The sequence below is a fragment of the Marmota monax genome, unplaced genomic scaffold (genome assembly GCF_021218885.2).
Source record: "Marmota monax isolate L192 unplaced genomic scaffold, Marmota_monax_Labrador192_F-V1.1 WCK01_AAM20220418_F8-fsc00279, whole genome shotgun sequence".
In the NCBI taxonomy this organism is placed as follows: Eukaryota; Metazoa; Chordata; class Mammalia; order Rodentia; family Sciuridae; genus Marmota; species Marmota monax.
Window position 1 is genome coordinate 1,329,545 of NW_026693587.1, and position 72,089 is coordinate 1,401,633.

A 72,089-nucleotide genomic window follows, 5' to 3' on the forward strand; every position below is an offset into this window, starting at 1 on the left:
TTAGCTAAACTAGCATTCAAAATATCTCTATTTTGAATTAAAATATAATAAAGCATTAAACAGAAACTTTTAAATGCTTAACATAACTAAGATTTTAAGTTTATGCTGCTTCTATATTTCATTAGAACAAAATGTTAATTTACATATATACCACACTTTTACTACTTGGAGTTTTTTTCTGTTCACTTACTTGAAAAGGAAGAAAAAAATCTTACATTTTTGAGTAATATTTAGCATCAAATATTCATTGTAGTGTCTATGACTCATAGCAAAAGAGGTAGTCATTATTTTATATCAATGATGATTTAACAAAAAAAGTTTTATTGACTAAATTTAAGCTAAATATTATATCTGTAATATTCCTTATGTCAAATTTCATAAGGATTTATAATTAAGAAAAAAACCCTGTTCTTGACTGAAATATAAGCCCTCCATAATTACATGTCACACTGCAATTCTTATGCTATGAACTTGTGGTTTTCCAAATATAGAACAAAACATGTAGTTTTATCAGTGAGTTGATATTTAGTCTTTTTCTCCTTTGATTCCATAAATGGTGGTTCTAACTTTGAAATGGACCACCTAACTTACAACTATTTCCTTCATTTCTTTTTAAGAGAAAAAAATAACATACACATTTCTGCTGTATTGACAAGAGAATTCAGCAACTCTCCCCCTGCCATGACCTTATCATTCAGGATCCCTGTTTTCTCTCTTTAGAATGTTTCCTAAATGAAGACTGATTAAAACCAAACCCAGGGATGCATCTTCCAAAGTTCTTACCAGTGTAACATCTGAGTGTGACATCTCTAGATGTTACATCAGTGTAACATCTCTAGAAATGGAGGGCTAGAGGAACCAAGAACACAAACACTTGTCCCAGAAATAGAGGGGCCTAAACTTTGGAATATTTCAATAAAAAAGAAAATTTGTATTTTAATAGATTGAAAATAGTATCTTCTACTTGAAGATCATTGTCACAAACCCAATGTGGAATCAATCCTATTTTGTTTATAATAATTTACTTAATAGAAGTATCTTTAAATTTGGTGCAATTGGAGTTTCCCCCAAGTGGTTGAAAAATTACAGAAGACAACTTTTTTCGCTAGCTAAGCTCAATGTTTTTCTTCCATAATTATAGTAAAAGTACCTCAGCAACAGCTCCCCCTTAAAAATTTCACTGCTATCTCAGTGGAATTATTCTGAATATTTAATTTTTCACTTTAGTTGTGATGATATCCGGTAATTGTAGGAAGAAAATTTTGGACTGTACATTTTTCTTTGAACGTTTAGTTAAATCTCTTCATTTTTCTGATTAGTGTAAAATGATTAGGAAAGGCTTCTAAAGTTAAATAATGTTTGATTTTAGGAAACTGGGAATGGAAAGTAACACCAAAGTTATTCTTCTGCTTCTAATATTCAAAAATTATTTTTAAAGTTGTAGCTATCAGAAGTTTTGGCTGGGAAAACTGAATACCTAATTCTCTAATACGGGTTCTCCCAAGTAGAGTACAAAATGTTGAAGCTCTGCTCCTACCAGGGAGGTTGAGAAAAATGTTGCTCTTCTAATCTGCGATATACGGTACAAGGGTTGGCCTTAGTTTGGTCCACCTGCCAGTGGAGTTTAAAGTTTCGAGGCTCAGAGGAACACAATGACTTGGATCAAACACTCTAAATGAGAAGAGGGCATTTCTGCAGCATCCAGGGAGTCGTCAAAGTCCTGCTAAACCAACTATCTCCTTTTTAAAGCGTTCATGCTGCGGAAAGAAACGACTGATCGACTTCCTCTTTCAATGACCAGAGATTATTTCTGACAATCCAGGATATCCCGAAAGCTAGGAGACATATGGCTGGAAAATGAAAAGATCTAGGAGCGTGGCCACATCATTATTTTGTGTCGCGTGGGGCCAGATGAGCACTCGGTGAACGGCGCAGGGATGCGAACGGACAGTTTCATAATGTGAAATTTTTTCTCCATAACGCTAAAACAGATTTCGTTTCCTTCTCATTTCTTTTGGTCTCTAGTACCTGCTTTTCCTCCCTCTCTGCAATATCAATTAACTCAACTCTGCAGCAGGGTGGCCAGAAAGGAAGAGAATGAGGCGATATCCATAACCTTAGGAAGTGTCGGACGAGTCGCAAACCAGGGAACTGCGGCTGCGACCCGCCGCGTCCAGTGCGGATTTCAGGGTTAGCACTGCCTTGGCGGTCATGGAGCGGACCGTGCCCTCGGTCCGCGGAGAATAGAGACCCGGGCGCCGAGAGGAGTTCACTGATCTTGCGGCAGGCTTTGAGGCCGTGGCTGGCTCTCATCCGCTGTCTTTTAGCACCATTATCACCGTTCTCGAGAAGTCATGGAAGAGGGCCCGCTGCCAGACCTCAGAGACATCGAGCTAAAGCTGGGACGCAAAGTACCCGAGAGCCTAGTGCGCTCGCTCCGCGGGGAGGAGCGGGTTCCCGGGGAAAGGGACAGAGACCCCTGCGGGGGGAGCTGCAGCGGCGGCGGCGGCGGTTGCTGCAGTAGCAGCAGCAGCTGCTGCAGCTTCCCTCCCTCCTTAACATCCTCCTCTTCGTCCTCCCCAACCTCTGGCTCCCCACGACGTAGCCACTCCAGCGCCCTGGAAAGGCTGGAAACCAAGCTTCACCTCCTCAGGCAAGAGATGGTGAGTGCGATGATCCAGCCGCCGGGGTGCGGGCCCGGGTGGAAAGATAGGGTGATCAGAGAATGGGGCCAGAGAGAGGCCATCAAGGGCTGCGGAGCACAGTACCGTGAGCGTGGGAAGCGCGGGGTTTAGAAGCACGCAGGGGGCGTGCGTCTGGAGGCAGCTACTGGGAAGCTTGTTTACCACGGACTTTGCTCGGTCATGCTTTGCTACAACAGCAGGGTCTGCTCTACTCTGTGTACTTTCTGATAGCGCCAATTCAATACGCCCAGCTCTGACTATGTAGCTGCCAGCCCAGCTTCCCGGGCACCAGCCAACTGAAGGTTTCCAGTCACTGCATCCATCTGGGGCCTACAGTGTGATTTTACACTTTCGGATAGGTTCAAAAGGTGGCTCAGTCCAATGCACTTACTGCAAAAATGCTTCCCGGCTTGCCGAGGGGTGGCGTGGCGGGGTCCTTGCAACCTTCCTTATAGCTTACTCTTCCACCACTACCGCTCCGCCTCTACCCCCACCCCCGCCCTCCTTAATGCAGCTGCAGCTGTTTCAAGGCCACTGTGGAGCATATTCTGCACAGCTGGCTCTTTAAACAGTGGCCCACTCGTCCTTGATGTGCTTATGAATAGATTGTTTCACTGTTTTGATCCAGGAAAGCAGGTGATCACCAGGCCCAGGGATTTGCTAATGACCATCTCCAACCCTTCTCCCTCAACCCTCAATCAACAATTGTTTTCTCTGCTGTTTGCAAACGTTGGCCTAAGAATAGGACAATGGGACAAGTACAAGGTCTAAGAATGCTTGTTATTCCGGATGCACTTAAACTAAAACATTTATTTACTTGCTTTGAGCTCTTGGGCGAGTCTCTATACCTCAGTTTATTTTCACAGTGATGAACTGATTGAAGGAAATTCTCTTGCTAAATCCTCTGAAGGAAATGACCAAGAATCAACAGCGTTTTCTACCAGCTTGCAGAGGACAAAGGTTTCAACAGTGGGCCTCTGTCATCCAGGGGATGGTGAGAAGGATTTCCGACAAAAATGACCTGGTCTTTGGGCGATTTGCATTTTAAAAGTTTCCTAGCTCCTCTTTCTGTAGTAGAAAACCCCAGGAAGGATTAAATTCCAAGCATAAAGTAATCTTGGCAAATATGTTAGTGCAAAAAGTCAGTCTTCAAAGGTCATGACCTACTAGAGCACTAAAACATCTCTCTAAAAACCTCTCACTAGATCTGTCTCTCTAAAAACCTCTCACTAGATCTTTAAGGCTGGCCAACTTAAAAACTTTAGTTTTTAAGGTCTCAATTATCCATTATCTTCCTACTTGGAATGTTCAACATGTTGAAAATGAATATCCATGTGAATATATGTACATTTATTTATACTTACATTTACATGTGAATATATGTACTATATATCTGTATACTATGCACTGCAAGGGAATTTATTATGATATTTATGTTTCGTTGCCTAAATACACACACATACACAAGTTATACATTTTGGTCATTCAATTAGTATTTATTAAACATTTACTATATCCTGATAATTAACTGCATGCTGAAAATGGAAAATGAAAATATCAAGGAGCCTGTCTATTAAGGACTCTCATTTATTATTTGTAGTATGCCAAAGCAAGTATGTTGAAGAATTACATAGGATAAAGGCAAAAATCTTATTATTTTTGACTAAGGATATGTTTTAGACATATTTTTCTTAATGAAAATTTCAAAGTAGATAAAAATCTGTTTCCTCAAACCAGATCTGGCATGTATAATATAGTATGTTAATAATTTTTTAAAAGCAAATAGACACAGTAACAGATTGCTAAGTTTACCATTCATTATATTTTGTATGTGAAGCTTCATTTTCTATAGACTTAGAAGAATTCTTGCCAAAGCAGATGCTTTTGTGATAATATTCTTAATAGTTCTTCATTTAGCAAATTTCACAGACTATGTGAGTTTAGAAAGAGGCGATTGGAAAAGTTATATTTCTTTGCCAAAGAGACCATTCCATCCATTTAGCATCTGTGGATGCTAAATATCTAAATATCTCAGCTTCAGCACAATTGTAAAACATCAATTTTTACAAAAAGGTGGAAGTGTTATAGATGCTGAACAGATGTAGTTCTGCAGTTCTTCCTGTCTCCTCCTAGCATCCCCCAGTAGACAAGTTAAAGATCTAGAGTTGGCCTACAAACTCTTAATCATGTCTATGTTCTTTTCTCTGCTATTCCAAGACACTATGTTAACTTCCTCAGTATTATGTGTGACCTCATATCTTATTCTCATTCTACTGACTTGTTGACACATTTTTCTTCTGGATGGTGTGGAATTATTAGGCTTTGGGCCTGCCCTTGGAACTCTTTCCAAAAAAAAAAAAAAACACCTTAGCTATGTGCAAACCTTCCCAGAGATGCCCAGGAATGAAGACTTTCTTCTTTCCCTATAAGAATGGATGTGTATACCAATGACATAGTACAACATACACTTGCAGGTAGTTAGTCACAACACTTAAGGTTCTTTATATACACATGATTTCATCATTATCTCTCTCTCACCTCCTTTTATGTTTTTATGGATAATTTCTCTAATTCTTGTGTAAAATGTTATAGTCACTATTGTTAAAGATCTATGAGATGAATTATAAAGCAAATGAGTTGACAAAGAGTTTGAAGAGGGATGAGAAACTATTCTTAATGGCCAAACTTCTTAATGCTGAACCACTTATTGACAACACAAAGAGTGTGATAAGTAATAGAAGGTGTTGGATGAAAAACAATGGAAAAGTAAATTTGCAGCCATATATATGATCCAATAGGCCAATTCAAGGTAACTTCCAGGATGCTTTTGGGAGGGAACAAATATTCCCAATGCAAAGTGTTTTTAGTTAATTTAGAGATAAGGGATTTTGACAATAGAGTAAACAAAGGCAGAAATATACATAGGAAATTTATTATGAAATTGAAAAATATGTTTGGGCCTCTTACACAAAGTCTGACCAATATTTGTTCACTACTGTTCAGTTCACTTTTTTTGTCTGTCGTATCATTTGCACATAAGGAAATGGGAAAGAGGAGGTATTTTCATCCACATTTTTTGAAGGAGATCACTATGTTCTAGAGAATGGTTGTGAAAGCAGGCCAAGGTCACATAGCTAATAAGAGAACAGAACCAGAACTTGAACTCATATCATCTGACTTCGTACTATGATTTTTCCCCATGCCAGTACGTATTCCAGTTATTTCTCTTCAAAATAAAGTATGGCCCTTATAAATCTGTAATATCTCAAAATCTAATGAAGTGCAAAGGGACTCACCAAAACAAGCCCTCAGAATGTGTGGCAGGGTTTGTTTTATATTTGGATTCATTCAATAGTCAATAGTAGTTACTAAGCTCCTACTGTGTGTCAAGCCTGCCTCTGACCTGGGGATATAGAACAAACTGGTGAAGTCCTACATTTGGAGTTTTCATTCCATTGAATATGCAAATACTTATTTTGAAAAATCTTCTTAAGAATGGAATTTAATATTGCTTATTAAATATTACTGTTTTAAAATCTCACAATACCCCAAATCTTTTTCCAATAAATGTAAATACTCTCTATCAAAATCTCTTTCAGTGTGTTATAATAAATTTTATATTATATCTTCTATTACAAGATATTCAAAAGGTTCCAGTGCTATTTCAATATGCCTATATCATACTTCTAGTTTGAGAGTGAAAATTATTTTCATCAATTTGTTCTAGAGGAAGTTTGAAATGAATACAATTATGAAGGCAATCACTAAAATATAGAAAATTAAAATCAGAAGGGGTTTAATGTATTCTGCCAAGTTTGTCTTCCTAGAGAATGACTATTCAGAAAATCTACCTATTGATGCCACATTCTGGATTCTAGTCAGTCCTGTATTATGTACAAGGTTTACCATTCTTAGTGTCATTATGAAAATTGGTTAGAAGGTACTGTGTCCTGATCTCCTTATTTTGGGCAATATTTGCACAGTAGTTGAATAATAGTGATGAATAAGAAATCTCAAACTAGTTACTTATCCTTTCTTACTATTAAAGTAGTCAAATTCTTCACCTGATAACTCACCTGTTTTAATACAGTTCCTTAAGCAATACTCAGAACAAGATAAAAACACACATACATACAGAAAAGTACACAAATTCTAAAAGCATAAATATAAATATAAATATAAATGTTAAAAATCTTGAAAATTGTATATTTATACTTTGGTTTTATTGACACTTTCTCTTATTGATGTTTCCCCTCTTGTTTTAAATATCTTGGTCATTTTTATAATAAAAAAGAAAAATGAAAATACTTTTTAAATTCCCTAAATTTTTTTCTTTTATTAAATTAACTTCACATTGCTTTGGGCACATTTCAAGGTAGTCTAGAAGATTTTTATCCTTTAGATACCCTGAGGTAGAAGCTGGAAAGTGGAAGTTATCTTCCTTGACAAGTTCCCAAGATACCAAAATGATAACATGGGAATATAATTTAACCAGAGAAAAGTTACAAACCAACATGTCAGCAGGTGCCTGAAGCCAAAGCAGACATCAGATATAAGTGTTAAGAAAAACAGATATAACTGAGGAGATATTTTACAGGAAAAGTGTCTTGTGCAAGAATTAAAAGCAATAGTAACTATGCAAAGTAAGGGCTTCATATTAATGATAAAGACATCACGGAAATGAGGAAGCTGATTCCTGACAGTGGCTTTTTCTGCCATTTTGCCCATAGAATGTTAATATACTTAATGGAATAAATACATCTGTTTAAACATACTTCCTTAGTCAGTGGGTCAGATTAACAGCAGAGCAAACAAATGCAGTAATGTCACTTTATTAGAAACCCAGTCATATTTTAGAGGACTTAAATATAACTCAGAAACATTGAACTTTGTAAAAGCCACAGTTCTGTCCTGTACCTAGGAATATATGTTGGAATGATTGACGCACACGTGAAAAACATTTTTTGACAGAAAAAAAAACCAACTATCTTCTCTTCAGGTGACATAGCCAAAGCCATGCTACCCTGTTCAAGAGGGACAAGACAAGAGTGTTTGTGATATTCTATTAGCTAAACACTTTATAGGTATCATCGTGTTGAAACCTTAAAACTCTTGTTAGCTTACCATTGTGTGTGTATTGTCCTTTTGAACCCTTGTAATACTCTTTTAACTAGATGTAGTGAACACAATGATTTAATAGATGAACCTTGAACTTTATCGAAATTAATGCTTAAGATAGTAAGTGAATGAGCCAGGTTGTGGTTGAGATCTGAGCTTTTAACCAAGCCCATACTATCTTACTACTTTTCAGCTTTCTATCTGTTTTAGAATATCTCGGCACTCACATTGACACTCAGAATCAAATGTATGTATCTGCTCTCTTTCTAGAATTTCAAAACACTCAACATGTTATAATGTATGTCACTTAGTATAAGCCCTCCCAGGAGGGACAAGTACTAAATAAAAGTCCCTGACTGTGAACTCTCAAGATTTAGATAGCAAAAGCTAGTTGGTTCCCAGCAATCATTCCCTTTCCCTTTTACCACTATCACTAAAATTTCCATAAATATTTCACAAGAGCCACTAATGAAGAATTTCCTGCCCTGTCCAGTCCCATGCTCAGAGCTCAAAATTGGAGCTCACTAGTGCTCATGACTTAGGAGTTCCAGGAGCTTTCCACTGGTAGAGATGGTATTCATTGACCAGCACTCTGTTGTGCCTTTCTAGATGTATGGGTGAAACACATTGATTCAAACTGTGCTCAAAGTAAACTCCATTTATAGAATTCACAAGGAAAAAGAAGATTATATTTTCAGACATGCATTTCAAAAGTCCCAGTCTTAGACGTCAAAATAAAACCTAAGGATTGTTTTTTCCTTTTAAAAAAGGGGCTAAACTGTGTTGGGATGTTTATTTTTATAGCAATTTCTAATATTCATTTTACCCATAAGGACACTATGATTCAAACAGGTTAAGTAACTTGATAAAGTCAGCATAAATGAAGGATCAATGATTGACTCCCAGCCTTCATTCAAACAAAGACTATCATGGGTCTGGTTACGTACTGGATCCAAATTGTTTCCAAATTACACTATATTCACATACCATGTAGTGTATCCATCTATTCTGAAGGAACATTTTTACAATAATTTAATTCAATATCTACAACACCAGATCTCTTGGTATTATTTTTAAAAAGTTTATTTCCTTCTTTAAAAATATGTGATTTCTCATGGTAAAACTTACAGAAATACAGACATGTATGGTAAAAAGCAGAACAAGCCTCCATTCACCTGATATTATGCTTCCCATCTTACTCTGTATAAAGGAAACTGCTGCTGACAGTTTGATGTGAATCCTCTCAGATTATTTTTTGTATTCCCCCACCCTGTGTATGTGTGTGTGCACTTAAATGATGTTGGTGTGTTTCTATTTTATTTTCCTTACTTGATATTATTATATTATCTGTATTTTTGATGATTACAGTAGGACAGTTGTATTCTAAATAATTTGCATGTGTTATGTCATTTCATTATCATTTCTTGCCTATTTATGAAATAAGCACTAAGTGGTGTGAAGTATCATAAAATGATTCTTGGTAGAGCTTAAGAAGTGTTTGGCTATTCAGTTTTTATCATATTCTGTCATGTCTCTTATAAAACCTGAAAATGTAATTATTTCACTGTTATAATAAGAGATTATCCAAACATTTAATATTTATATTATAAAGTAGATTTTTTCCATAGATGTCATAAAAAACTTAAACAGAATATTTCATTCTTTTATCCACAGAAGGGAAAAATAACTTTCAAATTGGAATGTATATTTTTTCAATCATGTAGTATTTTAATATAATCTTATTAGGTTTTCTACTGATAAAAAGAGTACTTATAAAAACTCTAAAAAATGGAACAAATGCTAACATGACACAAGGTAATATCTATCACATGAAGAGGACAGAATGACCACCCAGGAATATAGTGTGCCTTTAGTCTACATGGTTCAACAGGATTTTAGATTGTTCAGACTTTGGGAGGCACATGATAATAAGACAAATTATATTCCTAGATGTCAGATATCATCAGAAAGTTGATTCTACAACTGGAGAAACAAATACTATTCTACATGTTTTTCCTTCAAAATGTTAACTCCATCAATCAGGACTTGGCCATATTGAAACATCTTTAAAGTGTGAGTTCATTCTTGATCTTTGATGAATTGATTTTAGAGTTTCAGAGGTAATCGATTCTGTCATTTCTCAGATCTAGGGACACATTACACTCACTAGCATATACCCTTTACTGTCAACTGCATGTTGCTTTTAATTTTTAGTTTTCAAGAAATACTTGACATATACACTTGAAATAAATACTGGATAATATAGCTTGCTTTTATATGAATTAATAATGATTATTATGTCATTGTAATTAAAATTCTATATTTTTTTTTCTTTGAGTATTGTAAGTTGGGACAACTGAAGCGAGATAGAATTAAGTCTTCTCATTTTCCATATAATTGGTGAGCAGAATGAAATTGTTGCTATATTAATGCCCACCTCAGTAAACTCATGAACAAGGTTTTCACACCAGTATCCAACAAAACAGTTGAGATACATCTGGTATGACTCAGGGATTGCCAGAGAAAACTATTATGTTAACTTTTTTTGTGATGTTTTGGGCAAAAGATGTATACCTGAACTTGTCTATGTCAACTTATTCTTTGCCAACCAAAGCAAGCTTAAGAACAAAACTGAGGGGAAGTTGGCCCCTCCAGGTAGTAAAGTTCAGTTTTCAAAGTTGCTCTATTGAGAGAACCACCTGGAATTCCCTGGCTGAGAATTTAATCGTAAATAGCTGCTATTAGCTTTTTATAAGTGCAAAGTTAACTGTGTTTCTAGGTTTTTTTCTTAGCTTCATAAAATTTTAAAATTGTTATTAAAATGACACACATTGTTGCTAAAACATAAACAGTATAGAAGGATCTTAAGTGGAAAGTGAGCTTTCTACATCCCCTTTTTCAATTTGTTCCCTACAGATGACTACTAAATAATTCTTTATGAATTCTTATAAACATATGCAATCATAGTTTGGACCTTCAGTTATAATTACAGCCATAGAATTATATATATGTACTTATATAGAGTTTGTAAATCGAGACTGTTAGAAACTCTTGATTCAACTATTTTTCTATGTTCAACAGATACTTGCTATTCTTTTATTTTTATTACATATAATACACACATACTTTGCTTCAAATCACAACTTAGAATGCTATGACTCTGAATAGATTATTGATATGTATATATTATTTTGCAGCACATACTATATCTGAGTTAATAAATTTGGTATGGAACATCCATCAACAGAAGTAGCAACTCAAGTGATTAGTACCAAAGTAAGAATTAGTCACTTCCATTCTTTCTGTAAATTGTTTAATAATCAATCAATGGTTCTGGATTTTGGTTATTCTGGCATACTGGTTAAAACAAGTAATGGAAGGTCCACCATTTGAAGGCAAAGAAAGAAGTTGAAAAGTCAGCTCAGATATTTACAAACCATTCTACAGTCTCTTCATAGGAATTTATGAATGCCTTAGGTTTCGTGTCAGAAATAATAAAATAGAAAATATTAAATACATGTTCAAATAGGTTTTTAGAGAGGAAATTAGAACTTAACCAAGATCAATAAATGACTAGAAATCAATAATACCTCAGAAAAAGCCCCTTTTGAGGATTTTACAGAAATCATGGACAAGAATCTGAAACCACACTGTGGTGTTTTACCATTTTAAAATGTAATGATATTTACTAAGATATATTTACTAAGAAATAATGCACAAGGATCCACCTAGTATAGCTTAATTACATTACATAGATTGGTGATTTTAGCCATACCATTAAACTTAATGAGTTGGTGGCTGACTAAATACTATGCACTGACAAAAATCCTTTTGCTGTTAAAGCACTTTATTGTTTTTTCAGATTTTTATAATAAGTCTCTGGGGCTAAAGATTTCTACAGAGTGACAGTCTGAAAGAATTCTAAAAGTATGGCTTCATTTGTCCCTTTCTTCTTGTGTCAAGTTTTTGGTTATATATTCCAACTTGGTTATTAATATTGCTATCTTTTTCTCCCACAGTATAATCACCTCGAGGGCAGAAGCTGTGACTAATGAACCCTTGTACTTGCTTAACACCTGGACATTTAGTTAGGAATTAAATACTTGTATAATGTGTGAATTAAAGTCCATCTTAATTCTGCTTCCCATTTTTGGTTTGGAGAGCACTAGTAATATTTCCTTTTTTGGAGCAGAACAAAGAACCCAAAGCCTCCTTTGCCTCCCACCAGCCAAGCCCAGTCACTTGGAACTTAGTTTCTTGATGAAAGAAAGACTCATACATCTTTCTGCTGTCTGTTATTGTGATGACTGAATTTAAAAGCAAAATAACTCTTCTGTCTACTTTGAAAAGGTGCAGGAGAATTTCCTCTAGGTTACGGGATCTACTCTACAATCAGATAGTGCCAATCTCAGGGACCATTGCTCCTAGCAGTGTTGCAGAGTGTGGAAGTGAAAGGTAGTTGTTTTCCTTCACCCATAAGTGCACAAAAATCATGCACACATTAGGTTTTGCCACCTTCTTTTCCTACTCTGGGATGAGATTTTTGAAGTTTCAGGGCAAAAAGAAAGAATTTTTAAAAGAACCAGATTTCTAGTACTGTAAATATTGATACATGGCATAGTCTATATGATTTTTCCTGAAAATAATCATTAAATTTTACAGTCTAAGTTAGTAGCTGGGTAGCATGAGGGTGTGAATTCTCTGTCCCTGTCATAGCCCTCAGTTAAGGTTGGGAATTTACAAGTGTAGTGCGAGGTGGACCAGTTGTATCTGAGGTGTTTGAAGCAGTCAGCAAACTTTTGGTAAACATCACATAAGCAATGTCCAGATGGATAAGCTGAAAGAGTAAAATGAGGAAGACTATTTCTTGAGTTTTCATTCATTATAGATTCTAAAATTGGTAGGAGTTTCATTTAATTAATCCATTTTTGTGTATGTATGTGTGAGTGCGTATGAGTGTGTGTGAGTGTGTGTGTGTGTGTTTGAATTTGGGACCAGATTACAAACATTAAAAATGTCTATCAAATATTCTAGTGTTGCAACTAAACTATTGGCTGTATCTGTATGTGTTTACTTCTGGAGATATATATATATATATATATATATATATATATATATATATATATATATATATATATATATATTCTCTACACGAACTTTTTAAATACTCACTTTCCCAAAGGTACCAGTCTTACCACCTTCCAAGAAACTCCTCTACATGAGATTTTCCTGCTTTTAATCTCAGTCTTTCTTAATTGCATCATGCACTGGAGAAATTTCAAATCTGTGGCAGGGATTTTAAAATTAGTTTGGGTTGAAAGAATTTTACACTTTACAAAAAAGTTGCAAAAATTGTACCCAAAAATCATTATATGATCCTTACCCAGATTTCCCTAGGTTTTACATTTACCTTTCTTGTGTTCTCCCTCTAACTTTCTACACACACACACACAAACACACACACTCTCTCTTTCTTAAACATTCTTCAACTCTCTTAAAAATTGAAGACGTGATATCACTTTGCCTCTAGGTACCTCAGTAACTATTTCCCTGCCCCCCCCAAAAAGAATAATTATGGGTCACACAAAAATGCTATCTTTCTTCCCTTTTACGTACATTATTACACAATATCACAACTAATGACTTACATCACTTTTTCCTACTGAGTTCAGACCTATTCTGAGAATGTTTTTCAACAGAGCACTGCCAGTGGTCATTTGGCAGCCATCTGTGGCCAGTATTCAGTTAGATAACACAAGTCCACCTGAAACATAGTAGAGGTAATGAGAAACAGATGTCCTCAATTTCGCACCTTCTTCCTGGCTTAATGTCAGAAATTATGTCCTCATCTTCTCATTTGGAGCTTCTGATTTATATGAAAGTAAGAAATAATAACTAAACGATTTTGTTTGATACATGGTATTTAGCAAATATATTTCAAATACTAGATGAATTACAAAGCACTATTGCTTTGTAATATTTAAGCAGAGCAAATATTCTGAGAATCCACTTTATTAGATGAAGACAAAAGAAAGAGAACAACACAGAAAAAAGTAAGAATTTGTTGACATTTTTATCTCAAAAAGATTTCTCCTGTGAATCATTATTTTGCATTGTATAAGCACTTGGATTTATATCTTCTTTTCTCTGTCCTGAAGTCATAAGATTGCAATAATCATGCAGTGAATACAGCATTCATTTCACTACAATGTTTACAGCATATATTTGATAAAATCAAGTGTTAGCCCCATATAGGTGGCTTAATAACAGACTTTTGCCTGATATAGTATTCTGTATAGTAGTCTGTTGGTCAGGGAATGAATGAATCAAGCTATACCATCACTATTGCCAGTTATATCAAATTTATTTTTTAAATTCAAACAAAATACTTGGTGATTATATTTAACAATAAAATCTATATATTGGATTTTAAAGAAGTTTTAAGAGTTCTTAAAAACTACTCACTTAATTTTTCTCTAATCTGGTTACAATTCATGTTTGCCAGGAACTGTGATCCTGACACCCACAAGAAATGAAATAAAATTTTTAACTTTTATATTTCTGCTTCTTAACTTTGAGTTTACCATTTCATTTTTAGAACTTGCCTTTGTGTTTGCTTTGCAATGCAGTGCTTGTTCCAATTATTCCTTATTTGGACACTTCTAAAAATTAGTTTGAAAATGATGGAATAAATATGCGAAAGGAAAGTCAGAATAAGTAAGAGATTTATGATCCTTATATGTGTGCTTTTGCCAATGGGACAAAATGAATTAGAAAATGACAAGGAATATTTTTGCAGATACTAAATTATACTTAGTAACCCCTACTACATGTTTTCTTAATAGGGATCAAACTTAAGAACTTAGAAGTAGATCTTGAAATTTCCTCCACTGTTTTATTCCCCTTCCTTCAATTATCATCCTTCAGCAGCCTGGGATATTATAAAATTATTGCTATATCTACCAATGTGCACCATAGGGAAATAACATCTTGATTATTCACCACTGTGCTTAATATAAAAAAAGGACTCTTAACTGTTGATATTGATACAATGTAGTTTATCATTTAGTCAAATTGATTCTGAACAGTATATCTTTTTGTTATAGAGTTGGATGTATATCCTGTATTTCCTACTAGGCATTTTGGACTTGTTTGTTTACTCAGTGGCCATGGTTTTTTCATTGTTCTCCTTTCCAACAATGCTATAATGTACATTTATAAGTAGAATTATAAGAGAATAGTTTCATGGAAGTTGGGAAATTTGTTCAATGAAGCAATTGGCTATTTCCCCTTTACTGAAGTTAAAATTTTATGTGGATTCAGACATGCTGAGATCAAAAAATATGAGAAGATTTAACGACTATTGTGTACTTTATTAAAGTGAGAAACCTACTGCCAAGGGTATTCTTTGTAGTTATAGTACAAAGAAATCTCTTCAGTGAATAACAGCTTTACCTAGAACCAGACATGGAAAATGAATGTGCTTTGAAGGGTGGTGACCGAACAAACCATTTTTATTTATTTAATTAATAAAACGAGTTCAGAATATGGCCATGATAGTCAATAAATCAAGAGTAAGACTGAACCCACAAATAGTTGCAGCTTTCTGTGTTAGCTGTTCTTAAATAATTATAGCTCAACCATCTTGCTTCATTGGTATTAATAAGCAAGTCGTTGAAACGATTAAGGTCTGTAACACTCTTTTATTAAAAACCACTAAGCATTAATTAAGTCTCTTAGGAACGATAATCAAATGCTCACGTTGCTGAACTGGAAATGGAGACACAGAGATTGAGTGATCTCACAGTTGATAAAGATGAGGCCAGCTTTCCCACTTCCCAAACTGGTTGTTCCAGGTGTTATGGAGCAGCCAATATAAATAGAGGAAATGATTTCCATTTATGCTTTAATTCCAAAAGTTCAGGCATTATTACTAGGTATGCTCAGTAGTTTCATAACAATAAGTGTTGGTTCATTTTTGTTTGCATTCAGTCTTAAGACAAATTGATTCTATTTGGATTTCACCCAATTCTTAAGGAGGAATGTACTATTACTTTTTTTTTTTAAACATCATTGAGCTGATTTTGTGTCAATAGATCAAATAACTTAAAAAACTTATCCTCTACATGAAAATTCCCCAGTGCTCTTTTGTAAACAGAATTTGGAGCTACTCAAGTGCACTGACTCTTCTGAGAACAAACAAAGCGATTTAAGGATATGCCGAGAATGTCAGTTTGGTTCATACACTTGGGAATGAGTCTAACAGGAATCTATTTGCCATCTCTATGACCTTCCATGTGAAATTAACTTTACCCCAGCCAAATATCTCGTTCATTCCAATTAAACACTGATGATGCAAATCTATAGCAAATATACATATTTCTAAATCCTCACTTCTTGTTGGGCTTCAGGGACAGATGGAAATTCTCAAGCTGCACACCATTTAACTGTATAAATATCTACCCTGGACATGGTTCACCATCTCTGCTTCTAGAAATGTTTCCATAATAGGCATCAAATGAATATAAGACATATTTTTTAAGCATCAACAATATCCCACTCCTTTGATAAGCCCTAGAAGGAATACAAATAAAGTTGAAGACACGGATTTTAGTGTACTTGTAAATCAATCAGGTAGATTAAGACATGAGGTTACTACGAAAGCAATTTAACCTCCATGGTATTGAAAATTCCAATCTCACAATCCCATCATCTATCATAAAATGTAATTTTGTAAACAATAAATTCATCCTTAATCATTTAAGTAACTCTATGCCAGAAAGCTAGTCTTTTGCATGTTGACCTGAGCCTCAGCTCAGACTTGCCCTTTGTACTTCTGTCTCTCATCATTTGTAGCTACTATTCCTTTTGCCTAGATTTTTCTTCTTTTCCCACCCCACTGTCTCCCACGATTTATATATCCTTATTATCCTTCAGATCAAACACCTGATTTCCTTTTATTTAACTTTGGTTATATATTTGTTTATTTTGTTTTTACTTTTTTATATCCCTTGGTAGCTAGAACCATATCCAATTTATTTTATCTCTAGGATTTAACACAGTATAGAGCTCAGTACTAGAGGAAAACATTAATAGTAAATGGACTCATTAATTTTCTAGGTTAGCCCTTTGAGAAAGTGATAAGAGATAAGATTAACAGCAGAAGTGATTAAAGAGACGGGTAAGCTACTTAGATAGTTTGAGCAAATTCTGGGGTAGTGATAGGCATAGGCATGGATTGTCTAGGAAACCTTAGGAATGACTGAGATACGTAGGGTAGTTGTGTTGGAATTAATGAAAAAAAATTAAAAAGTCAAAATAATTAGTTAATAGAGAATACTAAATGCCAAGCTAAGAAGTTCAAATATGATGATTTAGTAGTCAATAAGGACCAATTGCATCCTTATTTTAGGGAATTTATTTTATTAAAGTTGGTTTACTACAGCATGCTTATTCTTTTTTTTTTTTTCCTATAACTTTGTTCTTGAGAACCAAACAATTTCCATGTGTTTTATATTATAGGATCCTTAAAGGATGTTTCACTTTTGAACTAGTAATAAACAAGAAAACACACTGTTGTTTACTGAGGAATGAAAATATGCAGTAAAACAAAAAATGACAAAAATATTTTTTGAACAAGAATAGAAAGAGTCAAAACATTCATCTTATATAGATATAAATATTTCAAAAAATGTCTGTTTTTTTCCTATCGGATATAATTTTCACATTAAACAGGTTTTATGATTTCATATTATGATCTCGATAAATCATAGTTTTATTACCATTGAAGTATTCTAAATGAAAAAATGACATTTATCCATAATGTCACATTTATATAATTCTCTATGTTTATGATAGTTGGTTTATTTTGGAATTAAAGATCTTTTCTGATTAAAATATTTGGGAAAGTTCATAAAATATTAAAGGGGGAGCATGATTATAATGCCCAGAGGCCATTATCATCAACATTTACTTGAGAGTTTTTTTTCTATAAAATTTTCTTTTGCATTGTTGAAGTTACAATTTGTAATTTAGATATTATTCTGTGTACAGCCTACTTCTCTGTTTGACATGGCATTATAAAACTTTTCCTATGTGACTTTCCTAAATTCAATTTGTGTTATCTGAAAAGTATTCTATAGTATCTGCATGTTCTTAATATTGGAAGCTTAACTTGTTTCTTTTATTGTGCTGTGATGAATATCTATTCTATGTTTCAGGTTATTTTCATTATAATTCCTAGATTAAGGAATAAATGCGATTTTTTTCTAATTTTACAATATGATTTTCCAATTTGTGATTTACATTTCTTTTTTCAGACCTACTATTCTTATTATTTTTTTTTAAAGTGCATGAATTCTGAATTCTTATAGGGGGCAAGCAAGCAGGTTGAGCATTCAGGCTTCAGAGTTGGGTACACTGAGGCCTAAATCCCAGTTCCATCCCTTCCAAGAAGTGCAGCTCTCTCTGAGTGGTAGTCTGAAGAGAATGATTTAGGGGTTTTATTAAGATTAAGTGAAAGTAAGTAAGGTATTTGTTCTAATGTCTTGCACTAAAGTTTTATTAAAGGTTATTTATTATTTATTATTCTATTGCTATTATTATTATTAGGGTTCTTTACTGTCACTATTAAAGTCAACTTGAGTTAGTTAAAACTTTCCATGTGGGATTACAAGACAAAAACAATAAGAAGAAATTCAAAACAGCCTACTACTCAACAACAAAAACTTCCACTACCTCTGAAATGCATGACTACCAGAACTCTTCCCATGGAGGGCTTTACTTAAAAGAACAATACTTGTTTTCCAGAATTCAGTGTAATACCTCCTGCTGCTCCTTACCCTACTCCCTGAGAGTTAAACTCTGATAATTGCAAAGTCAGCCTAGAAAGATGAAACTGCTATTAGTAAGGAGTAGAAATGGGAATCACATTCTGGCCACTTTATAAAAGCAGGGCATACGAAATATTAGGAGAAATTAATGTCAAGTTTTAGTTGTTTGCAAAAACTGTATTCCTGAATCAAGAATATACACTGGAGAAGAAAAAATAGGCAGTTTTACTATTTTCCAAGGAGTCTAGGTACAATACAGATTATAGTATTTTAACTTCATCCAGGAGGATTTTGATTAGTATAACATTGTCTAAAATTCTATTGAAAGTTTATGCCAAAGTTTGAGATTTTTTTTGTTGACTTTGACTTTTTTTTATTATAATTTGTGAAAAGGTTTTGGGTTTTATTTGAATTCAGCAAATTCTTTAATTGTTTTATTTGCGTAAGTTGTATATTTGCCTTACAAGAGAGAAATCAAATTAACCCAACAGAGTCTTATTTAGAAAATTCATAAACAAGGAATGAGTTGCTAATTATATGACAGTTATATCCATTAGTATTCAGCTATTAGTTTGATAGACACATGAATATACTTCTTGATTTCATTTTTGTCTTATGAGATTATGCATTATATTTATGATATAACCTCCAAATGATTATGGAATATTCCTTAAAAATGAGCATGAATTTAGATTCTAGTTCTGTGATTCAGCATCATATCTGAAGATATCTCTGAAGTGTTTTTTATATATTGAGACAAAGTTTTAATATAAGCATCATTCTTATTTCTAATTCATAATCAAAGGCATGTGTAATTATAATATAAAATTGTAAATGTTCCATAGGTGAAATTTTCAGTGCAGCATTCAGATAAGGCATCATATGAGCAAGAATAGTAAAACCTGGTATTAGAAACCTGGTGTCTAGACATGTCCTAATGAATTCATCATGTACCATCTGCTCCAATAATTCTTGCCACCAGCAGTCATATTTTGCCAGTGATATTATGGAATTTTACCTATAGTGCTTTGGCTTTTGTTTATGAATTTTTCTACCTGGGTATTGAAAACACTGTGACATGAACCATACTTCCAAACTGGAAGTCCCATATTTTAATAGGACAGTTAAAAACTGTGGGAAAATTAGGGCCCAATTAAATCTTCATTGCCTACATTATTTTCTTTGCCATCCTTTGCACCTTTCTTGATGAGAATTGAGAAAAGTGGACCAGGCTATTCCCAGTAGCTTTTCAGAAATGTGGTGATCCATCTGTTGCCATATGCCAGACATCTGCTTTTATCATCCTCATTTGTGGTCCTTCAAAGCTAGAAGTGATGAATTAACATTGAATATATGCGAATTTGTAGTGCTAGAACCACTATTTGCAAACCATTTAATTTGGCAGCAGTAATTTTCAGATGTAAGTAATATTAGAGGATAAGAACAGAAATCAAAAACGATTTGTATTCCCAGTCACCATTTTTGAATCAGTTTATAATTTCTAGGTAATTGTGACATCTTCAAGATTTCATTTTCTTATCAGTAAAACATGAGGAGGGATCCTTGCTTATAAAACTCGATGAATTTACATCAAAGTGAATATGATATCAAATATAATAGGGTAGAATCATGGATGAATGTTCATGCAGGTCACCACTTGGTCCTGATTGTACATTGTTTCTTTCTTGGAAAAGATATTAATTTTTATTTAGTACTAAATTGTCAACTGCAAGTGTTGAAGGAATATTAAAAGTTAGTACCACACTGATCATCCTATAATAAAAACATCATCAATTGTTTTAGTATTATGGAAATATTGGTGAGTTGGAACCAGAAGGTTGAGTGAGGTATTTGTCCAATTTCTAGCAGTAAGTGATGATACAATTTTGGCAAGTCATTAATCTTGGGTTTGCATATGTTTCATAAAATGTGGTAGTCTAACTCCATCATTAACTATGGCTGCTTTTACCATGAAAAATCTGCAGTTTTTATTTCTATCTTTAGGCTATATTTTCAGTGTGGAATAGTAGTAATCACTTTTGAATTTATCAATCTTCTTGTTCTATGTATACATGTAATTATTTACAGCAATATAATATTGATGATGTTTTAGATTTAAATAGCATTTTCTTTTAAAATTGAAATTAAAGTTACTTAAGTAACATGTATTGGGCAAATTTTCTACACTAAAACATGAATATCTACATAACATTTCTGAACAAGAGAGTAACCAGATTTTTAATGGAGACAAAAGCCAGTCAATTTAACTGCCCTGCTTAATTGCATTAAATTCCAATCTCTTTGAATATCGCATTTTAAAAATGTATGCTATTCTATTTTTTATCATACACGTTTCAATTGTACAACCATGATGTTCTGATATACATAAAGATATGGTTACTAGAGTCTTGGAAATTAACATATCTATCATCTCATATGATTTCCTCTAAAAAGTTTTGTATGTGTGATAAAAGTACATAAAATCTCTTCTTAATAAATTTTTGGCATACCATGCAATCTTAAATATATAGTCCTCATAAAGTACATTAGATTTTAGACTTATTCATGTTAAACTTTGTGCCCTTTAACCTGTGTTATAGCATTTTAAAAGTAATAGACATAGGTAAATTTTATTCAGCCTTGTAGGACCCATTTCTATGCTACATGCATACATTATCTCATGCAATTCTCTCAAGTAAATGATATGCACCATTTTGTATATTAGTAAAGAAAATGTTAAATAACATATTCAACTGACAAAAATCAAAGAGCTAATTAGTGGAAGAATAACATTTTAACCTTGGTTTTTAGAGATCAAAACATTTTTAAATAGGATACCAAGATGTCTGGGATACTATTTTATTATGCTGTACACATTTAAAGACCAAATGTACTGATTCAAAAGGGGAGGTGGTGATCAATTACTCCTTATTTAAATTAAATTTAGAGAAATTGTTTTGGTAAATTCTTTCTGTAAATGGTATAAACCACACTTGGGCAATAATCTGTCAAGATCATCTGGATATTTGACATTTTAGTAATTTCCAAAATGTGAATGGTAGTCTCTCTTGCCAAGCTCAAACAGAAACTTTGACCGCCTATTTTAATTTTTATTGGGCAAAGGATAAATTGTGATTCCTAAGTTGTAAAAGCAATTAAAAATACTTAGGGTTTTTACATAGTGATAAAGATGTAAATTCTCATCTTTTGTAAAAAGAAGTATTTTTTCCTGTGAGTTACATAAATAGAAAATATTGTCTCTTAATTATAATAATGATAATGCAATTCCTATGGCCCCCTTCATCCAAAAATATACAAACACTCCATGAGCTCTAACTAATTGAGTCTAGCTGCATCTCTCTGAAGTAACATAGCATCAGAATATTATTTCAAACGTGGTGAAGTATATTAAGAAACTTGTTCATAGGGATTTGTGAATCAACAGTTACTGGTGGTATATCTTATGAATCTGTACCACAATTTTTTTTTTATTGGAGTTCTGGTCTATATTTTTTTTCTAACAGAAATCATGTTTCTAAAATAATCTATCATTTTTTAAAAAGTTTTTCCTAGATCAATTTCATTAAACTGCTGTAAGGCTATGATTTAAAGAGGAAATCTCAATTTAAGAACATGTTAAAATAATTTAAAACATAAAGTATGTTTAGGAATTAAAACTGGAATCAATGAGTTCTATTGCATTTGAAAATCAGGTGACAAACTTCTTTTGTGTTCATTTAAAAAAGGAGGAGGGGACATAAACAGACTTCAGAGAAACTTCAGAATGTCTCCAAACAGGGAAAGCAGCTCAAAATCCAAAAGGAAGAACATATTTACCATGAGAATTTTAAGAACAGTAAGACTGAGTTTATGGGGAGGAAATGGGAGATCAGAATAAGAATTTGGAGTCAGGCCCGCTGGGCCTTTCTGTGTCATATACTTGAAAAGCATTTTGCCCTCATTTTTGCCTCTGATTAGAAATGGAAAAGAGCCTTGATTCACATATACAAGTTAGCTTTTTAAAAAGAAAAAAAAATTTTCTTTAATTTCCAGCCCAATTTCTTCTCTCACTCTGGATTCAAAGGGATGAAATAATACAATTTAAACAAACTCCCTACTAGAAAATTTAACAACATACTTACCACCTCTTTTTTCCTACTAGAAAATTTATCATTTCAGAAAGAGACTTAGATGATAAAGGTGGCCTGTGTCAATCTAAGCTTTACTCCTTAGCTAATTTCCCTCTACGACTAAATTATTTTTTCTCTAATAGTCTTTGCTCTTGTTAGTAGTATAGTTTTAAATACACGAAAGAGCCTATGATGCTAGTAAAACACCCCAGAACTTTTTTGAGGGCAGTTCTGTCAGTAGCCTGCAACATAGCAATGAGTTAAAACTCTCATCAAAAGCTTCTGTTTAGGATAAAGTGGTGAACTTTCCCATGCAAAGAACTGTCACAGCATTTCCCAGGGTTGTTGTCCTTGCTCAACATTCAGCTCTTTCAAGACATGCCTCCAAATTACCTTTCCACCTTCACTTTTCCCCCCATACTAAATCTCTGGCCCCTTTGGTTGACTTGCAAACTTATAAACACAAAATGAACTTTGACATCTCTGGGGCTTTGCTCTTTTTCTTCACTTGAAGCTGAAATTATAATGTCCTTCTTGGCATGGACCCCCTTCACCCATCTCAAGACACATGACTTCTTTTCCCAAAATGCATCCGTACTTACTCTCTGCTGCATTGCCGTGCACTGTATGTACCTTCTCTTCTTTCATCCATTTCTTAATTCAGCATACATGTATTGCTCTCCCATGTACCACACTGGAAATTATGAGTATTCAGTAGGATAGAGTCACTTCCTTGGACTTCATGCTTACCACTTCTTTGTTCCTTGGTTTGGGGATCAGTTGTCACCAATATGTCTATTATATCTTGAAAAGTTCCCTATCAAGAAAAACCATTGCTCATGTATAAACCCTTTCTACCAATCCAGTTATCTTCCAGAATCAATCCAGTTATCATTCCAACAATGACCTTTGGGGCACATGAACGAACCTGCACTTTTTTTTTTTTTTGCAAGCTATACACCATTTATGCACTTCTAATGTGCTAAATTAGAAACAAAAGGCATTGTAGAGCTCAAAATAATTTTAAAGATTATCTCCAATATTCTCATATGACAGAAAAATGGAAGCATGAGAAAATTAGGAAACTTATCATAAGTCACAGATTAAGTTACTGGTATAAACAAAACTAACATCAAAGTTTAGGTTTCCTTGCCATTCCCACTTAACTATCCCATAAATGGGTAGTTGGGTCATGAAGTATCACAGTAGTAATTAAATTACAAGTTTATCATTCCTGTTTTAAATGTATTTTGCATATTATTTCTACTGCAAATGGCCAATTGTAGATATAAACATGACAAATTGCATTGAATTCAAAGGGGAGCCATCTCTCACATGGCCTGATAAAATTATCTGCATTCATTAGAGTGAAATTCTAGAATATTAAGTTGAAAAAAAAAGAATATAATATTGTAATCATGGCTATTTCAATGAGTGCAACTTAATGTAAAATAAACATAATAATTGTTCAGAACAACCACATACAAAAGGAAAGTTTAAACACTTAAATTTCTAAAAGATAAGATAGAGGTATATAAATACAGTCATTGATATTCTGAGGTGCCAGAGATACATTAAGCTATTTGTAGAAATAAAATATGAACAGTTAAGGAAAATTATTGACACTGACTCATTGTGATACTTAGTACCTAGTGTGTTCTGAGTCACAGTATGATGTTGTAAAATTTCATACTTTTTCTGGTTTACTGGCATAAGACTCCTAAAATCCTTGGAATCTCCAAAGTAGCAAATGCTTTTTTATGTGCTAGTGAGTTGACTGAAGTTAGCAGCCTAACTAACTAAGGTGGCTTCAGTGTGGGGACAGGTCACTATGAAAATAGCATTGCATGATTAGAGACCAGGGATTTATATATTTATTTGTATAAATAAATTTATATAAATTTATATTTATTTATATATTTATTCATATATGGATATATATGTTCAAACCCTAACTCTAACCCTAAACCTATTTCTAAATTTAGTCCAATCTCTACTACTACCCCTAAATAGAAACCTCTTTATATATAAACCATAAATGGTCATGTATTTTGAGATATACATTTAAAATTCATATAAAAATCCATATAAAAATTTATACATATATATGTATGTGTGTGTATATATATATATATATATATATGTGTGTGTGTGTGTGTGTGTGTGTGTGTGTGTATGTTTATATATGTTCTTTTCTACACCCATACCCTATCTTTAACACAAATCATAACAATTCCCCTTAACATAAATTTATCCATGTATGAAACTTTGGGGAAGGTTGAGGGGTGAAGGTAAAGTTGGTCAGTGATATAGCCAGCCATCCTTATGTAATAATGACCTCCATGAAAACCACAAAGAACAGGGATGAAAGAGTGTTCTTACAGCTGGATCTGTGGAAGTTCCTGGAGGGTGGCACACCCAGAGAGGGTATGGAAGTTCTTGCCCTTCCCACATACTTCTTAGTGTATCCTTTGCAATATTCTTTATAATAACTGGTAAATATAAGTGAAGTGTTTCCCTAAATTCTTTGAGCTGCTCTAGCAAATCAATCAAAATCCAAGAGTGGGTAGGAAGAATCTTGATATATAGCTTATTGTTCAGAAGTACAAATAATACAATCTGGAGATTGGCATAAGAAGCCAGGGACAGTCTTGTGTGACTGAGCCTTTAACCTGCAGGATCTGATGCTATCTTTAGGAAGATAATATCAGAATTGAATTGAATTAGACATCTGAGCCAATGTTGACTGCAGAGTACTTGCTTGGTGTATGGAGAAAGTCCCATCCCACACATCCAATCACAGAAGTATTCTGTCATGGTTGTTGAGTAAGAGAAGCATTTTGGTTTGGTTTTCTTTGTATTCTCAGATACAGATAATCAGAGACACAAATTCATCAGAAATAAAGAATCAGTTCATTCCTTCCTCATGGAATTCACCGTAGTTCCCACTGAAAAGACAAAACTTATTGAGTCATCCTTAAAGTATTAAATTCACTATATTTCTTTGTCTTAGGCAATCAGGGTGACTTTTTTAATGAATAAAATATAAGAAAAAATAATAAATGAAGGTTAAAGAGGAGCTGAAGACATTGGGATAGATGTTTATCACAGCAGAGTCACATTTTTGAGGTCCTTGGTATCAGCTGCCTTGTCTATACTGTACTAAGCCCATCTCCATTTGTGTCAGTTCTAAGATTTGTCTGCAGTTCTGTTTTATGATTCTGTGGAAGTATGTTTTACAAAAACAGGTTAAAAGCATGACATACAAACATAAAACAAGGTTATGCTAAAGATTTACTTAACTCACTGCAATAGATGTGAGGATGGAAAGGGTGGTTAAAGGAAGAAATAGAGCAGCAGAGGTCAAATAAATAGCCCATTAGGGAAAGTACACTGAGTTCAATTCATCAGGGAGTTTGTCTGTTTTATTTTTTCATGTTTAATACCAACAAGGCTAGGACCTGGACAACTCTCTACTTAGATCCAGCTTGTTTGTTTTGTAAATACTTTTATTGGAACACAAGCTTACTCACTCATTGACTTAATTGCTATATGGCTGCTATCTAGCAATCTTAATCTAAGGCAATTGCCCAGGGGCCTTAGAGGATAACTCAAAGATAATTTGTATGCAAAATACATTAAAAAAATTTTCCCATGAATTTAGGGTCCTACCTTGGAAGGCGAAGTTAAAAATATTATCTGAGTACATTTAGGTATTTGACTATAACGCTATCATATTTGCCTAAAAACAATGAAAAGTTATATTAGCTACACCCCCTCCCCCTTTTTTTAAACAACCAAGGACCTGCCAAAGTCAGCACAAAGCTCAGAAAATTATTTAGTGAGTTAGATAAGAAATCTCTGCTACCTGGCCAGATTATATAGAATAATAACCTTTCTTTTCCTTGTTAAAAGCAAAATTAAATTATAACAATTTTTCATTTGAACAGCAGGAAAAAATAGTTCTCGTTTTGCATTAATATGTTTAAAGTAATATATTTGCAAGTACCTTTAAAATTTATCTTTTGAATTAATTCATCAAAACTGAGAAAATTTACCAACATTTTACACTTTAAGCACTTCTTTTCAGAGTCATTACTTATAAATATTACAATATAAAGCAAATAAAGTAGGGTATTTGGCTTTTAGGGGTTCTTGTGTTGTTTTTGTGTATTACTCAGTTTTCCATATCAGTTCAACTTGTTTGTTATTATCTTCTCTCACATTTTGGAACCAAAAAACATTTTTAACTGAGAAAAAAAAACACTCTCCTCTTTGGTTAGCAAAAATACATTTTAGTTATAATTCTTTGCAATGTTTAGTCCTGCCCAGTCTCAACCATTCACATAAGCCATGATTTGCAATCAAATATACTAATCTTTCAGAGATAAATGGGAGAGTGATTACTGCAGGTCACACACCAGCACTTCAGATCCTCACGGCCAACAATGTAGCTTTTATAACTTTGTAGGTGACAAAATGAATATGTTCACTAAAATGACTTTAATTTTTATTTTAATAGATGATAAAGTCTACCCTCTTTATTATCTATTATCTGTTAAAATAAAAAGCAAAGATCTCTATCATAGTTTGTGACCAATGTTTAAATTCTCTCTTCTTTAGGAATTATGCAGTATTCATAGATTTTTATTTATTCACTTGATTTACTATCACTTTAAGGTCTAAAATTAATAAATATCTTATAATTATATATAATAGCATGTTCTGCAACATAATTGCAGTTGAATGAAAAAGATTCAGAACTGTAATTCAACAGAATATATAATTGCATATTTTCTTAACTCACATTTAACTTAATTAAATGGAAGAAAGATTAGTTTAATCTCATCAGTAAACCAGTTTAAGAAATGTTTTGAAGATTAACTAGTATCTTATTAAAAAATAAATCCAAATCTCAAAATATTATCTCATGTATTTATTCTCCATATCAACAAAACAAGGAAATAACAGTTAACTATGTATAAACTAAAATTATTAAACTGATATGTGTCTACATAGTCACCTTGATTCTTATATGAAAATGCCTCTGAGCTATCATTATTTTGGTAGAATTTTTCCCCATAGAAAGACAGAACATTTCTCTACAGAAAGAGTTCAGTTTATTTTCTCATAATTTGGGGAATATTAAATTTTTGCAAGTTTTTATTAGCCGCTATAACTAGAAAAGTTTACTTTTACTTAAGATATATTGTAATTAATTTTTTAGAAGTTGAAAAATGTTTAATGTTCCCATTAACTAGTGGGAAAAGGTTTTTCTCTATTAAACACACAATCACCTCAGGACGTAAAATTTCAATTCCGTAACCTAAGGTACAGGGCACTAGAAAAAAACAGTCTCAATGGGTTATTCTCCTATTCAATGGAAACAAAATATTTTCTACATGGATTTGAGCAGACAAATCGACACACAGGCAAACAATAGAGAAACAGAAAATAAGCTTGTTACTTCTCTCATAACAGAGGATAAATTTCCATCATCCAATATGAATCAGCAAGTGATCACATCATGAAACCAGATGGCTAATTACAGTCACCCCAAATGGGAAATAATTTAAAGATTATGTGACCTTTACTGGCCTCAATTCTCAGTACCCACTAGTCCCTGGAATTGACTGTTTCACACATAATGTTTTATACATGGGGAATCTTTTGACTATATAATTGAAACCAGCATAGCAATCCACTATCTAGTTGTAAATATGGACATTTCCTAGCCAATGAGTTAAACAAAAGAAAATATAAGGCACGATCTGAAACAACAAAACAAACAAACCAGAACACTGAACCAAAAAAAGAAACGAAGAGTCAGAAAGGTAAAGTTCTATTGCAGTTCATGATTCATTCCAGAAGCTTCTTAGGTAAAACTATTGAGCCAGATCTAGTATATGATCACACTGTGCTTATTAAGAGCAACCTGCAAATATGCCAAAGTGTATAGTCACAAACCTGACTCTTATTCAAATATAGACAGAACATGGGCTGGGGCTGTAGCTCAGTGGTAGAGCGCCTGCCTAGCAAGTGTGAGGCACTAGATTCAATTCTCAGCACCACATATAAATATATAAATATAATAAAGGCCAATTGACAATAAAAAAAGAAAAAAAGATTGATTGAGCTCATTTGATGAGAAAACCAGTAATGAGTTACAGCTGGTTAAAAAGAGAATTAGAGGAACAGGGTGCAAGTTATTGCAGGAAAGTCATATGAAATCAGTTTCTTAATTTAGGGACAAAGGTGTCAAATGTCACTGCACAATAAAACTGACTTTTGAGATTATCTGTTTTCACTAGACCGAAGCCATTTATCTTTCTTTGAGACACAAATCTACAAATTATAACTTTATAAGTCTCAGGAAAGTCAATAGTAAACAGCAGATCACACAAAAGCATATCCCCACAGACAATTAAATAAGACTTCGATGGGCCTCTTAGGGTGTGCTCCAGCATTGCTGGGGAGACATTCAAACTTCACTTCATTTCCAAATGTGGGATACATTTTTAAAACAATTTTATGTTGTTAGGCTTTTAGAAGTCTATAGATATTCTCAAGGAAATTTGGGGTATAAATGGATTGTACTAATATTTATTTTTTAAATTTTTATTGGAGGCCTACAAGAAAAAAAAATAAGGTACTATGATTTCCATTTCTATATTGTAAAGTTCTTTAGTTGGAGTGACAGTTAATGTTGTCTCTGTGTTCTACCAGCATCCAGAAGAATATCATGAGTGTACTCAGTAAGTACTAATAGCCTTTCTCAGTTCCTCAATTAGTCCTTTGGCCACTATTCAACCATATTTGCATGATTCTATGAACAACTAATGCCCAGAATGGAGATTGAAAAGAATAACTGGTTATGCTAAACTGAGGGATTATCAGTTAGGTTTGGAAGAGGCTGGAAATTTCTCTCAGCCTGGGAATATAAAGACCATTTATAGGCTGTGCAACTGGAGAGACTAAGAATATGTAGCTAAATTAACTTCACTGCAGTTCTACCTTTGCCACTTTAAAGCTACAAGAACTTGAACAAGGATACCTTACTTCTCTGAGTGCCCTTTTCCTTCAGCTGCATAAGGAGATCACTGTGTCTTTATATCTATACTGTGTTTCTTGTAGACAACACAGAGTTAGGTTTTGTTTGTTTTTTCAGTCTCCATCTGTTAATTGCTATTTTTGGACTCTTCACATTTAATGTAACATTTGATATAGTTGAACTAATATATATCATATATGTAACTGTTTTCTAATTGTTTCCTTTGTTCATTCTTATTTTTCTTTCCCTCTCCTCCCCTCCCCTCTTTTTTCCTTGTCTTGAAATTCTGTGGTTTAAAATGGGCACTTTATGAGATTCCATTTTCTCTTTTTTTAAAAAAATATTTATTTTTTTAGGTGTAAATGGACACAACACAATGCCTTTATTTTTATGTGGTGCTGAGGATCGAACCCAGGTCCCGCCTGTGCTAGGTGAGCACTCTACCGCTGAGCCACAATCCCACAATCCCAGCCCCTCCATTCTCTTTGCATAGACTATCTATTGTATTTCTTTTTTAAAATACAAAAAAAAAAAAATTTAGTGGCAGCCCTGGAATTTTCAATATACATTTTCAATCAATCTGTCTACTTTCAAATATCATGCCACTTCATAGTAGTTCAGTACTATGTTCTAGAGTATTCCTGATTCTTCCTTCTTATAAAATCACTGTCATCCATTTCACTTATATATAAGATACCACTAAACAAATTATATTTTATATTCATTTATTCCTCCCCTAGTACTCCTGCATTCTTTATATAGATCTAAATTGGTCTATACATTTTCCTTCTCTCTGAAGCACTTCAGATCTGCTGGCAACAGATTCCTTCAATTTTTGTTTGAGAAAAGCTTTATCTTTCCTTTAATATTTTTAATAACGTAAAAAAAATATATAACAAAATCTATTTTAACCACTTTTAAGTATTCAGTCCAGTGCACTATGGAGAGTCCTATTGCTGTGCAGCTACCACCAGTGTCCATCTCCAGAATCTTTTTTATCTTCTCCTTTACTTTGAGTTATAGTTATGTTGCATACAAAATTCTCACTCATTCTTTGTTCCTTCAGGACTTAAATATTTTACTCTGCACTGTTCTTGCTCACTTGGTTTCTGAAGAAAAGTCCAGTTTATTGCTTATCCTTGTTCTATAGGTAAGGTGTTTCCTTCCCTGGCTTTTTTCAAGATTTCCCCCACCCCTTATTTGATTTTATACAGTTTGAATATAATTGAGATAGGGTTTAGAGTATGTGGAAGGGGCTGAAATAGGCCATTAGTGTGATGTTTTGTGTTTATGTGTCTGGGCATTAAGTTCTGTTCATTGTTTGCTATTGCTGGGAGGTGGGTGTCAGTGAGTAAATTTTCCTCTGGTATTCTTGTTTCTGTCTACTCTATTTTTATTGGGTTCTTATGAATATGCTTTAAATAGGGTCAGGGGCCTGAAGCTCTTTCGCTGTAACTCCCCAGTAGCCTTGCTGATATGGTAGTAGAATGTAGAGGAAGGACAAATACTCTATAATCCATGGGTAAGTCCAGTCTTCCAGTGAGCTGAGGTGGGTATTTCCTTCTCATAGGTTGGCTAGGCTTTAGTGACCATACCCCATTATGTTAAGATCTGGTAAAATAATTTCCCTTAAGGACAGGCCTAGGTAAGGAGAAGAGAGTGGTCAGTGTTATATTTCAGAGCTTCCTTCCCTCTATCAGAAACAGGGGGTGGATAATAAGAACTTGATATGGCTCCAGGAGGTAAAACTCATGCAAGTGAGGAGGTCTACCTGAGACTGGCCGCTTAGAGTTTCTAACTCACATGTCCACACAAAGTCTCCATCAATTCATCAATTGCAGTTTAAAGTTCCTACTGACATTGATTCTAGCTGACCTTTTGCTTCTGGGCTTCTGTTTCCTGTAAGCTATGATTCTGTGTATTGACCAATATTCTAGGGCCATACGATTTGTCCTGTGACCTCAATTCTCTGATTCTCCTTAGAATAGTTGTTGAATTTCCAGTTTGTTCAGCTTTCTTCTCCTTGGAAAGATGGGCATAACAACTTCTAAGCTCTTTACATGTCAGACTAGAATAACAATGAAAATAATAATCAGCTTTATCATAGTTTTTTGTGATGATGACATTAAATTTATTACATAAATTAATATTTAAGGCATCAAGTTAAGTACATGGTTACTAGGAACCATTTGACTAATGGCAGATACTTTTATTAGTATTCTCAAAGCCATTTTTAAAAGGTGAGACTGACTAAATCACTAGACTAGAAAGTCAATGTGTTGTTAAGAATTGAAATATAAAAGTTTATTTTTATTTTTTTATTGGCTGTCCTTCTGATCTCTGATTCCAGCTAGTCAGAGTTAGATCACTGCTCCCAGCTATAGAGACTCTCCCATCTGGAGAGTCCCACCCAAGATTGCCAAATGAAAATATTTAGTCAGTGTTTAGGTATCATATGAAAAACAAGAGAAAATTGACCCTCAGCTTTATGAAGTAAATCATTTCAAATATTCACAAATTATTGTCATCAGGTAAAAAGTAGAATAAAATGGCAATTTTTCAGTTTTTTTCTAGGTAAAAGAACTATTCTACAGATAAATCTTTCCAAAGAAAATGAATTAATATATGAAAAAATATCTGGCTCATAGAGACAGCTCAGTACTTATAACACTTATCTCCATCCTAATCTCTTCTTCTTTTGGCTTTAGTGAGGGCCAAGTTAGAATACAGTTTCAAATTAAAAGGGGAATTCTGAAAAACAAGATTACAATTTGATAAAGTTGTCAGTATATTCATCTCTTTGTGTCTTCTAAACTCTTCAAGTTGTATCTGAATATTATTATCTAAGCATAACTTAGTTTCTTAGTATATTTGCTACTTTTTATGACCCTCACATTATAAGGAGTTTTGTAAATGAAATCCATTGAAAGCATTACCTGTGGCACCAATTACCAAGCATATCATCTGTCATTTTCCCTTCAGTGTAAGAAACCAACTTCTCTAAGGGAGAAGAAAGGTTGTCCCATGGGAGATGCCCTGGCCGATTTGATGAACCTTGACTTCCCTGAACACTCATTGTTTCTGTCCGTAAATATTTAACTACTTACTCTATTCATGACTTTTTTTCAAACTGCAAAGTAATGTATCAGAAGAGTAGAACTCCATCGACACAGTGGTTTTGCATCCACCATTCCAAATTATCCACCAGTAGAAAAATCTCCAAGCCTTCACAAAATTTAAAATATGGCCTGTATAATATCAGCATTGGTATATTAGTTATTCGTGCTATGTAATAAGTAACCTCAAAATTAGCAACTCCAAAATCACATATGTATTATTCCCTAGTCTCTGTGAGTCAGAAGTCTGTGCACAGATTAACTTGTGTCCCTGGCTCCGGGTCTTTCACAAGACTGCCATCAAAGTGTCAGTTGGTGCCTGAAAGCCCAATTCAGGGAGGAACCACTTCATGATCACTTATGTGCTCAGCTGCAGACGACAGGTCCTTTTCCTTGTGAGTTGTTGACCAGTGATCACAGTTCCTTACCATGTGAATCTCACCATGGGCCAGTACACAGCATGGAGGATGGCTTCTGTCAGAAAAAAAAAAAAAAAAGACACTGTTGTAACCCAGACAGAAGCCACAATCTAGTAATGAGTTTCATAAGTAATAACCTGTGACTTTTGCCCTATTCTGTTCTTTGGAAGCAGTCAGTAGGCTCAGTCTATACACAATGGCAGGGAACTGTGTGAGGATACAAAGACCAGGAGAGGGGATAATGGAGAGATTTTTAAAGTCTGCTTACCTGATCAGTATCTATTGGGAACTTGTTAGAAATATGAAATGATGAAACTATTGAACTAAATAGAAATTTTAGCCAGATTTCTAGGTGATCTGTCTATACAACAAAGATTAGAGGAGATTCCTGCTCTAAGAGCAGGGCTGTGTTGAAGAGTTTGCTTCCTCACTTAATTTTACCTACTTATTGGTAACTTTTTAATAAGTGCAAAGATCTATTGTCCTTGCAATTTAGTTCTCCCCTACTCAGGAAATAGAAAAAAATATATAAGGATACTGAAGCACAACTGGGCTATGAATACCAGATTCAAAATAGAATTGGGAGAATAAGAAATAGGGGACCTAAAAACTATGCCAAACAACAAGTGACAGCATCAAAAAATTACGGAAAGAGAAGATGCACCATCTAAAATGGGGTATTACAACTTTATTTCCCTTAAATGCATTGTTTAATACCTCTGCATTATAAAGCTTATTATTTACCATGGTACCCCATACTATCTGGATCATGGTTCTGTTTACAAACATTAAGAATTTTACAGCATTATTTTAGAAATATATCCATCAAAAATTATCACAACATGAAAATGTAAATGCTCATCTAAGTGATTTTCAGATTTTGTAACTTGATTATTTACTTTCCCAATATATTTCATGTCTCAATGATGCAGAAATAATTTAATCTATATTCAGTACTTGACATTTTTTATAAAAGACATTAATAATTTCACTGTATTTTGCATTTACCTCAAATTATATTCAGTTGAAGCAATAAAATTATATTCTGATTCTAATTATATACAGAAAAATAAAAACACTAAGGGATAAATTGAACATCTCTAATTGACATATCACAAGATATGTGAGCTGTTTATTACATTTTCAGGAGTTTTCTGAACTAGTTGTTAATTACAGTCATTATTAAAACTTAATTTACACATATAAATCTATGAATAAATGTTACATTCAAAACAAAAGCAGTACATACTCAATATTAATAGGTTCCTAATTATTTTACTACTTTTTACTATTTATTATTTTCTTGAAGTTTTGTAAAGTACCTGTTATATCTAAAGAGTGAAAATACTCGTGAGCATCTTATCAATTCCATGTTTCGGAGCATCACATCAGGACCTTGAGATTGGCCATGATAGAAGTTTTTAGACCCCAGAAATTATAAAAGATATAAATAAGGACTTGAGTTTTATTGTGTTGATTCTAAGCTTAAGAAAGTGATGGAGAAAATGTTAATATTAGAGCAAATTAAACTTGAAAAGTGTGGCATGTCCCTAGTTGTTGATCTGCTAATTGTAGGGGAATGAAATATTCTCCAGGAAGTCAGAAACTGTTATCCAATTCAGTAAAGAAGTTTCTCATATCATTGATGAATTGGTAAAGTTCTGACATAATTAATCCTGAGGCTAAAACAGGTTTCTGTTTAACGGATATCATTTGCACTACATGAGAAATAGCTTAACAGTAAATCACATATCAGATTTAATGATTAAAAAATTATTGAAAAAAGAGTTAAATTGTGACCACCACTATTTCTGAAATCCTATTTGCACTGCAATCAGAGGTTGTTATGCTCTGAAGAGTTTAGTAAGAATGAACAAAAGCATACCCTGAGAATTAATTGGTTATGTAAAATTTATAATAAAAAGTTATTTTATGTTTTATTATTATTATAAAGTATGCTATATACCTTTTATATAGGCACAATTTATATTACACTTATAAATATGGTTAGTTTGGAACTTAAATGTTCATCAGAGGACCACGTGTTAAAAATTTGGTCCCCAGCCTGTGATTCTGTTGAGATGTGGTGAACCGCTTAAGAGGTGAGCCTAGCAATAGGAAGTTAGGTCATTGGAGTGGCCCTTGAAGGGAATATTGAGACCTTGACTCCTTCTTCTCTCCCTCTTTGCATCTCAGTGGCCTGGAAATGAACACAGTTTCTCTGCCACACTCTCCTGCTATTAGGTACTACGTTACCACAGGCCCAGAGTGACTGAGGCCAAGCAACCATGGATTACAACCTCTGAAAGCACAAACCAAAATAAACCTTTGCCCTGTATAAGTTGATTATATCAGGTACTTTGTCACAGTGACAGAAAGCTGACTAAGACAGTATGTAAGTGTGTATGCATACATGTATATATTTTTCCTAGGGAGCTGGTTATTGAATAATTAATTACCAGCACACCATTCTATATCCTTCCCTTACAATGTAAACATGGCTGCTACAGATCACAGAGGAGCACATTACCATGTCTTAGTCTTCCATATTAAAATACTACTTTAAGTTTTAAATTGGAAAAAATAAATATGCAGAATATTTATTATAATTTTGTAGAGACACACTTCTCTGGTTGGTGTTCCGTGTGTATTAGCTTCTCTGCTGTGAACTTGGGGAGTCTGTGTTTTTGTTAAATCTTCTGAGTAATCAGTTCAGGTGATTTGCAGTCTGTTGCCTTAGTCACAATTAAACTTTGCACATGTATTTTAAAAACACTCAGGGAAATAACTTTTCCTTTATTACAATATGGAAAAAAAGAATCAACATCACAGGACTGTAGGTATCAAACTGATCTAGAACCTGATGGAATAAGACTGAAAATCTGTGTGTGCTCCTAAGTATCTGGAAGACATACCAGGAGGAGCTGTACAGGTCTCATGAGCAGGCATGCTGGCAGGCATTTATGCTTAAGATTCAGAGGAGTCACATGTCCCCTTTTCAAATAAATCAGATAGAGCTTTTTATGTGATCAAAACAACATCCATCAGTCAGCTGTGTTGATGACAATGTTTTTATGTGTGCGATTCAGCCTTTCGGGAAATTACTCTTCTATATGGTTTCTGGAAATGAATGAACTGCTTTAGTTATTGTTCAGTTCCACCCATAAACAACACAAATGGAAGAAGACAAGCTGACGCGTATAAAAACGGAAGCCTCCATGGTCCAATTAGAAAGAAATTTTGCTGTAAATTTTGAACCAACTGAGAAAGGGAAAGAAAATGCTGAAGTAACAGACTAGACTTCTATATGGCTGCAGGCTTTTCTCCTGAAGATTCCAGATGAAAAGAATTTGGTAGAAACGAACATTGTATAGTGGCTTTTTGAACTGCAAAAAGATAATAATATCCTTGTGGGTCCTCTGAGAAAACAGCTAGAGGAGTACTTTATAAATTAATATTTATATTATCATTACCATTAATAAAGTTGTCAGAAATTTTAAGAATGGGTATGCAAAAAATCTTCTATGATCATCAAATTGAGAATGGGGTAAATTTGTAGAAGGAGCAGATTTGGACAGGAGGAGTTTATGCAAGGGAACTTGCAAATAAACTGAGATAAGCTGTTGGAAAAATATTCCAGGCTTCTTTTTACAAGAGCTCTTCAAGCAATACAGATGCTTTAAGTTTTAAATATATATAAAGTAACAGTGATTAGACAAGTTAGAAAAGAAGCATTTCCAGAATTAAACTCTTTCCCCAAAACAAATCAGAGAAAAATGCTGATTTGTTTTTCCCAGTTAGAATCTAGGGTTAGAGTGTCACATTTAAAAGGCAAGTCTGATCTGTTTTCTTTTCTTCATGAACTTGATTATGGGCTTGAAAAAAAAAAGCCTTTCTTCCTTCTAATTCACATTACAACTATCAGGTCACTGGAGATTTATATCGTGGATATTGTGAATTTTACAGTAGGAATGCATAACTGGGAGATGTCTTGCTTTTATCTGTTTAGTTGACACTCATAAATAAAGGATAAAAATAGTGGGGGAGGACTTTAGGAGAGTTGTGATTACAAAGTGCTATCCAAGCTTCCCATATGACAAGACAGAATGAAAACCATTCCTCTATGGAAGATTCACTCAGCAGCTCATGTGTACACTTCAGTTAATTTATGGACATATTAAACATGACATGCATGTTTGTCTTGGAACACAAACATGACTTTTACTGAAGCCTAAATGGTAAGAGCACATACTATTATTAAAATTACCACATATTTCTGATAAGGTCGATAAAATGCAAAAAAGAGCTCAAACTCTGGTGTTTTATCAGCAGAGTTTTTATCAGCAGCATCTTTTGTTGAATCTATTGACCAGCAAAAACTGATTTTTCTGTCTCTTCTATAGTCTACATAACTTTTGTAGCTGAAACAATTTAGTAATTAAACAGCCCCAGGAAAAAAACAAGAATCAAATGTCAGAATGGGTGGAAATCCTGGGATTATCTCATCTGCACAACCTCTTTATCAAATAACAGCTGAAATGCAACCTCAGTATGAAATACAGACAGTAATATAAGAGAACTCCTGAGTTGAATTCAGTCTTAACTGGGAAAAATTTGTCTTTGCTCATAGAACTGCCTTACCATCCACCTTTTATTGAACCCTGTGGCTCATTGGAGCTCAGAATAAAACCATGATTTTTCCTCATGTGTTAGGAAACTGAACTTCTCTACCCTGATCCACTTTGCCCAAAGGTCACAGGTAGATCACATCAGAGGTGAACTGGAGTCTTGTACCACATTTCTCATACAATACCACAAAAGAAGTGAACTTAATAGCAGCTCCTTGATTAGTTGAAAGTTTGACCACATTCTTTCTTGGATTTCATTATGTCAATTCATAACCTTTGCATTCTGTCAGTATTAAAAATGGTAATTTGAAAGAAAACAGATCTAGAAAAGTTTACTAATAGGAATATTTGATTTTTCAAGATCTTTTATTTCAAATTCTACCATAGACTAAGTTCACCACTTATCCAAAAATTACATGAAGTTTTAGCATTCTCCCTAAAATACAAACAGCTATTATCCCACAATCTTAAAGCATGAGAAACTTAGGATCAAGATGAACCACTCTGCAGAAACTGTAAGGACTAGAGATGGGGAGGGGAATCCAAATACTTTTTGCGGGGGGAGTATGTGCTCTGTTTGCATGTTCCCTTTGTTCCATTCATTTCACCAGATGTTTACAGAACACCTGTGCTGTGCTCAGTTATCACCTCTAAGCAAACAGAATAATGTTTGGAGTGTGACTCACACCTTGAAGTTCACTTCCTTTTAGAAAAATTATCTTGTATTCTGTAAATTTTAGCAGGGAAGAATCTTACTGCAATTACTCAATGCCTAAAATTTGAAATGAATAGAAATAAGACCATATACTGGGAACACTTCAATATTGAAATGTTCTTTCTGAATTACCACTTTTCTTCCTCTTAAGTCACATATCACTGACCCACAGCAAAACTCCAGGTTCCTATCAGTTGTTCCAATCTGGATCAAAGCTGGTTGCTTAGTGGCTGGACAGATCCTGATAGAGTACCTACTATGTGTCAGGCACTCTTTCAGTCTTGGCTCAGAGTTAAAAGTAGGATGGACCAAGTATTCCACAACTCCTCCATGTTTGTGGGGGTGGGCAGAGAAAAAAAAACACATGAAAAGCAGGATGATTTTAATTAGTCATAAACATTATGAAGGAAACAAAAGACCTACAGAAATCTAAAAATAGGCATGAGGACTGGATACCATGATTGATCAGGAGAACAGGTTCTCCAAGGAGGTAGCATTTAAGCTCAGATCCTGAAGAGGGTTCCAACTCTCAATATTCTCCGAGTGAAGTCATGAGACCCCAGCTGAAAGAACCACCAGGATTTGTGCTGCCAAGGCAAGGTTACTCTGTTCTTAATTGATGGCCAGACTTCCTAGAGACTGAAATGAGTAACACTGAGGAAAGGTGGGGCAGCTACTGGAGACAGAAGCAACATTGTGATTTAGTTCTTTGGTGGATTGCTCATGCTTTCATCAGTAGCATAACCACACCTTAGTTCTTGGAGAATGCAGAGTGCGAGCCAGGGCACTCTGAGCCTGGAGCTCCAGTACCAGACCAGCAGCCAGGCGTGTGAACCAGCACACCCAGCGCTCCCACACAGGGAAGCTGTTTACTCTTCTCAGAGGACACAGGGTTAGACACAGTTAAATCCATAATCATTATCAGCCAGATCAACTCGTTCTAACCGACCTACTTTCGTCATATTTTTCCCCAACAATAGTTCAACGGCCTGTGAATGTTTTGCCTTCAGAAGCAAAAGATTTTCTTTTTTAAATAGATCATTTCATGGTCAAAGGAAGCTTTTGTTGCTTCACAGTCTTACTCCCCTTTTATTCGTATTGCTCGATAAAAGTTTTAAAAAGTATTTGATGCAGCCACTGTGTAAGTAAAACAAAAATTGCTGACAGAATATTTATTCTAAGTACATGTTAACCCCAACAGTGACATGGTTTCTGGGAACATATATTTGTGACTATATTACGAGATGAACTTTCACAGATGCTAAAATTTTGACTATTTCTCAAAAATCAATCAGTGCTTAGAAGAGACCTTAAGATATAGTTTCAGGCTGGGCATGGTGACTCACGCCTGTAACCCAGTGACTCTAGAACTAAGGAAAAGGATCACAAGTTTGAGGCCATCCTCAGCAACTTAACAAGATACTTAGCAACTTAGCGAGATGGTGTCTCAAAATGAAAAATATAAAAAGGGCCGGGGATGTAGTTCAGTACTAAAGTACCCCTGAGTTCAATCTCCAGTACTACTACTACTACTAATAATAATAATAATAATAATAATGATACAGAGTTTCAGGTAAGACATGGCTTCTTTCTTTGGGGAAAGTCTAAAAGGAACAGTAATTATTACCACTATAAGATTGTATAAAATAAAGCTCATTTTAAGTTATAAACCAAACAGACTATAGAGATAAAATGGGCCAGCAGGACAGGCTAGAGTCAGCAAGGAGTGCTTGACAGAAGAAATAGAACTAGAACGTGAAGAATTTGAAAGAGTGAAAGTGAAGTACTTTAAGTGAGGGAAAGATCAGGGCACATGCCCAAAGCAGAACTTGGGCTGAAACACTTCCATGAACAGGGTGGAGATGTGAGTATATGCAGCTGTGGTCCATTTGGGGAGCTATTTGGAAATGGTCAGATTGATATTGTACCATGCCTATGAGGGGCACAGCAAGGTGCATCAAGTACAGATGTCTGCTGAAGGATTTTGTAAGAGTTTAACTGATATTGACCTTTCTGCACTTCTCAATGTACCCAGGCACACTGTTGGTCATTTGTAAATATTTGTAATATTTCTAACTTGAATGATGTCACAATGACTCATGGAGTATGTGAGTGAATTTGATCATAAAGACTGCCAAAACCTCCTTCTCCAACATAAAGTTATTGCAAGGTCATTGAGACACCATCAAAAACAGAGGAACATCAAGATTTACTAAGTTCACATCCTTCACTTCATGAACATTTCAGAGAGAAATAAATTTCCCTGTATTCTATCTAGTCAATTTATTCTTAATGCTTTTCTCAGAGAAGATGAAGAATTCATTAGTCAATTTCATATCCCAGAAAATTTATTTTTTTCTTAATGTGTACTTTTTTCATCTTGAATTTCTACTTGCACTTTTGTGTCTCTAAAACCTGTAACCTTACATCTATTGAAGACATGAGTGTAAATTGTATCTCTACTGAGGTTTGTTTGTCATGTTCATAGAAGCCAAAGTTCACCTTCAGTTATGGATTAACTCTTCACCAGGAAATATTTTTATATGAATACATATCTTGGAATACAATGAACTCCTTTTTCTCTTCTGGCTTGAGTCATTCAAGAATGAGTGCCTTTGATAATTCTAGAAACCCACAAATCTGAGTTAGTCTTGGATTGTAAAGAGAGAATTGGCCTGGCCCAGCCTTTTGGGCTAATACCACAAGTAAAATAACAAAAAATCCATGTTTAAACCATAATGAATATGAGCGGAACTTCTAGTGGCCAACCAAGACCAGGCACACAGATCTTTAGAGGATCTACTTCTATCCAGTTCCAACAGGAACAGGGGCAATCATGAGAGTTCTCTTCCCTAAGCTACTATGTAGTTGATGTTATAAAGGGTTCTCATTAAATTCTGGGGCATACGAAAACATCCTGCTCTATGGCTGTGAAAACAGATTTCTCTGAAATATCTTAGAATTGGCAAAAGGACTATATACTTAGATGGCTCTTAGGGGAGTCCCAGGACATTTTTATATCCCAATTTTAATTAGAGTGTCCCTGACATATCTAAAACAAATACTTACATCTCCAAAAATATTTGTAGCCTTCATCTTATAAGTTGTGTCACCCTGTGCAGCAGCACCCTTTTCAATTCAGGGAATACTAGGTCAGTTTGGTTCTTGTTAATAGTAAACGTAATAATCCATATTGCTTGTGCCAATGTAGTCATGAGGAGTGTAGCCTTTCCTGTACTCTTAACCCTTTTTTGTAGACTTCAATTTCTTCATCTGTAAAATAAGAATAAAAATAGTAAGGCTGTTGTACAGTGTTATTAGCTTTTGCTAATTAATGTTGAATTTTTTTATAATGATGCCTAGCACAGTATAACTCAATAAGTAGAAGTCCCATGATGCTGATGAGATGTATTAATTTCTATACCTTCTCCTTTTCCCTACCCCTTAGTGTGGATATACATTCCCATGTAAACTATTAACTTGACAAGAGAGAATCTCTCTCTCAGCAGAGACTTTGACATTCAATACACTATTTTCTGGTAGCTTGGTTAGAGTCAGGGATACAGAGGGAATTTTATGGACCCTTTTTCTGATTCATCTGGCAGAAAGCGAGTTCTTTGATTATGACTCCTGCCGATGGTCAGCAATTTCCAAAGAGATCCTGAGATCAAGTATACTTGTATTTTATTCTGTGGATTTAAAATCGTAGACTGTAACAGACAGTATCCACATGAATTTGGAGTTTGTTAAGAATGTAGAATAACTGGCATGTCTTTCCTGTCTCCCTCTTCCACATAGGTTAACCTCAGAGCCACAGATGTCAGACTTATGCGTCAGTTGCTCCTCATCAATGAGAACATCGAGTCCATCAAGTGGATGATGGAGGAGAAAGCCACCATCACTAGCCGAGGCAGCAGTCTCAGTGGCAGTCTGTGCAGCCTGCTGGAGAGCCAGAGCACCTCCTTACGCGGCAGCTACAACAGCCTGCAGGATGGCAGTGATGGGCTAGATGGCATCTCTGTGGGAAGCTACCTGGACACTTTGGCTGATGATGTCCCAGGCCATCAGACCCCTTCAGACTTGGACCAGTTCAGTGAGGGCTCCATCATAGAGGACTCCCAAGCCCTACACAAGCCTCCTAAATTGGATTCTGACTACTACTGCTTTGGCTAATGACCCAGTTTTTTGCATGGGACTGGTGTGCAATTAACTTGTATGTATCCTTCTTCTCCGCTGCTATATTTTTGGTGTGATTTTGTAAAATAAGACAACCTTTTAAAAGAAGCTTATTTTTAAACTGCTTAATGACATTTCTGTTGCTCCTAATATTTCTCATCTAGACTGATTTATTTTTCTCTGTTACATCTCTATTTTTATTTATTAAAATGATTTTCCTCCCTTCTTTTAGAGTAGCACAAACAAAGTAGGGGGAAAAGAATAAGCAATAATTATGTTTTTGCTTTTGTTTTCAGAGCAAGGGGTCAGGGACTACAAGGAAAACTTTACTAAATTTTACAGTAAACCAAAGTATGAAAACTGTTAATTTTGTTGCTGTGTCCTTAAATGATTCAAGATTTTATCTTCCAAAAGATACTGAGGTCTATTACTGTTTGTAGATTAGGTTGCACAAACTTCTTGAACAAAATCAAGGGTGCCAATTATGGCACACTTTTACATGCCATCATTGGAAAGCCCCCAAGTGTATGCAACCTGATCACTTCACCTTTTTATTGATACTACACATTAGGATTTTGTCATCAGTCATTTTAACTCATATATTAGACATATCTGTCTGACAATATGTATTAGTATTTCAAATTTTGAGGAATATTGAGATCAGGTATGATGGTGATTAAAGGCAAATATGCCCTACATTTGGGATTTTGTTGGCGTTTTCTTATAAGCACTTTGCAATTCTACTGGGATGTCTAAACATATATGTGTATCTACAGATGGATAGATAGACAGCCACACAGGTAACAGATATCATAGGAAATCAGCATCTTTTATCCACTTATGAAGTCCACTTATGATATTTTTTCATCCTGGGAAGGATAAATAGTCTTTTAATTTTCTGAAATGATACTGGAAATATTTATAACTTATGCAGTGAGTGAAAATTTTAATTTTGATATTTTTAGTCCTCTACAAATTTTTATCTAGATGATTCCTAGTGAGACAATTTAATTAAAATTTCAAGCTGTTCTTTGTTACAATTTACAATATGAATCAAAAAAGTTTTCTTGCTTGTAAATGAGAAGTTTCCTTTTATTCTATACTCATTGCACACCTGGAAACTTATCATTTGTTTCCAAGACATATATTATTCAATTTACAATTAAAAGCTCTCAGTGCACATATTTTTCATTAGTTTTTTCCCTAAATTCTTAGGTATAATCCTCATCACTATAATCCCATAATGTCAGGATTGTCACTATTATAAGTTTAAGGAAACTGTGGCACAAAGAATGTGAGTCACTGCATTAAATCTTCCACTAAATGTCCAAAATAGAATTTGAATTTGACTCTGTTGTATTCCTATCACTGATACTCAATAACCTCTTTGCTTATTGACTTAAAATAATAAATGTGAGAAAGCAAATTTAAACCCATGATAAAAAAGTGTAGCAAACTATTTTCTGGTAGTATCCATGTTTTCCTATACTGAATCTACCAAGCTCTTTCTTGAAATCACGTGTACCAAATCAGTGTTATGCCTAGTGATGACTCAGAGAGGGAGCCACACAACAATGGTTTCTAACATAATCCTTTCTCTCTGTGTACTTTTATTTTCAACTCAGTAAAGGGTGGTTGGCTGGTTATTTGTTTGATTTTAATCTGGAATCAAACCAAGAAGTTTTTAGCACAGATTGTTTATCATATTAAAATTCAAGAGCACACATTGTGACCCAACAGAAAAAACAACCTCAGAACCAAGACCAATGAATTTCAAACAGAAGGTAGTGAAATATGTAACCATATGTCTACAGCACAGCAAAAAAAAAAAAAAAAATCCTTCACAAGAGGAAAGTGAGCAGACAGCAATGCAAGAGGAAAAAAGAGTGAATTCTAACCTCTTTAAGACTCAACATTTGGCTACAAGAAGCTATGTATATAAAAGACAATTTCTGCTCAGATCATAGATTCAGACTATGAATTCAGTATGAAGATTTTTTAAAATATATTTTTCTTTTCCAACCAGCTTCCCTGATATTTGTCCATACCTTCTATAAATTGACCTTGTATAGAATAGAAACTTTAAAAAATTATGAGTATTATGTAGAAGAAATGTATAGAATAGTTTTCAGTTAGAAATTATATTTTAAGAAAACTATAATGGACATTGGCAGAATATCTGAGAATAATTTTTGGCTCCATTAATAGTAAAAATTTTAATGTTTATATGCTTTATATTTATTCCAACTTGTTTCGCAAGAGATAGCAAATATTGATTGTATATACCAACAATGTTTTCATAGTTGATTTCATTAAGAGGAGGAGAATATGGTAATAAACAAGATTAATTACTAACATATTAATTGGTCTGAAGACAATGAATGCAAAGAAGTGCCTCAATTAAAATTGAAACTGAAGTTTAAAACTCAAGAATCCCTACAACTAATCTTGTACCTGAAGCACTTCATGTTTCATCTCTGTCAGCCCTATCAGGAAACAAGATAAAAAGTTAAAGCAAAGGTGTTGTGCAAACTCTTCTGCCTGCAATGAGTTATGTCTTTCCAGAGAAAATGGAATGTGCCTGAGTTACATTAATCTATTTTATGGACTTGTTAGTCTCCTATTGCAATGAAAATAATTGAATGTAAGGAATTCAGATAACTTAAAGCTAATACATTTCTCTTTGGCATTTTGCAAATTAAGGAGCTCTAGATCACCAATCACCTTAGAAGCCTTCACTTCAAGGAAATCCTCCTGTTTATCCTACCAGTCAGACTCAAATTACAAAGTACAAATTTTTAAGCATTAGTCAAGTTTAGAAATGCAATGAAGAGTCAGCAAGGGCTGTTGGATACATGATAAAGGCACTTGGGTCACCATGAAGAATTTTAGGCATTTGCTTCCCCAACACATCAAAACACAATCAAACCACCTCCATGATGCCAAAACAAATGGTTATTTCAAGATCCTCATCTTACTAACATCTCATCAGCAGTTTGGCACATTGGATGGTGTCTTTTTGGAAGAATGTCTTCACTTGGCTTCCAGTGACATCATTTCCTCTTGGATTCCCTCATTGCCCACTGCCTTCTTGCTCACAGATTCCTTTTCTGTTTCTCTTCTTCATTTTCCTGACCTCCATAAAGCAAGAGTGTTCCAGAGCTAAATACTCTTCCAAAACTGTTTCCCCCAAACCAAGGAATTCACCTAATTACAGAATTCTAAATGATGTCTATATGCTGAGATTTCTGGATGTTTATCTTGTGTCCAGTCTCCCTTCTTAACTTCAGTCTCCCATGTCTACCTTTCTTCAGAGCATCTCTACTTGATATCTGATAAGCACCTCACTCTAAACATTTCCAAAACTGTGAGAAATCTTACCCAGTTTTGTTAAGTGATGACTATCTTCATCAAATTCTCAGCCTGTTTTATTCAGCTTTCATTGTTGTGACCAAAATACCAGACAAGAAAAACAGAGAAGGAAAAGTTTATTTTAGCTCATGGTTTCAGAGATTCAGTCTGTGCTCAGCTCACTCCATAGCTCTGGGCCCAAGATGAGGCAGAACATCATGGTGGAATTGCATGGTTAAAAAAAAACAAAAGAAGCAGCAGCTGCTAAGGACATGGCAATCAGGAAGCAGAGAGAGAGAGAGAGAGAGATAGTGTTCCACTCACCAAGAACAAAATATAAACCCCAAAGGCACACCTCCAGTGACCTTCTTCCTGCAGCCACACCTTACCTATCTACAGTTACCCATCTCGTTAAGCCATATCAGTGGATTAATCCACTTATTGGGTTACAATTTTAATAATCTAATCAATTTATCTCTGAATGTTCTTGCATTGTCTCACACATGAGCTTTTGAGGGACATCACATACCAAAACCATAACACAACCCAAATCCTTAAAGTCGCTCTTATTCTCTTTCCTTCAAACAATATCCAACACTATTCTCTCCACTTCAGATGTAGATTGGGATTACAACAAATTCTCACCACAACCTCTACTGTCACTCTAACACATCTCCCTGGGACTAATGCAATCTTGTTTCTTTGCTTTCATCCTGATCTTGTCACTGTCAGTGCTTAACACAACAGAGTGATTTTACAAGATAAAACTCATATTTTGCCAGCCTATATCTCAAGCCTGTAATGGATTTCCATCTCTCTTGGAGTCTAACCCAGTTTTTTACTGTGGACTACGAAATCCTGGGCAGTCTGTCATCCTTGTGCCTATCTGGTCTCATCTGGTATCATCCCTCTCTCTTTTTTGTGAAGCCTCATTTGCATCCCTGTTATTTCTTAAAAACCTCAAAATCCTGTCCAGTATGGCAGTTCATGCTTGTAATTTCAGGGTGCTGAGGCAGTAGGATCACAAATCTGAGGGCAGCCTGGGAAACTTAGTAAGACCAGTCTCAAAAAAAAAATCAGTAAATAAATAAAAAAGCCTAGGGATATAACTCAGTGGTCAAGTGCCCCTGGGCAAAATCCCCAGTAATACAAACAAAAAGCCTCCTCAAAATGTTTATTCCAAACTCAGAATGTTTGCACTTCTCAGTTCTTCTTTCTGAAATGTTCTTCTGCTCTTCGTTGGTAAACCTTGATTCACAGTCCTTTATCTTCAATCAAATGGCAGCTTGCCTGAGAAGACTTCTTCCATAATAAGCTGACACTTCCTGTGCTCTTTACTATGGTTTACTTTTCCTCATAACCCTTACTGTCATTATTGTATATTGTGTGTGTGCTCTTTGCTTCTCTACACTAGGATGCAATGAAAATAAGTTAATTCTGCTCATTTCCACATGTCCCATCGCCTAGAATAACATCTGTCACACAGTAGGTACCAAATAAATATTTTTTGACTGTAGCAATTTTTGAACATTTGCTGAATGTCTTCTAGGCACATTTGACTGTGCCAGGTTGTGGTGATGCAGAGGTGAGGAAGATATAAATCCCATCTTCAAGGAGCTCATTTGTTCAGTGGGTTTCTCTGGTAGGAAGAATATGTTCCTCATTTCCACCCTGGAGCTGCCCATGTCCTAATCAGTGACCATGTGAATATATTACCCTGCATGGCAAAAGGGACTTTGAAGATGTGATTAACGACTTTGGAATAAAGACCCTGGATTATCTGAGTGAGGATTATAACTGAGAGGAAAGACTGTCATAGAGAGAGAGAGAGAGAGAGAGAGAGAGAGAGAGAGAGAGAAAGAAAAGGAGAGAGAGGTGTTGAAAATGTTCTAGTTAGCTCTTCTGCCACTGTCTCCAGAAGACCTGATAAGATCCATTTTAAAGGAGGAATAGTTTATTTGGTACTCATAGTTTCAGAGGTCTCAGTCCATAAATGGCTGATACCATTGCTCTGGGCCCGAGGTGAGGCAGAACGTCAAAGGAAAAGGATGTGACAAAGGAAAGCAACTCAGGATATGACAATCAGAAATCAGAAAGAGCTCTGCTCACAAAAAAAATTATATATATATATATATATATATATATATATATATATATATATTCATATTTTGTTTATAATTTATATATAAGGCACAACCTGAGTGACCTACCTCCTCCTGCTCATAGTTACCACCCAGTTATTCCATTCAAATGAATGAATGCACTGACTAGATTAAGGATCTCATAACCCAATCATTTTATTTCACCTCAAAACTTTCTCTCATTGTCTCACACATGAGCTTGTGGGAGACACCTCATATCTAAACCATTACAAATGCTATACTGCTGGCTGTGAGACCAGAAGAGGCCATGAACCAAGGAAAGCACATCAGGGTACAAATTCTATTTCCAAGCATGCATTTTATTAACTAGGGTATAAATCTTAAACTATTTCTATATAATTCCAGTTATGATTGTTTAAATTTTTAGGTGATTGTGTCCATTAAACACCAACCAACACTCAAATATTCTCACCTATCATTGTGTAGCATATTTAAGCCATGGCCTGGGTGAGTTAAACCAGAGCCAGTACTGGAATCCCATCTACCTGTATTTGACTGCTAGTTAAATTCCAAACATTGCCCAAAGTTGGCATTCCTTCAAGTCTTAACATCATGTGCAGGACCTGTTTATCTAATGTGGGAGGGAGAATTGTCAGAGCCTGTGTTATTTCATTCTTTACTAATAAGAGATCTTGTACCAATAGGGAACTGTATGCATTCTTAATGTTTTTAGATTGTTCTCAGAGCAATTTACTATCATTATTTTTACATCAGCCAAATCCACCTATAAATCAAACACACGTATAACTATCAACTCTGCATTTTTTCCCTAGCACAAAGGAGTCAGAAGATCCCTAACTCCTTTGTAAGCTGATACATTCCAGCTTTTCACTTGCCCTTTTCCTCAAAGCATTCTCTGTGAGATTTTAATTGAAGATTTTAGGTAAAATTATAGCAAGGACTCCCTCAAACAACCTCAATATCTTTCTATCATAAAATATTTACAGAGTTGATTGTGCACAATATGTCAGACCCTCAAAAAAATGAGGTTTTAAAGAATGTTGAGATCTTTTGATGTTGAATCTGCAAAGACTGAGAGAACATGCGAAATGGTATCTCTTTTGGCAAATAAAGAGAATAAGACATTTGGGGGCGACTAGTACCATGTGATGGACAGTGTGACCAAATAATCTTTCTAAACTGATCCACACTTGCAGCACAGTGAATGATTCAAGGTGTCTTAATGCAAAATCAACAAGCAAAAATAATTAATTCCATTTGAAATTCAAATGATGCAATGTAAAACAAAAGAAAGACACTTGAGTAGAGAAATGGCATAGTCATCATCATCAACATACAATTAATCAGTGCTATAAAGTATTAAGGCTTTGATTTTGGAGTATCTCCATTCTGAGAATTACTAGATGGTGAACTTGAAATAAGTAACTATTTCTTTGCATCTTTGTTTTCTTATTTGTAAATAGGCATAATGAAACCTGTCTCATAGAATTGTTGGAGAATTGATTAATATTTGAAAGTGCTCAGAATATCTCTTAGCACACAGAAATGCATGGCAAATGATGTTGCTACATGCCTATAATAAATAATTAAGTAAAAATTGTTTATATATTAAAAGAGAAGAAATTAGGACTGGTTAATCATAGTGCATACAGCTTAAGTATGTACATGGTGGCATAACTAATCTGATCATTATTTCCAACCAACTCCTCTTGTGACAGACGAGTAGAAGTTAGTCTTATTCGGGGTTGCCCTCATATATATAAATCAGTCTGAACTCAATATTTTGAGGTTCTCACATGCTTATTTCCTATGCATTTGTAAAACTCTTAAAGGAAAAGGCATTAAAATTGCAACTTATATTTCAAGATTATTAACACACAGTGCCAGCATTTAATTTAAAATAAAAACTAAACACAGTTGTTTTTATTCTGTCCTTGGGATCTCCTTAATACAGCTAATATATGAGGTTTTTTTTTAAAGCCAAACAGCTTTTCACCTTTATAGTACATGCTTTAGAATAGCAAGTCTTCAGAATGGTAAGAAGGTACTAAATTCAAATTCTGTTTTCTCACATTTCATTTCTAGAAAACAGTCAAAGTGCATAAAGAATCATTTTGACATTAAGACCTTCTAAAGTATTGCTAATTTGTTATCTCAAATTTCATTTGGAGTTATGTTTTAATAAATAGAAAAAAATATTGATAGAATGTGTCACTTTTTCTTTCATATCTTTTTACAGCTATTACATGAGATAAATATGATGACTTACTTTTATTGATTTATTATAGGTGGAAAAACAGAGTCAATATAAATAAGAATGGAGTTTAAAATGTAGCTCTACCTGACTGCCTTTTCCTACTAGTTTTGTCAAATTAATCAGTGAGGTAAATGATAGTGACAAAATGATGACTAGTGATCTGATTTCTAGTCTTATATCAAAAGATTATCTTAATTCAGTAGAACTTCACCAGTCAATGGAAATTCTATCATGACTTTACCCTACTTCCAAATTTTTATAACTCATAGGATTTTGGAATATTAAAATCCTAGTGTATTTTATTGGCATGGTTCTAGGCCTAAATATTTGCCAGAAATTAGGATGAAGGACTTCATCAAATTGATGATGAGTGGCTCCCATTAGAGTCAATGAGAGGCCCAATGCAAATACCTCCTATGAAAAATGGCTGAGATCTCAAGTGTTGCACTGCAAGGTGGCTGATTAATTAGGTTAAAACAAGCATTATGGTTTGGATATGAGGTGTCCCCCCAAAGCTCCTGTGTTAACGAAGCAATAGTCAGAAGTAAAATGATCAGTCCATCTTGTTTTGAATGGACTAAGTATGACTACAGGCAGATCTGGGGTGGCTGAAGGAGGTGGGTCACAGGGAGGAAGATTCCCTCTACTGCACCCTTTGGCCATGATGTGCTGCCTCACCTTGGTCCCAGAGCAACAAAATTGGTTATCTATGAACTGAGACTTCTGAAACTGTGAGTTCCAAATAAACTGTTTCTGAAAGTTTTTCTTGTCAGATTTTTGGTCACAGAGATGTAAAGCTAACTGAACATTAAGCCTCGCAGAGAATTTGCAAAGTTAACAAGTTGGGTTTATTAAATGCTATTTTGAAAGAATGAAAATACCACAGTAAAAATGTCATTCTTTTTTTATTTGAGGTTCCTACATTGATGAGAAACATATATGAACTTGCAGGCCCAGAAGGTCTAAAGAATTTAATTTTGAGGTTTTGCTCTGGAATGGGAAAAAATGATATATTTTTTACCACAAGATTGTATATTAGGAGTGCTACAAAGAAATCTGAAGTACTAATAGCTGGAGTCAGTGTGATTTGGTAGCTGGGAATTATTAGGATTTTTTAAAAGTTTTAAGCAATTCAGTTTTGAATAAATACAGCAATCCATTATTTCTTTTAGTGAGGCAAATACCTCTACATTCTTACATTCTTGCAGAACTTTGTCTTGCTAATTATGAAAATCTGTCCTAGCTCATATTTCACATAGATTCATTTTTTAAAAAAGAACTATAAAACATATTTTTATGTAAAATATTCCTTTGCTCATGGTTATTATGTAGTACAGTACTCTAACATCCTGCATTTGAGGACTTTCTCTTGCAGAATCATCTCCTTTCCTTGGAACTCAAACCTACAACTTTGTCTTGTCCAACATCAGCATTGTATGTAAGAGCTCCTCCTTCACAGTGAGAGGGTCAAAAACACCAGATATGCCAAAAAGACCTAAAAGATGAATCATAATATAAATTATTAAAAATGTTTTGATAACAGAAGCCAATAATAAAACCAATGCAAAGTCTCAAATCCTGCTCAACAGACAAAGACCAGAGACCAGGAAGATAATTAAAAGAGACTACATTGAAAAATAAATCAGGGTACAAAGCAAAGAGTATGTAACCTTGATACATGAATCTTGATATGATAACCTTGATAAATGAACCCAGGGAAAGAGGTTGGGCTCCAATGGTGAAAAAGTATAAACTCTGATCCACCACCCACAGCCTCAGGCTGTTCTAACTAAAAGCCATCAGAGGCATGGTTCATTAGCAGGTCAAGCTGGTTTAAGAAGCCAGGGAAAGGCAAATGCAAAACTTTCTTTCTAGAAACATTCCATCTCCCTGTTCTCCGAATATGCCTTAACAATACTTTATCCATATCTTTGTTATTCCTATACTCAAGAATATCTCCCTCTATTTTCTATCTATACCAATCCATTTTGTTTTTGAAGACCTGGTTTCTCAGCACCACTCAGCTTCTCTCTATACAAAAGTACTCATTGATCTGACCACATATTTTGGTGCCTAAGAATTTTCTGTAACATGATGTTACCACGGGTATGTAAATGTATGTACACATAATCAATTTGAAGGTGAGTCCACACATTTTTACCTCCTCATTGCCTAGAATATTAGTATTCCATGCTTATTAGTAAATGCTCAAAATATTGCTATTTTTTGAGTGAGTGGCAATATGGAAAAATATGAGAACAGATATGAAAGATATCAAAGAAACATTGAGAAGCTAAATGATGTGCCTAAAAATGCCAACTATGAAATTATTTTTTAATTATTAAAAGTGTTAATAAAATAAATTGATCAAAGTTTTTTAAATTTAGTTTTGTTATATGCCATAGTCATTTGAAAGATCCCATTTGCAATAAGAAAAACTACATAAACTATTGAAGAAGAATTACTAAGAAATGAATTTGTCCTACTATAAACTTTTCAAAATAAGTAATATAAACTTTAAAAACTATATTGCAATCATGTACAAATTTTTCATTAATTTATATTTTTAAAAAACAAGTAATAAGATAAAATAGACTATTATGGAATAAAATAGCAAACAGAAGAATCCATTTTTAATTTCATCTAGTTGGAGGACCCAAATAGTGAAAGAATCTATTCAGTAAAGGAAGAATAAAAGAAAAAAAATTTTACACCAGTTCAAAGACCCTTTCAAATCAATAATAATTTTTTTTAAAGTGTGTTGCTGATGAAAAAGAGATCTCTAGGAAAAGAATAGATAAAGTTTTATAAGAGACATTTAGTATATATAATACATGTCCACATAATAATAGAAAAAAAATAGTTATTTAATAAATTCCATTGAGGTAAGAAGTTAGGAATTTGAAAACAAAATCTATTTTTTACCTAGAACTGAAACCACAAACAAAAATAAATATGATGTGTATTAGTGTTAGTTTAAAAAATAACCCTGAGCAAACCAGAGAAGACAACTTATTTAATTTTAAATAAACTGAGATTTAAAAAAAAAACAAAAATTAAAACACTGAAAAATTTTGTATGTAAAAGTTAAAACTGTAGAATGTAGGAAGAAAGACAAATAAGTTATTAAAAATGCAGCAAATGGAATAATATGAAGAAGACAATTGGAAAGAATATTATCAACACACAAATAAATGAACAAAAAGAACAAAGGACAAACTGTAAAAGAGAACCTCAGTTATTAATCACTATATGACAGTAATCTTGATATTAAGTAATGATAAAAATAAGTTCCATATTTGCCTATTAAATTTCCCAACTCTTCAAAACTTATTTGTATACATAAATTACTGATGCCCTAATATGTTTTATTTATTACAATTAGAAAATATCTAAATTTATAAATCATAAGGGCAAAAACTCAGAAATAACCCAAATAAGGAGAAAGTCATAAGTAGAAATCTACATATTTACCATGAAATTAAATTAGTATAATAGAAATAATCAAAATACCTAGTAATAGGGAAAATGTTAATTAACTATTTTATATGTACCATAATAAATTTTGCTAATATAAGCATCAATAATGGTAATTATGAAGTTTATATAGTAAGGTAAAAATATTTTTTATTAATGCAGAGTGACAAATATTGACACTTTATGCATAATAACTATGATTAGGTACTTTCGTGAAATAGGTATATATGCACATTGTGACGTTTTCCCCGTTTGTATTATGAAACACTATATTATTGAACTTACACATTGAATTAAAGAAAATTTTAAACACAGAGTTCAATTGCCCTCTAACTTCATTAAATATATTTATTCAATAAGGATCCTATTTTTAATTGCCTTCATCATCTCTATAAATCATATCTTTTAAAATTTTACCAGTTTAATTTAAAATCATCTTCCATTGGTATTTTTTGCTTCCTTCCTAATTAGTGAGATTGAGTCTCTGTTCATCTTAAAATTTGCCCTTCACTTTTATTCTATAAACAGAGTTTATTCTTTGCCAATTTTTATTAAGAGGTGTTCCTGTGATTATTTAGGTGATTTTACATATTATCACGAAAATAACATGTATTTTTAAAGGCCATTTTAAGTGTAAAGACTTTTATACTTTGATAATTGATTCACATATAATGACAGGTAATACTATTGTTTTATGGTCATTTTGACATGCATAGTTTAACTTTATTTTTACAGATTAGAGGGATTGAGCTTTAGATTATCTGTTATTGAAAAATGTCCAACTGACCTTATTTTAAGTGTGAGATTCAGTTAGAATTTTTAGAATCATATTCAACCATAATAGTTTAAATCTGAAAATTCCATAATGAATAAATAATCATCTGCATATCTTCTGCAAACCTGATCTCATGGATCAAATTTTAAATTTATCTTTCAAGGCTATAAAATGAGTCAACAAACAGCGTTATTGAACTACAAAATCCTCCGCAAATATTAGGAAACCATCTTCTTTACTTATGACATGGTTCTGCAGCCCTCCACAGAAAGCAGCTCCATAGAGAAGATCCTATTAATTATTTATTATTGTCTGGTGATGGTAATGTTTATTCATGTTTCATCTGAAAGGCTTTCAAATGAAATATTCTATGGAGTCAAACTACTGTGAAAATGTCATAATTTCAGAAAAGCTAGATTAGAGAGCCATTTATTATTGAAACTTAGCTTGATGTGTTTTGGTTGCAGGCTCTGAGCTTGGCACTAAAAAATATCTGATTTCTACCCATAAATATGCTTTTAAAAATCTTGTCCAAGCCTAGGTGATGGCACATATTTATAATCCTACTGACTTGGGAGGCTGAGTGAGGAGGATCACAATTTGAAGATCAACTGGGTAACTTAGTGAGACCTTATCTCCTAATGAAATATAAAAAGTACAGGGAAAGTAGCTTAGTGGTAGAACATCCCTGGGTCCAATCCCAAAAACTGCACATGTGCACACATGCATACATAAGAAACCTATCCCAAAGCTACCAGGAAGAATGATTAATCTTTTTTAATCCAACATTGAATACATTGAATACAGCCACTTGTCAAAAGAAACGAACTTTATTTTTAGAACCACACACACCAAACAAAACAGCTCCTCAGGAAAAACCCTCAGAGCCCAACTGCCACCACCGGCTTCCCATCAGCCTCTCTCACAACCACAAGCCTCTCCACCTCCCACAATCCTCCTGCTCTTGAGGCCGATTGGCTGGGTCGGGTGGGCAGAGCCAAAAAGTCCCCCAATGAGCAGCTCAGTGGTCTGAAAGGGCAGGGAAACAGCCCAATGAGCATCACCGCAGAGGAGCCAATCAGCTAGATGTTGCTGGCACCACTGTGAGCCAATCATCAGCAGGCAGCTGGAAGTTTGCTGGGGCCCCTTCGGCTGTGGCTCTCAACATACATTGTAGATACTAGATGAGTATATACTATATGTTTATTACTAGAAAAAAATCTCAGAAAACCTTTCAATGGTATGTGGTTAGTTTCCAATCCAATTTTAATTTGATTTTGTATATCTTGATTTCTAATAATGCTTTTTATTTCTTAGACTTGAACAATTACTTTTTGAATTGTGCATTGTTTCTGTATGGCTCTACTTTGTTTCATAACTAAACTTGGAGTAAAATTTCTTTCATTGTACTCATTTGACAATGTCTATGCTAAATTTCATGGATGTCTTCTTAGCTTAACTTAGCAAATTAACTGCTACTACAGTTTATTTAGGCTCATATTTAACCTGAATCAAATACTCATAAAAGAAATAAAAGGCATTTTAACTCCAAGAGTTCAGCAGAATTGCTTGAATTTCTGAAGATAAAAAAAATGTTTATATACAAATACAAGAGCCCAAGGAAGTTGATCTACATGTTGTTTTATGAATTAGAATAGTACATTTTATAAGCTTTCTGACAAAACACAATATACAACTAATATATTCTGTATCTATATTTATATTCTAGAAGAAATAATAAGAAAATATGTGAAGAGGAGAAAAAATTTTTTGGAAGCAACTCTCATCTTTCAAGTGGTCATTTACCCAAGAAATGAATGTACGATGTGCTCGTGGATGCTTTGGATGTAGTGGATGGTTTTTAAGATAAAGGTTGAATTTGGTTTTAAAAATTTGGTTTTAAAATTTGGTTTTAAATAGCTCATTGTCGCATAAGCAAGTACAGTGGCAAATATTGACTGTGGTATAAATAACAATAATGAAAAAAAAACCCAAATACTTGTTTTTCTGTCCATCTTCTAAGGAGTATCATTTGTAAGTAAAAATTAATTATGTGGTTACTGTTTTACTAAGAAAATTCATGGATACACTTTCACAATTGGTGAGCCCAAAGAGACATTGACCAGCTTTGAGGTTAAGATATAAATACCTAGGGGAATATTTAAGAACTGGAAATAAATTTAGAGGAATGGAGCAATAACCAAAGGGAAGCAATAGAAAAGAATAGCCAAATTGGAGTGTAATACAGAAATGTGGAGAAAGAGATAAATAAGGAATAAGAAAGAATGGATGGTTAATTGGTTAAAAAAGAAAAGAAAAAATGTAATTCAGATTAGTAGGAAGTACTCTGTGGTGTGAGGCCTCTTCTGTTATATTACAAATACTTCACTAAGGATGAAGTTTGGCCCTCAATTATTTTTAAAAGGATTTTTTCAGAGGCATCTACATAGGAGATGGGCACTAAGGTCAGCTGAGGGGTTCAAGATGGTTCACAACATTTGATTGAATTCTGTGTTTGAGATATTATGGGAAAAGAGAGGAAAGAATTGCTAACTCTGTAAATGGGTGAGTGGAGAAGGAAAGACTTCACATATGCAGTCTGTGAATAAAAACAAATGAGAGATGTTGAGGAAATACAATCAAAGACAAACTGGAGAGTTTTTAGTTTAACAATACCAGATAAAATTGGGGAAATCAGACATTATAAGGCAATGATGGGATGTGATAGGGATTGAAAAACATAACTTAAATTTTATTGCCTGAAAAAGTAAAAACCATCAAGATTCTAGATCTAACTTTTAGAAATAGAAGGTATGAAAGAAATATATGAGGGATAAAAGAGCAAATTAAGGTACATAAAATTGCAGTCATCCAAAACCATAAGGCTATTTTACAGGACAAATGACTATTTCTCCCAATAAGAAAATACTCAAGGGAGAAAGGAACTATAAAAAAAAAGAATAAAAAGGATTTTAGAAATCATATTCAAATAAAATGTGTGGATTTTGTTGTAGTTAAATTGAAACAAATCAACTGAAAAATTTTAAAAAGCTTTGAGAAAATTAAGGATATTGCAATATACATCATGGGTACTAGATAATATTAAAGAATTAATGTTAATTATTTTTGGTGAAAACATAGATATATTTTAAATTTTTCTTATTAGAAGCATTCTGAAATACTATGGATAAAAGAGCATGATTGAAATTTACCTTAACAAAAAACCCAGTTAAGGGGTTTGGGTTGTGACTTAGTGGTACAGCACTCCGCCTAGCATGTGAAAGGCTCTGGGTTCGATCCTCAACACCACATAAAAATTAAAAAAAGGTATTGTGTCCAACGACAACTCAAACAAAAATATTTTAAAAAAAAACAATTAAAACTGAATATGAAAAACAAAATCACCAATGATGATAGTTTCTTCAAACTGAATAATGAGTATACAGGTGCTCATTGTATTGTTTTTAAATTTGTGTTATAAAAAGAGAAAAATAAAGAAGAATAAAAGTTTCCCTGCTGATTTTTAGATCTCTAAAATCACAGTTCTAGAAATTCCATGTGTTTCTTTTTATGGTTTCCATTTCTCTACAATTTTCTGTCTTTTTAATTCACTGTAAACATATATAATACTTTATATTCTAGAAAATAAAATGAATAGCTTATTTAAAATCCTTATTTGATAATTCAAATATTTGAGTTATCACAGAGTTGTTTGCCATTATTTTGTTTTTTATCTTAAAAATAGTTCATTTTCTAGTTGTTTTTTTTTTGTATGTTGAATAATTTTGGATTTAAACACTGAGGTTAGTCAATAATAGGTTGTAAAATTTCTAGGTTCAATTCTATTCTTCTGAAGAATACCAATTTTATTAATACCAATTTTTTAAGCAGACAATCAATATAGCTAGACACAAAAAGTAAACTTTATCTTTGGGCTTCTCAAATACCACTTCAGTGTTTTATTCTTAGCCAGATTTTGTCCTATCCCTGGTTCACACCAAGAAGTGGGCAAAGCTTTATACAACATTTGGGATTCCTTCTCCCTCCATCCTAGGATTCCAACTCTCTTATTAGTGACTACAGTTGCCTTAAATTCTGTCCTCTTGTTTCTTGAACTTGAAAGTCTGCAGATTACTTATTGGAATTTTAGTTGCCTAATAAACATTGTCTCACTATGCTTTCAGACCAACGGCCATTTAAAAAAGCAAAATCACCATTACTGTTTCCTTATTCCAAAAGTCAATTTACCTAAAAATTCTGCCTATTTTTATTTACATTCCAATGCTTCATATCATTTTAAACTTTCTTCTCCAAAACATATTAATATCCATGGCAAGTTTGAGTGTGATTGGTGCTATACTCTGCATACTACAAAAACACACATATATGCACACATTATTTAAGATTGAAAAAAATCAAATAGGGAAGATATAAGAATATCTTATACACTAGAAGGAAGAAGAAACAAAATAGACAATAAGATCATTGTAGTGGTGAATAACAGATGTGAGGAAAAAGTAAAATATACAAAACATTAAAAAATATTATCATTTGTTATAGATAAGATATAGTAAAATGTTACAGTGAGTTAATATTCTAGTGTTAGTAAATAAATGCATGGATTGACAGGTCAAGAAGCCATAGAGTGGTTGAAAATAAATTTGATAAAATCAGAGTGCAAAGAGTTTCATGTAGCTTTCTGATTCTTTTTTTTAACATTTTATTATTTTTAAATTTTATTTATTTATTTATTTATTTTTACATTATGAATCTTAATATACCTTTATACCACAATTTATCATATAAACAAATGCCAGATGTCTTCGCTGATATAAGGGGGGTAACTCAAAATGAGGTTGGGAGGAAGAGCAAGGGAGGAAGATTACCTCTAGATAGGGATAAGGGTGAGAGGGATAGGGAGAGAGGAGGGGAAATAGCATGGATGGTGAAAGGAGACCCTCATCATTACAAAAAATACATGTATGAAGATGTGAATGTGGTGTCACTATACCTTATATATAATCAGAGATATGATAAATTGTGACTTACTGATTCTTATAGAGAAAAAGAGAAAGGCCCAACACACAGGGGGAAAATTACATTACAACTAGAGTTCCTTGGGAGAAGATCTGCAGAAGCCGAAAATGTTTTGTAATATATTTTCCCTTAAATAGAAATAGAGAGTGAAATTTATATCCAAATGTAAATTAGTAAGTTTTTGTAAACAACCCAACAGTTATTGCTACATGATCCATGTTTATTTTTAAACACAAGCAAAAAAAAAAAAAAAAAGAACTTCTAAAGCATTGAACCTGTCTATAAGTAGTGAGCCTGGGAGTAAATTGTCATATTTTAGAAAGAAAATTTTGACCTTTTAAAAAATAAAACCTATATTGAAGTGTCACAAGCATGATTTTTTTTAAAGATAGTTTTGGATTTTCTATAGCAACAGTGGCCTACAAATATCATCCCCTAAAATAAATTGAGATTCCACAAGAGGCTAGGGGGAAAAGTGGAGATTAATATTGCCCTTAATAACTTTTCTCAAAATAAGTTTTAACAAGTAGCTTTAAAATAATTTTTAAAATAACTGGTTTATATCTAAAAGGAAATAACTTTTATAATAATAACATGTTGTAGATACACAGAGTATATTATATGGAGGTCATGATTAAAAGTGGAGTGTGGAATTCTATAGATTTGGTACAACATGCATTGTTGCTGATGCTTCCTGTACTTTTGTAAGCATATGGCATGGGTCAGTTTTAAGTCCATTCTCTATTAAAAATATATAATAATTTTAATATCTACCATTATTGAACACTAATTATGTATTAGAAACCATGTGACACAAACTGCATTTATTTAATTATTATCACGATTAATGCATGTTAGATATCATTGCCTCAGTTTTTAGGTCAGGAAATTTTCATATGGAAAAAAGTACAATAATATGTAACCAGTAAACAATAGAGCTGGCAGTAGATATCAGTTCAGTTTAGCGTGACAGCCGCTATGTCTTTATATTTTATTGTGATAAACACCAGCATATAGTACTCCTCTTATACTGCCTGATAACACTAGCTGGAAGTGGCCATCAAGAACATAATTTTGTCAGGCATAATGGCACATGACTATAATCCCAGGGACCTGAGAGTCTAAAGTAGGAGAATCACAAGTTCAAGAACAGCCCCAACTTAAACAAGACCATATCTCAAAATTAAAAATATAAAAAGGACTGAAAATGTAGAGCAGTAGTGAAGTGTCACTGAGTCTAATCCCCAGTAACAAACAAAATAAAACACGAGTTCAGCCTCAGTGTTTGGGATTATTGTTGTCACCCAAAGCAGCACATTGCCTTCAATATCCTTCCTGCCACTTTGCTAGTTGTGGGAGCATCTGCAAAACTAATATAACATATGATTCACATATCTATTAGTGTGTTTTAGTCAGCTTTTTTTGTTGCTGTGACTAAAGGACCCGACCAGAACAACTGTAGGAGAGGAAAAGTTTGACGACTCAGTTTCAGGGGTCTTCCATAGAAGGCCAGCTCCTTTCCTCTGGGCTGGAAGTGACACAGACCATCACAGGAGAAGAGTGTGGTAGAGGGAGGCAGCTCACATGATAATAAATGCTCTCCATTTACAACGTATATACCCCATAGCCACACACCCAGGGAACTACTTCCTCTAGCCACACCCCACCTGCCTCTAGTTACCACTCAATTAATCCCATCAGAGATAAATTCACTTATCAGGTGAAGGCTATAACCCAATCATTTCTCCTCCAAACCTTCTTGCATTGTCTCACCAGTGAGCTTTTGGGGGATGCCACATCTAAACCAAAACATATTGGGTTGTGGAAGCAAGGCTAATAAAACTGACTCACAATTTAGGCACAAAAAAGATGGCTGTTTATTGCAAGAAATGTGTATTTGCCATACTCTTATGAAACAGCCTTACTTAATGTTAGGCTTTTTACAGGCAAAGCTGATTCTCAATATTTTCATCTTAATGAAGTTGTTGCTGTGTGCTCCTAGTCTGCCCTCAGCAGCACCAGCTGGCTCTTGATAGTCAGTAAAATGGCACCCAGATTGCAGAGCTCTTGTTGCAAAGTTCATGGGTGTTCCTCTTTCCCATCCTAGGGACTCAAGCATTAGACTACAGATTCTAATATTTTTTATTATTTTTTTAAAAGCCCCATACTAAGTGTACAGCCTAATCAGCTCCAACAAATATCTATACCTGTGTAACTACTACCCCTATCAACACAAAGATCATTTCCATCTCTCCTAAAAGTTTCCTCATTTTCCTTTGCTGTTAATTCCATTTCCATCACCAGACATGGATTACAGAGATTAACCATTGATTTTTATATCTTTCAAAGGACAAAAATTGACATTTCTGAAAAAGCTTAATTTCTTAATTTTTCACTTCTTTCGGTTTGGCTTTTTGAGTCTCATCTTTTATCTATTTATCAACATTTAGAAATCTTTTCTTTTATGTTTTCTTTTATTTTTTATTTTTTCTTCTTTATCCAGAATGTTTTCTGTGTTTTATAGTTTTAGCTTTTTGATTCAAGTCTATTTTGAATTATTTTGTATGTGGTGAGAGATTAGAGTCAAAGCTATTTGTTTTTTCACAAGAACATCCAAATTTCACCACTGTTTGTTTGAATAAACTTCTTTCTTCATTGCATTACATTGACAACTATTATGAATCACTACACCATGTATTTATGGGTCTATTTTTTAGGATATCTATTATGTTTCATTGATTTATGCTTTTCCATTCATTAGTATGTCATTATCTTGAATAGTGCAGCTATAATAAGTAATAAGCCTTGATATCGGGTACTATAATTTCTATTTTATTATTTTTTACTGAATGATCTGGCACTTTAAATCATTCATGCTTCATTATAAATATTAGAATCAATTTGTCTCTTTTTTAAAAAACCTGCTACATTGTGATTGTCAAAACATGGTGTACCCCTCCATTTATTTAGGTTAGTGTAGTTTTTAGCAAGTCTCATACATATTTTGACAAATTATCCTTAAATATTTAATATTTGGAGTGTTATTATAAATAGAAAGGTACTTTTATCTTCCTCTATAGATGGTATATAAAAATATACTTATGTTTTTATTTTGATCTTGTATACTGGAACTTTGCTCAACTCATATATTATAATAGCATTTAAATTGGTTCTTGGGGTTTTTCATATTCCAAATTATGTCTAGTGAGTAAAGATAATTTTGTATATGTATTTTTCTATAAGTATTTGTTTCCTGGGGCTGGGGATGTGGCTCAAGCGGTAGGCATGCTTGCGACCCGGGATCGATCCTCAGCACCACATACAAACAAAGATGTTGTGGCCGCCGAAAACTAAAAAATAAATATTAAAATTCTCTCTCTCTTTAAAAAAAAAAAGTATTTGTTTCCTTGTCTTTCTTTATGACATTGACTAATTTTCAGTGCAATGTTGAATAGAAGAGGTGAGAGCTAAGATTCTTACCCTTTTCCTGAAATTAAATGTAGAGTGTTCAGTCTTTCATCACTAATCATGATGTCAGTTTAGGTTTTTCATTAATTTCCTTTGTTAGTTTGAGGAAGTTCTGGAGTGGAAGTCATTAAAGCTTAGAGACTGTCCTCTACTCATTCTCTTTCCCATCTTGATATAAGGAAAAAGAAAAAAGGGAAGATGGCATGCCTCTACATAACCACTTTGTGAACCTGCTAACAGGGACTCTGGATAGACAGTCTAATGGTATTTTCTAGAAGTATACTTATAAACAAAAATTGCCTAATGAACTTAATGTAATGAGTGCTACTATTAAACAAATCCATAACCTAATCACTATGGAACATATTTACCTAGAGAATATCACACAAGCTATAACTCTGAAATATAAAATGAAGAGATAATATAATGTGAATTCTCCTCATTTGAGGTAATTACTTGTATTTTATTTAGAGCCTTTCTTTATCTTTGTCAGGAAGCACGTGAAGAGCGATACATATTGTCCCAGAATTCTCTCTGCTTCTCATAGCCTCCTAATGGGATGAATCCTTAAAACTATCTACTGGGAAGAGACATAGTTTAAACTCATATAATTTTAAATTTGGATCGTTTAGATTATATGTGTATGTTTAGTTTGCCAAGAGAATGATGAATTTGGTCAAATAATTATTTTATGGAGATAATCATGTGGGTTTTCTTGTATATTTTCAAAATAAATAAGAGTACATTGATTTTTGGCTATTTAATTTAATTTAAATTATTGGGAGATAATCCACTGATAATGATATGTTATTTTTTAAATAAGTTGTTGATTAATATAAATATTTTATTAAGAATTGCTTTTGAAGATTTATACTTCTGTAAAATAAAAAACTCAAAGTCACTGACAAATTTTTAGAGGCATATTATCAACACAAACTGAGTCAAGAGGACATACACAAATTAAACAGATGAATTTCAAGCAAGGAAATAGAACATGCCATCAAAATCCTACCAACAAAGAAAATCCTGGGACCAGATGGATAAACAGCTAAGTTATACAAGACCTACAAAAAAGAATTAATACTAGTACTCCTCAAATTATTCTATGAAAGAGAAAAGGAGGAAACCCTTACAAAATAATTCAATGAAATTAATAGTATCCTGATACCAATACCAGGCAGAGAAACATCAAGGAAAGAAAATTTCAGACCAATATGTGTGATGAACATAGATGCAAAAATTCTCAATCAAATTCTGGCAAATCACATACAAAAAACATTAAAAAAGTAATTCACCATGATGAAGCGGGGTTCATTCCAGGGATGCAAGTTTGGGTCAACATATAGAAATCAATAAATGTAATTCATCACATCAATATACTTAAAGATAAGAATCACATGATTATATCAATTGATGCAGAGAAAGCATTTGACAAATCACAGCACCCTTTCATGATCAAAACACTACAAATACTAGGGATAGTACAAACATACCTCATCATTGTAAAAGCTATCTATGCTAAACCCAAGTGCAACATAATTCTAAATGTAGAAAAATTGAAAGCATTCCCTCTAAAAATTGAAAGAAGACAGGGATGCCCTCTTTTACCAATTCTATTCAGCATAGTCCTTGAAACTCTAGCCAGAGCAATTAGACAGAGAAAAGAATTTAAAGATATAAGAATAGGGAAAAAATCAATATATCATTATTTACTATTAAAGATATAAGAATAGGAAAAAAATCAAACTATCATTATTTACTGATGATATGATTCTATACTTAGAGAATACAAAAAAAAATCCACCAGAAAACTTCTGGAATTAATAAATAAATTCATCAAAGTAATGGAATATAAAATCAATATTCATAAATCAAATACATTTCTCTACATTAGTTATGAATCCTCTCAAAGAAAAATTAGAAAAACTACTCATTCAAAAGAGCCTCAATTTAACAAAAGAGGTGAAAGATCTCTGTAATGAAAACTACAGAACACTAAAGAAAGAAATTAAACAAGCCCTTAGAAGATGAAAAGATCTCACATGTTCTTGGATAGGCAGAATTATTATTGTCAAAATGCTCATACTACCCAAAGCACTGTACAGATACAATGAGATTCCAATTAAAATACCAACATCATTCCTTACTGAAATAGAAAAAGCAATGAAATTCATTTGGACAAATAAGAGACCAAGAACAGCCAAAGAAATACTTAGCAAGAAGAGTGAAACAGGAGGCATCACAATACCAGACCTTAAACTATACTACAAAACTATAGTAACAAAACAGCATGGTATTGGCACCAAAAGAGAGATGTAGACCAATGGTACAGAATAGAAGACTCAGAGGCAAACCCACATAAATACAGTTATCTTATACTAGACAAAGGGGCCAAAAACATGCATTGGAGAAATGATATCCTCTTCAACAAATGGTTTCCGGAACTGGAAATCCAGATGCAGCAAAATGAAATTAAACCCCTACTTCTCACCTGGCACAAAACTCAACTCAAAGTAGATCAAGGACCTAGGAATTAGACCAGAGACCCTGCACCACCTAATAAAAGGAAAAGTAGGCCCCAATTTTCATCATGTCAGCTTAGGACCTGACTTCCTAAAGCACAAGAAATAAAATCAAGAATCAATAAATGGGATGGATTCAAACTAAAAAGCTTCTTTTCAGCAAAGGAAACCATCAACAATGTGAAGAAAGAGCTTACAGAATGGGAGAAAATCTTTACCACAGGCACATCAGATACAGCATCAATCTCCAGGATATATAAAGAACTTAAAAACCTTCACACCAAATAAAACAAATACCCAATCAATAAATGGGCTAAGGAACTGAACAGACATGTCTCAGAAGAAGATATACAATCAACCAACAAATATATGAAAAAAAATATTTAACATCTCTAGCAATTAGAGAAATACAAGTCAAAACTAAGATTTCATCTCAAGCCAGTCAGAATGGAAGTTATCAAGAACATAAACAACAATAAGTGTTGGCAAGGATGTGGGGGAAAAGGCACACTCCTACATTGCTGGTGGAACTGCAAATTGGTGCAATCAATCTGGAAAGCAGTACAGAGATTCCTTAGAAAACTTGGAATGGAACCAGCATTTGACCCAGCTATTCTACTCCTTGGTTTATACCCAAAGGACTTAAAAATCAACATACTCTAGTGACATATCCACATCAATCTTTATAGCAACTTAATTCACAATAGCTAAACTATGGAGCCAACCTAGGTACCCTTCAACAGATGAATGGATAAAGAAATTGTGATGTTTATACACAATGCAATAATACTCAGCCTTAAAGAATGAAATTGTGGCATTTGCAGGTAAATGGATGAAGTTGGAGAATATCATACTAAGCAAAATAAGCCAATTCAAAAAAAAAAAAAAAAAAACAGGCGGAACATTCTCTCTGATAAGTGGATGCTGATCCGTAATGGGGAAGGGGAGGCAAGCAAAAAATGAAGGAACTGTGATTGGGAAAGGGAAGGGAGGGTAAGAAGGGGTATGGGAGCAAGGGCGGGGAAGTTGGTGGAATGAGATGAACATCATTACCCTAGGTACAAGTATGACTGCAAATATGGTGTGACACTACATTGTGTACAACCAGAGAAATGAAGCATTGTGCTGCAATTTTGTACAACAAATCAAAATGCATTCTGCTGTCATATATACCTAATTAGGATAAATAAATTAATTAAAAATATAAAGTAAATGATCTAAGAATATGGAGGTCCAGGGCTTAGAGTCAGGAAAAAGTCCACTTCAAGTAGAAACAAGCTGTCTTGATCACTTAATACACTTTTAGAAATATTAAAACTGTTTTTTAAAATATTTTTTCAGTTGTAGTTGGACACAATACCTTTGTTTTATTTATTTATTTATTTTTATGTGGTGCTGAGGATCGAACTCAGTGTTCCGCACATGCCAAGCAAGGACTCTGCCACTGAGCCACAGCCCCAGGTTCTAAAGCTATTTTTAATAGTAGAAAAAAAAAAGAATTGGTAGGCTTAAATTCGTGGGGGATATTGATTTTCATCTTGCCTTTCTTATAATGCTTATTTTGGTACCTCAAAAAATGAGTTAAGAAATGTAACCTAAACTTCTCTCTGGAGAATTCATATTTTGGTATCTGGGTATTATTCTTCGTATGGTGTTGTTTTAGTCAGATTTTTGTCACTGTGATTAACAAAATAGAACAATTTAGAGGAGGAACATGTCTGGTGTGGGGGGGTTATGATTTCAAAAGTCTCAGTCCACAGATAGCTAACTCTGTTTTTCTGTATCCACACTGAGATAGCACATCATGGAGTACATTTACCACCCTGTCTATCCATTCAAACTAGAATGGACTGATTAGGTTATGGCTCTCATAATCTACTAATACCAGTGCTAAATATTCATGAAAGAAGAGGAGCTTTTGGAGAACACCTCATATCCAAACCATAACAGCTGTTTTTAAACTGTGAATCCAGTTTTTTAAAGATATAGGAATAAACATATTTTTGTTGCTTTATTTGCATCTTTGGAAGAGTTTGTCCATTTTATCTAAGTTGTCAAACTTAATGTCATATAATTTTTTTACAATTTTCATGTATTATTCTTTTTAATGTTTGTGGGATTTATAGCAATGGTGACTCTTTGCTGATATTGGTACTTGTGTCTTCATTTTATATCAGTCATTCTACTTAGAGAATTATTGATGGAATTTACTTTTTGAAAGAATACTCTTTTGTCTTCATTGATTTTTTTCTATTGCTTAGATATTTTCTACCTGTTGATTTCTCTGTTACCACTGTTGCTTCATTTTCTTCTACTTATTTTTCATTTAATTTGCTCTTACTTTAGTTTACTAACATGAAAGTTTAGATCATTGGTTTAAATAACTTTGGCAATTATACATTCCTTCTTTAGCTTTTTCTCTATCCCATACATTCTGATTATATTGTACTTATGTTGTAATTCAATTAAATATATTTTCTGATTTCTTTCAATATTCCTTTTTAACCCATGAGTTATCTAGAAACTATTGAATTTCTAAACATTTAGGGAATTTTCTAGTCATCTTACTTAGTTGCTTTCTAATTTAACTCAGCAATGGTCAGAGAAATATTAAGACTTCTTTTATAGCTCTAAGGTGGTTTATCTTGGTAAGTTTTCTATGCGTCCTTGAGAAGAATGTGCATTCTGCAGTCATGAACTATAATCCTCTATAAATAAAAATTGTGCTGAAGTATTTCATGATGACATTCAGGTGTCTATCTTTTTTACTTGTTATCTAGGTTTTGAATTGGTTATATAGGTGGAAAAAAATCTCTAAAGTTATTGAGTTTTCTATTTCTTCATTTAGTTCTATTAACTTTTGCTTTATGCAATTTGATTCTCTCATTATGTGAATATATAACTGCTTTATGTTCCTAAAGTGTTGACCCTGTTACTATTACAAAATGTCCCTTTTTGTCTCTGTTGATATTAATATTTTAGGTACTTTTTTCCTGATATTAGTATATCCCTTTAGCCTTATTATGGCAACTGCCTCTATGATACATCTGGGTCCATATTTCTATTCTCAGATGACTTCTGTATTTGTGTTTAAAAAAATGTTCCTTATGGATAGCACATCATTACTTCTTGTTTGTTATTAATCTAGTCCTAGCATTTCTGCCTGTAATTTAGTCTTTAGGTGATTTACATTTGATATAGATTTGATGTAGTTCTTGATATGGATGTTATATATATATGACATTTTGCTTTTGCATTATATTTGTTTAGTTTTTCTGTAGATCTTTCTTGTCTTATGTAAATCTATTTTTATACTCCATTTCAATTTCTTTTTCATATTTCCAGCTATATGTCTTTGCTCGGGGAATTAAAATATGTATCTGATATACTCTAAATATTTATGCCTTCCCTCAGTTCATATGTTGAAATCCTAACCCCAAGGTAATTATATTAAGAAGTGGGATCACTGGCAATGGATTAGATTGTGAGAGCAGAACCCTTACAAATGGGATTAACACCTTTATAAAATAAACATGAGACATTTATTGTCCCTTTCACCATGGGAGGATACAGCAAGAAGGCACTTGATATAAAAAAGTAAACCTTGATCATATAGCAAGTCGGCTTGCAACTCGATTATGGACTTCCCACCTTCAGAACTGGAGGAAATAAACATCTTTTTGTTTATGAGATAACAATCTATGGTATTTTGTTATATTATTTTGTCTGAATGAACTGAGATAGTATTTTTAATTTATCACAATCTTCCAGATGATATTTAAGAACTTCAGATAGTATATAGGAAATGATTTTTAAGAATTATTTTTATCCCAATCCGTCATATTTTCAATTATAGGTACACATTATAATCCAGCTGATGTCATTTTCCTTCAGCTTAAAGAAATTCTTATAGTATTTATGTAGTTCAGGTTTTCTGACAATGAATTTTCTCAGATTTACATGAAAAGCTTTGATGTTTTTGTTAGTTTTTAAGAGATTAGTTTTCCAAATATAAAATTCTTGGGTTATATGTTTTGTTTCTTTCCAGCACTTATAATTTTTTCTTTCAATGTCTATGGTTTCAATTATTTTCAATAAGAAATCAGAACTTAATTGAAGTATGTTGCTTTTCCTCTCTACCTAGTTGCAAGTTATTTTGTTTTATCTTTGCCTTCTAGCAATTTGACACTGTTGTGTCTATGAGTGATTATATTTCTGTTATACTGACTAGGATTTGTTCAAATTCTTAAATTGATAAATTAATATTTTCAACAATATATGAGATGTTTTCAACTATTATTCAAGTAATTTTTGCCCCATTCTCTCTTCTCTCTTTACTGGAACTCAAATTACATGAATTTGGTGATATTGTAACACAAATCTCCAAAGCACTATCCATTTTCCACCAATAATTTATCCCTCTGTTCTTTGAATTGGGTAATTGTTATTGGTGTATTTTCATGTTTACTGATTCTTTTGACCTCTATATTCATTTTGCTTTTGAGTCCATGGAGCAAAATCTTCACTTCAGATTAACTTTCCATTTTTTCCCCATTAAGATTTTCTAGTATTTCATTCATTACTTTCTTAAAATTCTCTTAACATATTTTTAAATGCTCTGGACATATTTGTAGCAGCTTCTTTGAAATCTGCTAACTACAACATTTGTTTCTACTCTGAGTAATTTCTATTTACTACATTTTTTTTATATTCCTGAGTCTGGCTTACATGTTACTGTATCTTTGGTAGTGATATATAGTTGAAAATTGGACATTATAGAGAAAGCTTGATAGCACCTCTGGACTCTCTTGCATTCTTTTGAGAATTGTTCATGTTTTTGTCTAGATGATGGTTAAACATGCTTAGACTCTAACCATAAACTATATCTCTCCTGTTTTATACAGCTGCTACTTATCTGCTTCCATTTTTTTAATTTAATTTTTTGCTTTCAGACGGACCTAAATCTTTATTATATGCATTTTTATGTGGTACTGAGGATCAAACCCAGCGCTTCACATGTGCTAGGCAAGCACTCTACCACTGAGCCACTAGTAGTTTGTTTTTTCACTTTGTTTCTTGGTAGTAACTCCTCTCAATTTAGCACTTATTCAAGGATTTAGGAAAAGTTTAGATAAAGATCCACCTACCCTAGGGGAAATCTTCCCTACATTTTTAGCATCTCAGCCAACCTTGGCTTCTGTATTTTGACATTCCAATTTAGTGTGGCTTAACATTTTGTCACTTGATTGGTATATGGTCTGAGGAATGCACTCAATGAAATGAGCAGAAAACAAACAAATGAAATCTAATTTGATGCAGCAATGTCTTTCAGATTCAGGTTTTCCTCTAGTTCCCAGTATTTTTTTTTCCTGGCAGAGGTGGGGGATCAACTGACTGCTCTCCTACACTAAATAGGTGTGCAGTCAGCTAACACTTTGTGTGGAAATTATACACCAATTTGGAGTCTCACATCTTAGCTCCCTTGTTTTCTTAGATTCCCTTTTGAATTCACTAACTGATATTGCAGTATTGAACTGTGTTCTACTACAATGAGTCAAAACAGGAAGGCTAAAGTGTTCTTCCATTTTAGCCATGTGCTATATAGATTTTTGAGTTCTCCCAAAATTCATATCTCAAAATCTAAACTCCAATGTAGTGGTTTTTGAAGATGAGACCATTGGGTGGTGAGCAGGTCATGAGGGCAGAACTCCTCTGCCTCCCCTGAGCATGTGAGGTTAACAATCAAGAGACAGCTGTCTGTGAACCAGGAAGAAGTCTCTCACTAGACTCCTAATCTCTGGACACAGTGATTTTGAACTTCTGGATTCCAGAACCATGGGAAATATATATATTTTTTGTTTGTAAGTTACCCAGTCTATGTTAGTTTGTGATAGCAGCCAGAATGAAGTAAGAACCCTGGAGATAGAGGAGTATTTATGGCTTAGAAAATCATACACTTAATTAACTCCTTTTGAATTTTAGTGTGAGTACATTCTTTAAATAGTTTTATTTAATATTCACTTAGATAGTATTATTTAATATTTTGTCCATATTTTATTGTTACATATGAGAGAATTTGTACAACCAAGTCTCTTCACTACCATTGCCAGAATTTGTCTAATCCAGAACTCTGAACATAAGATGGCTTAGATGGTAGATTCATGAATATTTTTTAATTAACACAAAATTGTATGTTGATACGCATAGTTG

The 72,089-nt window shown here is 33.7% G+C and overlaps 1 protein-coding gene across 1 annotated transcript; it reads left to right on the forward strand.

Moving 5' to 3' along the window:
- Positions 1 to 1,626: 1,626 nt before the first annotated feature.
- Positions 1,627 to 45,228, forward strand: Lurap1l (leucine rich adaptor protein 1 like). Its single transcript, XM_046459355.2, has 2 exons — positions 1,627 to 2,663; positions 42,492 to 45,228. The coding sequence occupies exons 1-2, from the start codon at positions 2,355 to 2,357 to the stop codon at positions 42,864 to 42,866; spliced, it is 684 nt and encodes a 227-aa protein (XP_046315311.1). The 5' UTR covers positions 1,627 to 2,354; the 3' UTR covers positions 42,867 to 45,228.
- Positions 45,229 to 72,089: the final 26,861 nt, after the last annotated feature.

Bases quoted from the DNA above. Each gene is read 5' to 3' on its own strand.
- Lurap1l (XM_046459355.2), top strand. From the start codon at position 2,355: ATGGAAGAGGGCCCGCTGCCAGACCTCAGAGACATCGAGCTAAAGCTG. The intron at 2,664-42,491 runs GTGAGTGCGATG...TCTTCCACATAG, and splicing joins ACCTCCTCAGGCAAGAGATG to GTTAACCTCAGAGCCACAGA.